The sequence below is a fragment of the Carya illinoinensis genome, chromosome 10 (genome assembly GCF_018687715.1).
Source record: "Carya illinoinensis cultivar Pawnee chromosome 10, C.illinoinensisPawnee_v1, whole genome shotgun sequence".
Classification (NCBI taxonomy): domain Eukaryota; kingdom Viridiplantae; phylum Streptophyta; class Magnoliopsida; order Fagales; family Juglandaceae; genus Carya; species Carya illinoinensis.
Window position 1 is genome coordinate 35,995,669 of NC_056761.1, and position 65,799 is coordinate 36,061,467.

General features: G+C 34.5%; 3 protein-coding genes and 1 pseudogene across 3 annotated transcripts; 3 read left to right on the plus strand and 1 right to left on the minus strand.

Moving 5' to 3' along the window:
- The first annotated feature begins 7,224 nt into the window (after nt 1–7,224).
- Nucleotides 7,225–8,261, plus strand: LOC122279780 (glutathione S-transferase U8-like). Its single transcript, XM_043090609.1, has 2 exons — nt 7,225–7,636; nt 7,733–8,261. The coding sequence occupies exons 1-2, from the start codon at nt 7,325–7,327 to the stop codon at nt 8,093–8,095; spliced, it is 675 nt and encodes a 224-aa protein (XP_042946543.1). The 5' UTR covers nt 7,225–7,324; the 3' UTR covers nt 8,096–8,261.
- Nucleotides 8,262–16,224: 7,963 nt separating this feature from the next.
- Nucleotides 16,225–17,443, plus strand: LOC122279782 (annotated as a pseudogene).
- Nucleotides 17,444–19,317: 1,874 nt separating this feature from the next.
- On the minus strand, nt 19,318–20,592 carry LOC122279783 (universal stress protein PHOS32-like). Its single transcript, XM_043090610.1, has 4 exons — nt 20,257–20,592; nt 20,035–20,144; nt 19,816–19,934; nt 19,318–19,651 (listed from the first exon to the last, which is right to left on the minus strand). The coding sequence occupies exons 1-4, from the start codon at nt 20,429–20,431 to the stop codon at nt 19,561–19,563; spliced, it is 495 nt and encodes a 164-aa protein (XP_042946544.1). The 5' UTR covers nt 20,432–20,592; the 3' UTR covers nt 19,318–19,560.
- A 24,572-nt stretch (nt 20,593–45,164) lies between these two features.
- Nucleotides 45,165–47,668, plus strand: LOC122279852. Its single transcript, XM_043090733.1, has 5 exons — nt 45,165–45,717; nt 45,802–46,128; nt 46,240–46,594; nt 46,861–46,986; nt 47,089–47,668. Exons 1-5 carry the CDS (start codon nt 45,385–45,387, stop codon nt 47,199–47,201), a joined length of 1,254 nt encoding a protein of 417 aa, XP_042946667.1. The 5' UTR covers nt 45,165–45,384; the 3' UTR covers nt 47,202–47,668.
- The last annotated feature ends 18,131 nt before the right edge of the window (nt 47,669–65,799 follow it).

Here is a 65,799-nt window from a genome sequence, read left to right on the forward strand (position 1 = left end):
TAAGGAAAACTCAGTATTTTTCTAGTGGAGTGGAAAGGTAAATAGAAAATTATTTAGACCCAAATCTTCAATACTCAAACCATTTACAAAACTCCACACAGCCCTTAAAGTGGAATGGAAGATATGCTTGTTAAGAGGTTTGGAGGAGAATAACTTACCTATAAGGGCTCGATTGGAGATACGAGTCGCAATTTCAGATGCTAGCTCCAATATTATGTCCTCCCAGGTTAAAGCTTTGGTTTGCTAGACAAGAAGGTCAATATTTGGTTGTTCTGTTGACATCGTGCTTGTGAGGCCAAAGCTTAATGGGTATGGACTGTAAAAGAAAGGGTGGTTGAGAATCAAAGTGGTAATGAGGTAGGATGGGAGAGTTAGGTAGGAAAGTAGAGGAGGGGAGATTCTATGGAGAGTGGTTAAAGCTCATCCAGATCTAGAAAAAGAAAGGTCCACTGTTTTGAGATTTGAATTAACATCAGTTGAAGTATAAATTTTGAGGCTACCATATATGTTCATTCAAAGACACACGAAAATATATACTCTTTGCCCTCTAGGATTGGTATAGAAAACACATGCACATGCAGCACCTCATGCTCCATTTTTTAGGCCCATGTGCAGTGGCATAGAAGGCCTTAATACTCCCCCGGCTCCAAGGCCCAAGAAACTTAATTAATTCGTATAATTTGCGCCTCGCTTTCATATTAAATATTACTCTACCTATGGGGAAAACAAAATGAAATAATTAATTATTCTTTCAAATGTGTCATCTTCATTCACTTAGTAATGTGACACATTTTAACTTCTTATATTAATCACTTAAAAAAAAACTTATATTAATCAACTAGTCCAGTTATATATGACAAATCCGATAAAGAAAACATCTTTTAAAAACTAATCCAATTTTAATTTCCATGTGCCAAAATAAATGGAAAAAAAATATAAAATATAAGAAAATAAATAGATAACAAAGATAAAGAGTATTTGAAGGTAGTGGCAAGGGTCATTTCCCTATATCTTGGAGAGGAAAGGAAACCCTTTACCATGGTCATGGGAGTGAAGGAAAGAATCATTTTCTCTAGGAAACCCCATGTCTCAAGATGACTACATCACTTTTGGGTAATCTAGTCTAGGCTGCTCAGAGGTTACCTAGGTGGGAGAGGGCCCTCCTCTAACACTTAAGTGCACAGTGCCCATGCACGTCTGAACAATGCCATGCACAATACACAACAAGGGCATGTCGCCGTGCACTTGAGAGCCTTGCGGCAGCCCGTTGACCAGCCAACAGCCACCACGTGGATCATTGGCAATTTTTGTTTATGCCACAATGGCCCCCGCCAATGGGGGCAGCGCATAATGTGTGGAACTAGTGCATGTAACCGTGCACTCGGAGCGCCCACAGCTTTGTTGCCATGAGCTCAACAACTGGCTTCGGCGGCCACCACATGGTCCGTCGGTAGCTTTTATCTCAACCATGATGGTCTCCGACCACGATGGCTACGCACACGGTAGCCAATGGGTGCACATTGCCGTGCAACCAAGATACTCTGGCCCGCTATCCGTGGACCCAACGAAGGAGACTGGCAACCACCACAAGGATCACCGACATTTTTTGTTGCAGACAAGGGTCCCTGTCAATAAAGACCATGCATGCCAAGCACGCTGCCCCATGCTCACCAAAGGGAGCCCCACTTCCTATGGCTTCCACAAGTCGACAAGCAGTTGCCCGCCACCACCAAGACTACCGAAAATCTCTGTCACCAATGGGATACGTAACTTTTGACCACAATATGCATTGCCCAGCCACCCAATGGCAAACACCTCTATCACAGCCTCACATGCATCTAGGCCACCCTTCCTTGACCATAGAGTGGTGGCCACATGCTCCTCAGCCCCACAATGGCGAGAAACCAAGTTCCAGGCCACATGCTCCTCGGCCACACAATGGTAGGCACCTGTTCCTCACCCTGCCACATGTTCCTCAGCTACACTATGGGAAGAAACCAAGCTGCTTGGTCACTAGTTCCTCAACCACATAGTGGTGAGAAACCAAGTTGCTCGACCATAGAAGCTCCTTGGCCACACACTAGCCAGAAACCAAGTTCTAGGACATGTGCTCAACCTGACTTCTTAGCGAGTCAAGGGACTTGTGTATAATTGGTCGTCTGGGCATGTCATAGGACTTGTGTTCGGCCTAAACTCTGTAGTGAATCAAGGGACTTGGCTTTGTTGGAGTGAGTGTCGGCCACTCAGGGACTTGTGTCTGACTTTTGCATTGCGGTGAGTCAAGGGACTCAGTTTTGTTGAAGAAGATGCTTGTTCATGCTAAAAAAGGCAACCTAGTTAGTGTAAATAACCCAAATTACAAATGTGAGGTTTGTAAACCTGAATTGCTTTGCTAGGGCATGGCAATGGTTGGAGGAGTGTTGGTGAGGCCTGTGGGCAGCCATGTTCCGGCGATGATGAAGATCCAGGTGCTAGCAATGCCAAGTAGTTTATTCGAGATGTTTTTGTCGTAAGTGATTTTTGCTTGACCACTATCGATTGTTGTCCCCCCCCCCCCCTTTTACTTCATCATGAAGTGAAATCCACTATGGTTGTGTAAAGCACAGTGGTTGAGATGGGGTGGTCGCCTTCGTGCATGGCCGAGATGGGTTCATGACCGCTGATTTGGAAGGTGAGTACGCCTGTGTTCACGGTGAGATGGTTATGGCTATGGAACTTTGCTCTCGGGTCCAAGAGTTGAGTCTAAGATGGTAAGGTCATAATGGAAGGGTGAGACAGTTGCCAACGAGATGTAGATGGGTGCTTGCCACTATGTTGTCGAGGAGCATAAGTCCCTTGACTTGCCGACCTTTATACAACTAGTCGAGTCCCTTGACTTACTATGAAGTCAAACCGGACACAAGTCACAGGACTTGCCCACACGGCCAATTGGACACAAGTCTCTTGACTTGCTGACCTTCGTACAACCAAGTCAAGTCCCTTGACTCGCCATGAAGTCAGAACGGGCACTAGTACTTGGGCTTGCCCAGATGGCCAGTCAGACACAAGTTCCTTGACTTGCTAACCTTAGTGCAATCAAGCCAAGTCCCTTGACTTATCAATAAGTCAGGCCTAGCACTAGTCCCTGGACTTGCCCAAACAGCCACTTGGATATAAGTCCCTTCACTTGCTGACCTTTATGCTACAAGCCGAGTCCCTTAATTTGTCACAAATTTTAGACTAGTGACTCGTGCCACAATCGCCTCTCTTGAGTTATCTTCAGCAACGAGTTAATAAATAGAAAAGGTTAGGGACCGCTTAGCTTCCCTAGCGCCCAACAGGCAGGCAGGTCATTCAACTACCCAATCTCTTCACACTCCAAGACGAGCTCTGCACTCGCACCTAACGTGGTCGAGTCAACCTCCCTTCTCTCAGTTTACGCGATCTAGCCTATCTCTTGCACATCTCCTGCCAAAGCTGAGCTTCATGTTCGCACTTCACGTGGTTGAGTCCATCTCTTGCCTAATCTCGCACTTGAAAATCCTTATTACTTAATACAAGCGAAATGGAAAATCAGGGACCCGCTCTCAAAATTTGTTTTTCTATGGATTGCTACAAATTTTCACTCAAGCCCATCAAAGGGGGCCCCACTAGAAGACAAATAAGAAGAGAGTGGAAGAAAAGACAAAGATGGGACAAGGGAAAAGAGTGTGTTAAAAGGAAAATAAGGAAAGGACATAAAAGAAGAAAAGAAAAAGGAAAGAAAACAAGTCAGGCATGCCAACGAGGAGTAGAATAAAGTTGCTACCCCTCACCACTCCCAAGAGAGGAATAAAAAAGGGATCAGACTAGATGAGCAAGAGGGGGGACTTCGGCTTCTTCTTCAACAGCTTCTTCAACCTCACAAAAGGGCTCCAACGGGAATATCTCCTTCGCCAAATAGATCTTTGGCTTCCATTGTATAGTGAGAAATGAGAGGCTATGAGAGACTGTAAGATACTCATGTTATAGTGGATTTCCCCTCCCTAAACTCCCTTAGATGTAGGCATTATACTAAACCACGTAAATCTATCTCCTTCTCCATTTATTTTTCTTGCATTTACTTTCTTTATTCACTCCCGTAGATGTATGTGCGGATGTCGTACAATAGCATTGAATGACTGTCGGAGGCTCCAAACTACACTGATCGAGGCCCAAGTAGTCACAATCGGCTAAAAATAACTTTCTCCCCTTCCGGTCTATTGCACAAATTTTTCGATATTAACAATGAGCTTACTCACTAATTTGTCAATTAATTAATATCAACCATGCAAAAACCCGAATTGGGACTTCCATTGATGTTACGTTTAAATTCCTTTAAAGTATAAATTATAAATCCAATTAACGCACATCAGCCAAAATCCAACTAAAAACGATAATTAGAGAATTAAAAACTATTTTTGTGCTTTTAAAATCAATTAGATTGATAAGAGAATTATCAGAAAATATTTCATATTTTACAAAACTTCCCAAAACGTTTGTATGTTTGGGTGCCCATGTCGAATAATATCCCATAAATATATAATTGGTGCAACAAAATTAAAGTAGTCCAGCCCCTCTTGGCTCTGATATCACCTCGGGTTTATTAATACATGACGTCACTTTTGAAGAAAACTTCCAATGCCATCTTGAGCCTTTTACTCGTACAAAAATTTTATAAGATTTGCTAGTTTTGCTGCATTTTATTGATTGGTTGGTCGTGGTTGAATTGATTAGAATAAGAATTTTACTACATACAGTCACTTTTATGTATTTCTTATGGATTTCACTGATGTAATTAGCCAAAGTTTTTATTTTATATTAAAAATGACGCAACCAATCATATTAATAAAATACACAAAAAGTAGATAAAAATAATTGTACGTAGAGTTTTTGTTAAAATAATAAATGTGTAATAAAATTAATTTACTACCCATATATATAGCTACTACCCCCTTAGAGCACTCGCATCTGGCATCACATCACTCCCCTATCTCTATATATTGAGAAAATCTTTAGGGTTTTATGTAAAAACAACACTCCATCCGAATCCTTAAATTGCGGATGAAATTTATGGGTACTACAGTAAATCCTCATATATGGAGATCCACTATACATCATCATCCCTCCTTGGCCTCAATGATTGTACCCTTCATCCCACATCTTCTTCTCCCTCCCCTCCCTTGCAACGCAACACCTGCATCTCTCCTCGCCTAAATCGAAGGTAATCATCTTGCATATTTCTCTCTTTTTTTCTTTTTGCATACAGATCTTTGGTATCCCATTCTTGCATATTTTTTTTTTTTTTTCTCTCGGGGTGATTCCTGTGTTGATTTCGACATTGCTGTTGATATTTTCTAGTTCCTATGTTTCTGTCAGCACCTTCTGTGAGTGTTTCTTAATTCTGTTCGAGCATTTCAACTTCAAAATCATATCTTCCCGTGTATAATTTTCAAGTAATTTTCTCTTTTAGTAAAATTTAAAACAGATTTAAACTGCTATAAGAGGAAATACACAACAAGATTTAATCATTGAAAATTCCAAGGATGGAAGTTATTCGTTCGAACCTAAGCCCTTTCGGTTTCTTTCTCTTCAATCCCTCACCAATCAATTCATCCTCCAAAGATTACACCTTTATTGCTCCCCTTAATCCTCCCTCCTTCATAACATACACTCCAATTTTCATTTTCTCATCTCCATCTCCATCTTCCCGTCTCGTCTCCACCTCCATTATTATGTGTATAAATTTTGTCATCAGCATTTTCAATGGCCACAAATATTGGAATGATGGACAGCAGGTACTTTATTGGGAGGAATGAGATACTGAATTGGATTAATAACAGGCTTCAGCTCGATCTCTCTTGCATTGAAGAGGTACACTATTCCCATTTGTTCGTTCATTATTCTCATTTATTGGGCACTGAGTAGGAATTTTGACATATATTTCTTTGAATAAGCAATTTTCAGGATATCACCATTCTTGAATTTGGGTTTCTTTGAATGATGAAATGCAAGGGGAAAAAAAGATCTTTTGACGTTAAAACTCGTGGAAGTTGTACGTATTGAATTTGGTGCAATCTTTTGTTGTTATTTGGATGCAATTTGATAACCCAGCTGGAGATATATGTGGTTCAGTTATGAGTTTCTTGTTCTCTACATGCATAATATTGCCTTGAATTTCGTTTTTCTAATGTGGTTTTTTCTTTATTTCTTTTTATTTTTTGGCCCAAATGAAGTAGAAAATGTGTTTAGCAAATAATTGGTATACTTCTATACCTAAGTTAAGTAATGATTAGGATGTCATACTCTGTACCTTTGAATTCTGTGCATATAACAACTTGTCTATTTGTTTTTTCATATATCGTTAAATGGATTATAAGTTGGCCATTGCGTAATTAGGTTTTTCTAATTCTACAGTGAGAGCAACATTGGTGTGTGCTGTGTTAAAACAGGAGAAAATTCGTCATCATGTTAAAAAATATACATATTAAAAAAATTATTATTATTATAATACGAGTTTTGATTTGAAAAATAATACTGTATTAAATAGTTAAAATTATATAAATATTTAGTAGAAATTGATATTTGAAAAGAATATAATAAGATAAAATAATTAATAGTTAATATTATAAATGAAAGTGAGAGAAAAAAATAAATAAAAAAATATTATTTAATAGAATAAATATAAAAATAGAGAATGGGATATAAGAAGTTTTTAAAAAATAAATAAAATTTATAAATAAATTTAAAAAAATATAATTTTAAATTAAATTATAGAAACTTTTATAGAAATCCGGACGGATGCTCTTAAAAAGTTTAAATTAATTTACAACATGGATATATTATAACATTATTCAATCGAACAAGGTCCCATCGTGCCATTAATGACCACGTTAATTTGTTTGTATTTCTTTTTCCTCGCTGAGGTAAGGAAGTATGTAAGACATGCATTGGCTTTCGTCGTATAGCTTGTTTCCCAAATATATCACTGTTAGACATGTACAGGCCACTCTGCCAGCTACCGACGTTAAAAAAAATTTATTGGGACTGTAGAACCTTATTGGCCGCTGAGTAACCGTTGAGATATCATTATAAAATAAGTGAGTTTTTATGACTAAATTTTAGTGATTAAAAAGATTATTTTTTATGAAAATAGTAAGAAATAGTCATTTTAATTATTAAATTTTAATCACAAAAACTCACTCCTCTTATAGTGTGTATAGCTTAGCTTTATCTATCAAATGGGATCAAGAGACCCAGAAGCGCAGCAATATCTGAAAACTCAGCATTATTGACTTGGATTAATTCCGAAGATCTAAGTTCCATTATGGCCGAAGAAGTCTTGCTGTTTGGTGTGTGGGGAAGCCCTTTTAGTCGAAGAGTAGAGATGGCTCTAAAACTGAAAGGAATCCAATACAAATATTTTGAAGAAGAGTTAACCAACAAGAGTCCTACCCTTCTCAAATACAACCCCATTCACAAGAAAATTCCGGTCCTGGTACACAATGGAAAGCCTATAGCTGAGTCCCAGGTTATTCTAGAATACATCGATGAGACCTGGAAAGACTGTCCCATATTTCCCAAAGATCCCTACGAGAGAGCCAACGCACGTTTCTGGGCCAAATTCATTGACGAAAAGGTAGTTCATATATATCTTTTTTCCTTGTTGGAATGTTAATTGTGCTGTTATATATATATTCAGAATATTCTCTAATTTAATTCTGTACTTTTGCAGTGTTTGCCTGGGATATTCAATGCTTGCTGGGGTGAAGAGAAACAGCATCAGAATGCTGTAAAAGAAGCATGTGAACATCTAAAGCATTTGGAAAACGAGATCGGAGAAAAGAAGTATTTTGGAGGAGAAGCGATTGGATTTGTAGACATTGTTGCTAACATCATAGGGTATTGGTTGGGATTATTTGAAGAAGCTTCAGGTACAAAGTTGTTGACAAGAGAGGAATTTCCCAAACTTAGCAACTGGGCTGATGTGTTCGTAAGCAGCTGTGGCATCAAAGAAAACCTTCCTCTGGCCAGAGACAAACTAATCGCCTATTTTCGAAGTCGCTTCGGGACAGGAAGCACCGATGCCTCCAAATAGAAGAAGAAGAAGATTTCTTCTTCCGTAACATGCACTCGCAGTTAGTGAAAGAATATTTCTATTCATGTATGGTCATAAATCAAGTACTTTTTTTTTTTTTTTCTCTAGTCATAAATCAAGTACTTGAGTACGGTTATTTTCATGTAATTTCGTTATCATATAGCTATCTATCTATCTTTTGTGTGTGTTTGTTTTTTTTTTTTTTTTTTTTTTTTTTTTTGAGTAAAATGATAATATAAATATTAAATATGTTCATTAAATGTGTTCGTTTATATATTTTTATTTATATATATATTAATAATTAAAGAAGTAATTGTTAGTGAATTTATATATTTTTTTATTTTTTAATGGTTAAAGTTGTTTAAAAAATGCTAAAAGAAAAATAAAAAATAAAAACTCATTTGTATTAGTATACACATTTAGTAGGCATCCTAACATTGTCCATTTTTTTAATAGCAAGTTGCTATTTATTAAGAAAAATGTTTAGCTCATTTCTTATAAACTAAAATTTTTAAATTGACATAATTTATTGTAATATATCAAATTATAAAATTCTTATTACTATAGAAAGAATACGTAACGTATCGTATATTGTTACGTTAGTTTGTAAATAATATTTTAGTAAAAGAGAATACGCCATCTAACTTATTGTATATTCTCTTTTGCTAACTAGCATGTAAATTCAATTAAAAATATATAGATATATCATATTTCTTGTTAGTATTTGTATAAAGTTTTTAAAAAATATCTAATGGTGAATAAATATTATAAAATCTAATTACGACCAATATGTCTATCTTACTTTATCCTCGTATTTAACTCAACTTTGTCCCATTGATTCAAATTTTGTACGAGAAGTCGTATATTACGTATGAGAAATTGTATTAATTGTCCGCACATTAAATAATCGCCGCTGACCTGAGTGGATTGGATAGAATAGGGTAGGCTCCTTTTTTCTTTCGGGAGGGTTTATCGAAAAGTTGACTTTGATGCCCTAGTCTAAGCAATTGACTTTAGGGCCCTTGATGGGCATGATAAAGGTTGACACTGCCCGTGACCCTGGTGGTGGCAGCCGGTTGCTCCTCCTGCTCCCAGGTAGACGTACGGCGGGATGGCTCCTGTTGGACCCTTGACCTTGCACGGCGAGAACCAAGCGGGGAATGCCAACATGCAAGGCCATTCGCGAGAGGCAATGGGCAACCCATATGCCACCACGAGCCTGCAGCCATTACGTATAGCATTGTACATGCCATGCATAGTGGGTTACGTGTTGTACGGATTGTAACAATAATCCAACACATATCTCGATGCTCCATTGTGCATGGCACGCACGGTGGGTGGTTTAGTAATTTTATTTTGAAGATTTTAATGTTTTATTAATTTTGACGTAACATAATAAGATGCGAATGAAATAATAATACATGACATATTGGAGGGTTTCCATATTAATGGACTAATTAATTTGAATTAAATATTTTATAAAATTAGAGAAAGCCCAAAGAGTGGTTTACTAAAGGCCCAAATTATTTAGGTATAAAGGCTTAGACAAAATACTAAGAATTTAAGCCTCGCCTACTAGAAATAAGACTTTAGGGCTCTAATGCATAAGAATGTGATGGGCTAAGGATAAGATGTTTAGAAACCTTAGCCCTAACTTGAGAGATATAAAGTTTTAAGCCTTTCTTGAAGGACACTAAAAAATAAATCCAATGTAATGGACATGTATTGAGAAAAGACCCAAAGATTAGAACCAACCTATTAGGCCTTTGTGGCCATAGATAGGCCCCACAAATCTAGACATAAGGTCCATATAATAACCCACTCCAAAGCCCACAAAGGCTTGCACAAATGGGCCAACAAAAGCCCAACTCATAAAGTCAAAGTCTTGTCTTTTATTTCATTCTTCTAATTAGAGCATACATATACCATACTACTGGTTTCCGTTATACCCAAGATGAACCACATGCCCCTAGGGTTCACTTTCAACCATGATTAAGTTTTTAACTTGAGTTAAGAAATACTACTCATTTCACACATGAATAATAACCCACACCATGATTTTTGCATAATTATCTTTAAATTATTTTTCTTCACATTTAAAAACTAAAATTTTTGGATTTAATAATTGTTTTGAATCACTCTTAGACAACCCTTAAAGATTAAAATCAACCCAATCGATGTCAATCAAAACCAGGCCTTGACAATGCCAACACAAACCACCTATCAGCTCCTTTGAAGTAAACCATGTACTCTTTATCCAACCAGCCCCTAACCCACGCCATTTCCACCATATTTTCAAATATAATTGCACCAATCATACCTCACCACATCACTTAAGGACCAGACCTAGCATTGGGCAAAATGGCTCCAAGAAACTAAACTAAAAAAAAAAAAAATCCAATCATTTCCTTAGGAAATCTAGTTGGAACCAAACCAAGAATTTTCTGCACTTTCTTACCTCACTTCCCCACTCCACCTCCCTTGTATTTTTGTCCCTTGGAAGTGCTTCAAAGCACTCAAGTGAAAGCTTACCTAATTACCTCCCCAAGGCAGCCCAACCAATTGGCTCAAAGAGAGGCACTCACTTAAAATCACTTGGTTGAACCATCATCCATTTCGCCCATTTCTTTTTCTACCCAAGGATGATCACTTGGCAACCACTCATGCCTTTCTTCCTCACAAAAAGTCTTCAACTGATGGTCATAATGCCCCCAGATCAGACCAAAAGGATGGGACAAAAGATGATCAAGAATCTAAACAGCTTTGAAGGAAACCCAAAACCGTAGGCTATTGCTTGCTTGTCTTGTGAATTTTTGTTTCAAAAATCTGAATCGTACAGCCCTTGCACCTATGCACATCCTCTAGCTCTCTTCCATGATGAAATTATGACACTTTAGACTGCTATTGAATTGAACCAAGTGATGTCACCCTTGGCATTTTACACTCAAGCACTCCACCTCCCACCTCCACCACTCACATTCATTTCCTTAGAGCCAAAACCAACATTTGCCTCCTCTCTTAAAGCCTATAAATACCTCCATCACTTCCGCGTTTCTCCACACCTCTTCTCCTAGTCATCTTTTAATTAAGGTTTAGCATACTAATGTCAAACCGGGTCAGATTTGATTAAATAAATTATTTTGGGTCAAATATTTAGCCATGGAATGACTTGATATGATTTTATATGATTTGCTAATGTCTTGGAATGAATTTTGAAGGTTTAAGTTTGAGGTTGAAGCGTGTCATAATAGGATTTAATTCTATCTTATGCTGATCATTTAGCATGCATCGATTTTGATTAGTTTATGCTTCACTTATGGAGTTTTGATTATTTTACCTAAGTTTGAATAATATGCATTTAGAAAAGCCTTGTTATTGGGAGAAGAAATGTAAATGCATGATTTAACCAAGTTTTGAAACATCTTTGGGTAAGGAAAGCTATAAATATCATGCATATGCTTAATGAATGATTTAGTGAGAATTAAGGTCTTGAAGCCATCTTTAAGTGTTAGGATGAATTTGTATGACCTGATGCCTAAGTTTTAATTATCCCTAAGGTTATAATTAATATTGGCACTTAATGAATTTGAGTACACATACATCCATAAAGGTTGAATAGTTGAAATTGCATCTAGGCCTTAATGAAATAAATGTCACAGATTGAGTGTGATTAGCATAGTTGCGCTTTGATTTTTGAGATTATAAGGACATATGGATGTAGAACATAAAAAATATGTGGTTTGTGAAATTTAGTAAATTTTGGAGCCCAATTCCAAATAGTAAAGATTTAGGGCCTTAGTGAAATTTTGCTAAGTATAGCATCAGTTTTGAAATTTTGCTAAGTATAGCATCAGTTTTGGAAATACCAATTCTTGAACCCTTCTGATTATAAACATCTTCCTTACTTATACAATTCCTAACTTAGAACAACTCTTATTACACCCACACCAATTTTTTGAGCACCTGACAAGTTAGTAAGTTAGCATCTAACTTACTCTTAGATTTATTTATAATTCTTGTATAAACGCCACATTTATATCATAAAGAGTAATGATACATTTACCACTCTTTCACCATTACTTTACCATTTGTTGTGTAGTTATTTTTTTATCATCTTCTTTTAAATATTTTTTTAACATCCTTAGCCATTAAGAAAAAATTTTAAAAATATATAATTTTAGTGATAGTCACTTGCTTAATCATTAAGTAAAAGAAAAATTTTTAAAAAATTAAAAAATTAAAAAAATGGTAAAGTAGTGGTAAAAGAGTGGTAAGTGTATCATTATTCTATTATAAATGACATTTAGCATCAAATGTTATATGCTACATTAATTATTTGATTACTTGCTTACACAACATGTAAAATTTTCATCATTTTTAGCATATTGCATATAAATGTTATTTTCACATAAAAGCTTGTTACATACGCACATATCATAAATTACATTTTTTTAAGCATAGTATGAAAATAATTTGTGTTATGATCCCAACGGTTAGGATGGAGATTTATCCTAATGGAACTTCTCTGTCCACTTTGGAGTGAGTGAAAATAAAGTGGTAATCATTAGATTGTCGAAGAACAGTCAACAGGCTTCAAATGTATTCTTTTTAAAGAACGCCAAAGTGAAGTAAAAAATTATGACGTTTAAGGTTGGTGGGTGGGTGTATATATTATGATATTATGATGATGTTATGTAATGTTATTAATACATTGAGAACAATGTTTGCAGATAAAGACGTATGATCAACATGAGTTGTACTACGGTCATTGGTAGGTGCTCACAGTAGAAATGTAGAACCGGATCCGGATCTGGATTTTAAAAACCGGATGGATAACTGCCTGAATAAGCCTAGAAAAAATCTAGCCAAAAACTGGATATAAACCCCTATAACCAGATATTCGGGTTGGTTTATTATTTTTTTATATATATTTTTAAAAAAATTTTAAAAATTTTTTTATATTATTATTTTTTCTTAATTTAGATATCATGTTTAATGCCCATATATTTTTTTAAAAAAATATATTTTAAACAATTTTTAAAAGGTTTTTTAAAAAAAAAATCTATTTAACAATTCAAAATACTTTTTTTTATCGGCCTTTATGCTTTTTATTTTTTATTTATACAAAATAAATAATAATACATCAACACACACAATGCATACATACTACATAGCTTGTTAAAATGAGATGAGATAATTTGTTAAATATAGTGAAATAATTTGTAAATAGTAATAAATAATTTAAGTTAATATGTTTTATGAAGTTTTGAGAGATAAGAGATAAAAAACAAAAACTAAATGAAAATATTATAAAATCTAAATATTATTATAATATAATTTTTGTATATTATTTAAAAATTTTGAATTATTTTTTGTATTTTTTTAAGATAAGACCTGGTTACATAACTGGATCCGAACCGAGTCCTAATCGGATCCGATTTTATGCTATCTGCCCGGGTCCAATCCAAGCAGATAACCATCCGGATTCACCCGAATTTTTGAGTTCTAGACCAAACAGGAAAAAAAAAAATGGGGCCCAGTTGCACAACCCTAACTCATTATGCATATAGGGAACCGTGTTGCTACCATACATATGTTAATGATAGCTTTAATAATAATAAAATATTATGTTTTTTAAAACAATGAGGTATGAAATGTTCTCTTTTGAAATATCATGTTTTTGAAATAAGAAAGTGAACAATGTTTTCTAAAAGAAATGTGCATTAAAGTTTTTATAAGAAATGTTGAGCAATTTAGATGGAAGACAAATGATTTTTTTGCATAGTACGCATCTCATGTTTATCATTAATCATGCATATCTTATCTATGTGCAAGTTGATTGTTTAACTTACTAAGATTTCAAATAAATCTCACCTTTATGAAGCCATTATCATTCCTCTCGAAATGATTGAAGTTGTGTCAAGACCGGTAGAGGACAAACAAGATGGACCACTGGATACAAATAGTTGAAGAGGAGCCAGACCTTAAGTGAAGACTAGATATAACTTTGATACTAAACATTGACTCTTCATACTTTAGAGCATATGAAAGAGTTGATATAATCAAGGAACTTGGACTAAGTATTTTTGTATTAAGGAAATAATACCCTTAAGTTTAAACTTATCGTTATTAATATTATTGGGATGTTTAGTTCATTCTAACATCAATTATAAGTCACACTATTTTTCAACTGTAATTATTGCATATTGCTAGTTGTATATTAGGATGCATTGCATATTAATTATCATGACATGAGATATGTAATCATGTATTGCATGTCTCGATGTTCCAAGTCTCCGTTATATCCCAAGTGGAGGCTGGAGGCTGGAGGCATCACAGAAATCTTATATGTTCATTCAAAGATGACTTCAAAAGCTAGGAAATCCTCTATCTTTCACTTTCGGTATATAAAATAAATTGGATCTCACAGACAACGCTAACTGTTAAGTTGTGTTTTGTAACCACTTGGCTTGAAAGAGAGAAAGAGTCCTTCTCGCCCACGGTGGTGACTCGGATCTTGGACGATGTCTTTAAAAGCCCATGAGGGCAATCCGGAGCTACAATAGCAGTGTCCATACCTGCGCTCATTGCTGTAAATAGAACAACAAGTTTGATAAATGTGAAGTTAATCATAAATCTATTCAACAAATTTTACAAATGATTATCATTATACTTGAAAAAATGAAGGAAATGGAAAATGTAAAATTATTGAAAACATAAAATTATTATACAAATGTTTAGAACTCATTGTATTGAAATCATAATAGGATATACATTGCTCTACTCATTATAAGAACAATTAGACATGTACATAATAATAATAATAATAATAATAATAATAATAATAATAATAATAACAACAACAACAACAATATTCTTATAAATGAAAAAAATAAAATAATAATATTTTTTAATTAGTTTAGAAAACTACTGGATATAATGTTATTGGAATGATAATTTGCAAAAATAGACTACTCATTTGAAATTTAAAAAAGTATAATATTTTTTAAAATAAAAATAATATTAATTTAAAAATTTTATTCACTATGATTCATTATTATGAGAAATAATATGAAGACAATTATTATTTTTTTAAAACTATTTCCTATAATAATAAAATATTATTCTTTAAAATTAAAGGCAATATTTTTATTTGTGAACTTAAATATAATATTATTATTCTTTTCAGATTTGGAATTGCAATATTGATCTTAGAAAATAAAAGCATGTTCTTACCAAAATAAAATTTAAAGGATAAAAAGTGTTATTAGTTCTTCTAATAATAATTTTTAAAAAAATGCATTACAAATAGATTATTAATATGAAATGCGTTACCACAAAAATTAAAATAGTAAATATAATAAATTAAAGATCAATTATAAACTGATGCATAAATTGGAACCTAAAATTAGTAATTGTATTTTGTAAAATGAAAATATTATTATTCCAATGAATTTGATTTATATACGAAAGCTACTATTATTTTTAAATATAAGAAGCAATATAAAAATCTTAAGTTATTAATTTGTTCCACAAAAGTTCAATAAACCAAAATCTTCAATTTAGATTATTTGTAATAATATTATTATTATCATCTAATTAATATGAGAATAATAGAAAATTTAATTTTATTCTTAATGATAAATTAGAGGACAAAAATGTAATTATGCAAATGGGGGCAAAAACGTAATTGTACAAATGGTATAATGTGAATTCAAACAAAAATCTACTATTCTTTTATTGCAGAATAAATATCATTGCTATAAGTCTACCTGCAGGTAGTAACAATCCCCATTTAAGATTTTGAAAAATGGTAAAGATAACACTATTATACAATTTTTGTATAATTATTTAATAAAATATAATTTTTAAAATTTTATTTGATTTTTTATCTGTTTTTAATTTGTGTGTTGAGTTCTAAAAAGGTGAAAATTATAAATATAATACCAAAAAAGTGTATACACATTTATGTTTTTAATTTGTTTTTAACATTTATGTTTGTTTATTTTGTATTATTTTATTTTTTAAAAAAGGAATACACAAAAAAATACATTTAAAAAATAAAATAAAAATTAACATTATATGTGGAATAGTTGTAAATAGGTTCAGTTCAAACCAATCATTTCTCTTGCGATTGAGTTACCCGAAATCCGAACCATACAACGTTATTGGCCAAGTAAAGATTGGGAACATGGGAGAGTCTGGCTCTTATCTAAAAATGGGATCAGACCCAGAAGAGCCAAGCATCTGAAAAATCAGCCTTGATTTGTATTCCGAACAGAACAGAGAGTAATAATGGCCGATGAAGTCTTGCTGTTTGGTGCGTGGGCAAGCACTTTTAGTCGGAGAATAGAGATTGCTCTAAAACTGAAAGGGGTCGAATACAAATATTTCCAAGAAGATTTATACAACAAGAGTCCTTCGCTTCTAAAATACAACCCTATTCACAAGAAGGTTCCCGTTCTTGTACACAATGGAAAGTGTATCCTGGAGTCCCAGGTTATTCTGGAATACATTGATGAGACCTGGAAAGGCTATCCCATATTTCCCAGAGATCCCTACGAGAAAGCCATCGCACGTTTCTGGTCCAAATTCATTGACGAAAAGGTAGATCGTATCCTTGCTCTTAGCTTGCTTAACTTTTTTTTCCCCCTTTCATATTCGCAAAATTCTCTTGATAGTTCTAGATGACCTGACATTTCATTCCAGTGTATGTTGGACAAAAATCAATAATTTCGTTCTGCGTTTTCTGTTTTTGTACTTTTGCAGTGTTTGCCTGTGGTATTTAATGCTTGCTGGGGTGAAAAGAAAGAGCATCAGAAGGCTGAGAAAGAAGCAACCGAACTTCTGAAGTATCTAGAAAATGAGCTTGGAGAAAAGAAGTATTTTGGAGGAGAGGCGATTGGATATGTAGACATTGTTGCAAACTTGGTTGCATTTTGGGTGGGAGTCTTTGAAGAGGCTTCAGGTACCACAGAGTTTATGACAAGAGAGAAATTTCCCAGACTTAGAAACTGGGCCGATGAGTTCGTGAACAGCAGTGCCGTCAAAAGAAAGTATCCCAGCTCCCAGAGGCAAACTAATCCCCTATTTCCGAAATCGATTTTGGGGAGGAGATGCCTCCAAATAGAACACTTTACACAGAACATGCACTCACAGTTGGTGACAATCTGTTTGTTAAAAAACTTGGGTTCTTGTGTGTCAGAAATCCATTATAAACGAACTAACGATGATTCTGTTCCTATCATAATGGTGAGGATATGTTTTAGATTCCTCACTAGTTTCCCATGTTGCAATCTATCTTTTGTTTTCTTAATTTCTATAATGAATCCACGTTGCCTTCTCTCACTAATGATTTGATTAGCTGTTCTTCATAGTTTCGATTCAGACTTTTGTTATTTTTTACAATTGTGGTGCTTGTATAGTAAAAAAAATACAGAAAATAAAGTTAATACTGGCACAAAGATTTACGTTGTTTGATAGTAAAGCTACTTCCACGGGATGGTGAAATGCAAATGATCTGTAGTGTTTGAATAGTCCGACTCGAGCCTTCTTGGATGGGCTTTTACTGTGTAAAAAACTACAATTATCACATGATGAAGACGATACTGATTCAAGATTAATTATCGACTGGTGGCATAGGGGGGGCTGCATTTTGGGTTGTAAGGGAGTGGTGGACACAGTTTACAGGGAAGTTAATCAAGTGGCAAATTGTTAGCCAAACAGGGGATTCAAGGGCCTAAAGTACTCGAATTTCGCAGTATTCCAAGAGACATTAGGGGCATCATTAGATTAGAGAAAGTTGGGCTTCCTTGTAAATGATACTTATTTTCAATGGTTTTTTTATTGCATCCAAGTCATATAGATGGCAATTAGGAAGGCTTTCAACTCCAGAAACGCTTCTAACCGGTACATCCTATAAACATTGAATAACGGAGACCAATGAAATAATGCCACGTAGGGAATACAATTTCTAGGAAATGTGGTGCAGTGCAGTGGAACTTTAGATATTGAAGGGGTCTGAGTTTGAGACCCAACCCCCCCTCTCTCTCTTTCTACTCTAACCTCTCTCTCTCTCTCCTTCCCTCTCTTCCTTGAATAACTGCAACATATCTGCACTTCATTTCTCCTCTCTCTCCCCCTTTATCTCCGCCCTCGACGATACCAAGTACTTGGACCACGATATCACCCGCCAGTACTCTTCGAGTGGGAAGCCTTCTCCCAGATTTCCTGTTGGTGGACATATGCGTAAATTAGGATAACTTCTTCATGGGTCTAAGCCAAAACTCATCAAAACGACTTAAATCAAGCCCCCCTTGGCATCTTAAACCAAAAGTTCATTCTAAAAAGTAGCAAATCCCTTCTAAATGCTTAAGTTGAAGAAGACCCATAAGGGAAAAAACTGAACTTGCTAGCTTCGAACAGTTCCATATCCCACTACAATGTAGAGTTTCTAGCTTTCAAGCACCAATGAACAAAATTCAAGCCAGCAAATTATTCATGAAATTCAAAACTCTTGATTTTCTCAGATATATGACCACAAAAAATAAAAATACAAATAATTTTTTGACAGATTTTTAAAACATAAGAAAAATGAAAGAAAACGAAAAAAAACTACGGCCAATAAATTGTACAATAAGGGCCGCAATGATTTTTTATTTTGGTTACTGATTTTTTCCTAATTTTATTGATCGCGAATGAGAGAGAAGGAGAGAGAAAGGTTAGGATTTGGTTCAAAGAGAGAGGGGGGTGGGTCTCGAACTCAGACCTTCAATCTATGAAGTTTCTCTGCAGCTCATTCCACTGCCCAAAATATGTATTTCCTACTTGGCACTTTTTCATTAGTTTCCGTTATTCTACACTTACAGGATCCACCGGTTAGGAGTTATTCTTTTTGACCCCCTATGTCTTTCTTGGTGCTACAATTTGTAAAGACCGTATTCTTCTGTAGTAAGCGATAAGTCTTTAATATTATTTATAGGGTTTCGTCCAAAAAGAATAAATATATACATCAGTGATCCCTCAATTAACAAGTTTTGATAAGCTAGCATGCAGTAAAGAGAAGGCTTGGTTGTGCCTTCTTAAACAAGGGGACAATTAATGAATCTTTACATTCTTTGTCAGTTCATTGAGTAACGGTTGTCTTCTTGTCACGATAAAAATGCTTGAAACCTGACCATTTAATTGGAGGAAAACAAAATGGCAAAATTATTGGGATTTTGTTTTATCAAACTACAATATTCTTTATGACTGAGATCAGAGGAATACATATAAATGTACTTTAAACTCAGGTAGACATGCTTAGAAAGGGGGGGGAGAGAGAGAGAGAGAGAGAGAGAGAGAGAGAGAGAGAGAGAGGAGGGGGGGGGGGGGGGGGGGGGGGGGGTGTGGGGGAAATAAGGAGGAGCACTGCTGATGGTAATGGTAATTAAAGAGCCCTCAAGACCAAAAAGCCAATGACAAAATCAGGGCTGGACAGAGCTTGAATCCTTGACGATAGTCACAGGGCAAGGAGCATTGGTTATCACATAGTTGCTCACACTCCCCAGCAGGATCCTGTTTTCCATATGGCACAATTTACAAACACCCAAAAACACACATTTAAGTAAAAGAGGATAGAAGATAGATCTCACAATCTGTATACATGCCTAAGAATTCAAGACAACCAGCAAATTCCACAGTATTTGATATTTTGGTCAGGAAAAAAAATAAAAAAATACCTTTGGATGGTGCCAAGTCCTCTGCTTCCCATAACCAGAGAGTCCAGCTTCAGATCTTCAACGGCTTCTACAAGCTTCTCCCTAGCATCTCCCCAGTACAGTTTTGTAATAACGCTCACCTAAAGGAGAGGCACAAAAATTCAATATAAGAGTTAATCACAAACAATTTAAGGAAGAGAAATTTGATGGACCTGAAAAGAGGATAAAAAACAAAATAACCTCTTTCTGTCTCGCAGCAGTATCAAGCATATCAAGGAGTTCGATATCTGTCTGAACGTCATAATTCTTCATAACCTCGGGCTCTCTGAACTCCGCCAAAGGAATAAGAGCTTCACAAACCATATCAAATCAGATCAGATCAAACCCAGTTCAGATCGCGTTCGTGATCATTAGTGTTTTTCAGGAAAAAGCAAACGATCAAAGTTTGAACAAGATACTTACGAGAGCCAGATTTGGCCCAAAGCTGGTTACGAGACTCATCCAGGGAGTTGGGGTTGATGTGGATGATGACAAAGGTGTCACCTTTGTCGGCCAAATTATCTATGGCCCATTTCAGAGCGGTCTTGCTGCTCTTTGAGAAGTCCATGGCCACACCTATTTTCCTATCCTTTGCCATTTTTCTGTCTCTAGTTACTCCTTCTGCTGCTATGGCTGAAGCTGAGATCTCTTGCTTTCGTAATATGGGCAAAAGGAGAGAAGGGTTTGGAGTGTGAAGTTAAAAAAGATAAAGCGAAGATTCCCATAGACGGCAAAAATGGACGGTTGATATAGTTGCTATCACGTCAAGTTTCCATTAAGAATGAAGATCTTCTCTCTGCGTATGGGTGCTTGAATGGATGCGTGCACACTGAACTGTTGCTTGGTTTACTTGAATCAGAGCCATCCATGCATTCTCTGTGCATGGGTCCACTTGATGGTGGGTCCGCAGTTATATTATTACACAGCATAGCCTGCTTGGATGTGTTTTGGACTCAAGTGCGCATGCCCTGCAGTTTCATGCGATGGGATAACCCTCGCCAGTATGTTTTCATCTGCTTCCCATTCCCCAAGATCCCTATTAGGAAATGTAGTAAATGCTAATGGGAGAAACGAAAGAAAATGGATGTCCCATGCAACTTCTTCCGTTCATAATTGTCTCAGACTTTTCTTTTCTCTAGATATGCACAACTCTCTCTAGATATGCACAACTTGAGAGTCGAAGGCATACCATAAATCATTCATTACGTTAATATAATAACAAAAATTCTACCTACAGTTATTTTTATATATATTTTTATATATTATAATCATAGAATTAATTATATATTAAAAAATAATTTATATAAATAATAATAATATTAAAAAATAATATTTTAAATTCTCACTTAACCTACCATTTAAATCCAAATTGGACTTTAGTACTAATCGGTTTTGAAAATAAAGGCAAATTCAAAACAATTCACTCGACAGTCGACACCTTCCTTAGTCGTTGTCAGTTGTCATATCCATGATACTTTCATTTACAGGCAAAATTAATGATAATTTCCTTTGCAAAAATTTCAGTCTCAAGAGCTCGTAAATTTCACAAATAAAATAAGCGAAAACTTTGAATAAAATTAAAGGAAAATAATAAATACATCAATAAATGTATAAGAGACATATTTTTATGTCAAATATTTTATAAAAATAAATTTATAAATTAATATAAATTGATATAATATATTTAATTATAAAATTATTTTTATTATAAAATAAATATAACATATAGTATAAAATTATGTAAATTTAAAATCCCTTAAACGTCGGCGTAGCATTAAAGAGAAATACTTTTTGCAGTTAGCAGATGCAGTCGGCTGCCAAAAAAAAATTAATACGAGACCTACATGAAAAAAAAATTATTTTTATAACTTTTTATAATTCATGTAGGTCCCCTGAATATAAAAAAAAAAAATTTATAATTTTTTTTTATTTATTCCATACAGCCGACTGCACGCCAACTGCATCTGACGACTGTATGTAACAAAGCCCAGCATTAAATGCCTTCAAACTAAATAGGGTTGTGACTTGTGATTCATTCATCCTTCAGATAATAGCGGGTGGTTGACTATAACTTCATTATTGAGGGCCCGGCATGCAATTTATTGCACATGGAGTTCCAAATTAATTGCCAGCAAACTTCGGTTGGGCTTCTAGTCTAGATTTCTTTTTTTATTGATAAGTTGTAGTTATAATTTTAATTTTATTAAATAAAATGAATTTTATTTTTTAAAAAAGTTACCAACAAGCTCTCAGTTTAAAATATGAATATAATTGGTTCGGTTCAAAACGAAAGCTTATGGATTAAAACTTTTAGTTCATTATTTTTGTAAGGCCGGACCATTAGCTATTAGTATGATCCGTCCATTCAATCTGATTTAATTTATGAATATTTTTTTTTAAAGAAGAATTAATGCAAAAAAATTAATTAAATTAATAAAATTAAAATTAAATGATCTCTTTAATATTTTATGTCGTTAATGAATATTAAGTCATTTTATTATATATATATATATATGGTTAATGATGATGATCACTTAGATAAAAATTATACAATTAATTTATATAATTATTATATAAAATAATATTATATATAATATTTAAAAATATACATATACATTTAGTGAGTCTCGATCTGGTCATGTTTAAAAAAACTACACACTAAGACCGACTAACAAGACTATCAGTCCAATTCAATTCGGACCAATCGACTTACAATCCTAGTTTGAAAGGGAACTGATAGATAGAAAATTGGAAAGAACTAGAACCTAGTTTGGTCTTACAAACCTTTCAAACTATCACATTTCATATTATCTTATCTTAATATCTGAACATTATTCAAATATAAACATTTTTAATTTTAATTTTTCAACTTTTTTATCTAATTATTACATATTTATTACAATTTTTCTAAACTTCCAAATAAAATATAAAAAATAATTTAATTTTTTCAAATTTTAAAACAAAAATAATATTACAAAATTATATTATAACCCTCTTTTAATTTTATAATTTTTTTATTCAACTTTTTCTCTCTACTTTTCCATAATTTTATAAAAATCTTAATTTAAATTATTTTACTACTATTTAAAAATTATTTAATTATTATTCACAAATTTTTTATCTAAGTAACCATATGAATTGTCATGGAAATTTATAATATTACCATTAACGGCAGATTTAAGGAGTGCGATAATTTGAGAATCAATTCTGTTATGCAGTGAGATGAGTCTAGTATCAACTCTGTTGGAGACAACCGGCATGCGGAATCAGGAGGTAATCAGCGAAAATTAAAAAATAAAAATAAAAAGCAGAAAAGTTAAAGTAAAGAAGTAAAAGCAGAGGACCCATGTCAAGTCTACTTTACCTCTTATCAGAACAGAGTGAAAAACCAAACGTCTTTATATTTCAAAACCAAGGAAATATATTTCAAAACCAAACGTCTTTATATAGCCTTTATGAGAAAGGCTATATCCAAGGAAAAGACAAGGAGTGGAGCGGTAATGCAATTTATGGCGATTGTAAGGTCTTAAATTTGGCCAACATAAACAACCAAAAATTTTAAGAAAGGTATAATCGGGAGGCTTATGATGGACCATATGATATGGAGATTTGTTGTTGAGAGTTGGGGTGGGGAGTAAGTTGATTAAATATGTGGCGGTTTGAAAAGCATCATCCCAAAAAGAAAGAGGGAGTGCGGCTTGTGAGAGTAAGGTGAGTCCAGTTTCAACTATGTGACGATGTTTACGTTCGACGAGTCCATTTTGTTGATGAGTGTGAGGACAAGAAAATCGATGTGAGATTCCAAGATTTTTGCATAGGTTAGTTAAAGGGCGAAATTCCCCACCGGCATCAGTTTGGATAGTTATGATTTTGGTATTAAAAAATCTTTCAACAAAGCTAATGAATGAATTAAATTCATGTAGCACATCGGACTTCAATTTAAGAGGAAAAAGCCACGTGAATCTTGTATAATGATCAACAATGGATAGATAATAATGAAAACCATTTCGTGAGATTAAAGGGGCAGGGCCCCATACATCGGCCCATAATAGTTCAAGGGGCTTTGAAGTCCGGATATTACTAGGATAGAAAGGTAATTGACATGCTTTTGCAACTGGACAATCATAACAAGTGAAGGTCGAATCTCTGGGAAAATAAGGCAAACAGTTGGTGTTGAGGATGCGAGAAACAAGATCAAGTGAGGGGTGACCCAATCGCTTGTGCCACTGTCCGAAGGGAACTTTGACGCCGATATGTGTGGATGGACGGAAGGAAGATGGCGGTGGAAATTGGTAGAGGCCATCACGAAGAGGCCCGCTGATGAGGAGCGTTCCTGTCCGCTTGTCCTTGACCAAAAAATGGGTAGAATGAAATTCAAAAAAGCATTGATTGTCAGTACAGAATTGAGAAACTGAAACAAGATTTTTAGTGATTTCAGGAACATGAAGAAGATTAGATAGGGTAAAAGAAGAGGAGTGTGATCGGATGGAAGATTTACCAATGTTGCTGATAGGCAAGCCAGTTCCGTTTCCCACTCGTATCTGCTCAGGTCCATCATATGGTTCGGATGAAATATTGAGATGAGAGAGATCATGAGTTATATGGTGTGTTGCTGCAGAATCGGGATACCAGGAAGAATCGGGTATAGCAGAAGGAGTGGTGTAATTGGCTGAGAAGGAACGGGGAGGCTCATATTGGTAGGCATGATCAAAACGGTAGTGACATTGAAGTGCTACGTCACCTGGTTTGCTACAAACTTGGCATGTGGGTCTGTTCTGGGAGTAAGACTGTGAGCTGGAGGATGAAGTTGGAGAAAAACGGCCACGATTTTGGTAACCACGAGATCGACCTCGTTGAAAGCGATTTCCCCTGTAGGAAGATCTTCCTCTGGGATCACGAGGTCCAGAGGTAAGATGTGCAGAGGGTTCAAGAGAGTTTGAGAAATGTTTTGAGTTATGAAACATGCGATTTTCTTGTATGAGCAGAAGGTGATATAACTCAGTGGAGTTTATGGGATCTGTGCGAGTTGTGATTGAAGTTATGAAGTTTTCATAGGCTGGACCGAGGCCATTTAAGAGGTATGTGACAAACTCTTTGTTGGAAAGAGGAGTACCAGTGGTGGTTAAAGTATCAGATAGCAGTTGGGCCTTGTTGAAATATTCTGAAATGGATTGATCACCACGATAGAGATTTGTGAGTTGGAATCTTATCTGAAATTCTTTTGCTTGAGAAAGGGAGCTGAACATGGAGTTGAGTAAGTCCCATAGTTGACGAGAGGTGGTTGCAGACACAACATGCCCGATGACCGACTCAGATAAAGAAGAAAAAAGGATGCTAAAAATTAGTTGGTCTGTGCGACGCCACGAGGTATATGCTGGGTTTGGTTTGGGAATAGAACCAGAGGAGGCAGGAAGAGTAGCGGGAGGTGCAACCACAGTGCCATCAACATAAGAGAACAGGTCTTGACCTCTAAGATAGGCCGAAATTTGAACTTTCCATACCAAATAATTTTCTGAATTAAGTTTAATGGTAACTATGTGAGAAAAAGAGGGAGAAGAAATGGGCGGAGAAGGGTCAGTGATGGAAGAAGGGTCTGTTACTTCACTGGCCATGATGAAGATGATGGATCATGAGACTGCTAGTCAGCAGCTCTGATACCATATCAGAACAGAGTGAAAAAGAATAAAGTACAGCAAAACCATTTGTATTTCCACTACACATTACAGTGTGCAAGACCCTCTCTTATATAGAGGTTGAAGGAAGAAATAAAGGACAAAAGAAAGGAATATAATTCCGTTACAAGATGTCAGAGGATCAAGGTATTTTTCTTCTTGAAGGTTCTGCCAGATCATTGTCCAAGTCACTTGCTGAGTCACATTTCTTGTGTGATGTGCTGCTTATGTTAATACCTCTCAATCTCCCTCTCATTCTTAGGTCTTCTTCATTCTTTCTCCTTTTTCTCCCTTTCCCCTCTCAATTTCCCTAGATCTCTCTCTCTCAGTCACAAGTATTTTTTGTTGCTTTTCTTCCTCTTCTCTTTCCGACTGCAACCGTTCACGGTCTAACCTTTCTTGTTTTTCTCTTAGTGCTCTCTCATATTGCATAGTTCCTCTCGTCTTTTCCCAGCTGCACAGCATCTCTACTTCTAGCAGATTTTGTACTCTCTCTCCCCCTAAGTTCCCTTGCATGCCTAAATTTAGCTTCAGCTCTATCAGTAGTCTCTTTCATAGCAACAGCAGCAGAGTTCATCCCCAAATCATTTCTTTGTTCGTTCATTCTTCTTCTTCTTAGTCATCTTTTTCCCAGCGGCTACATTTCCGCAAGTATTAAACTACAGTTCATAATGCAAAAGAATACCAGCTACCATCATCAACATCCGGAGGTAGTACTCGTTGGGCCACGAATGTTTAAGTGGTAGTGCTTCCTCTCAAAAAGCCCATCTGGACCCCATGGAAACTCTTTGTTACGGATGTGCAAATATGGGTATGGAGGAGGCTCGTCGTAATGGGGATGGCCCTTCGATAGGTTATAAATTGCTAAAGTAGAGCATGAAACAATGCCTACATCTGTTATCTTTTCCCATTTCTCCACCTCACGAGCGTCGTCGTGGTGAGCAGAGGATGGAAAGGTGCGCTTGAAAGGCACCACGAAGAGCGTTTCGAAGAAGACCAGATCGGACCATAGCCATCACCATTTCTCAGCTTCCCTATCCTCGTTCTGCTGTAGCAAACTTGAAGTGCTTTTTCCCATGCAGTCTCTCGATTTTCTATCTCTACTTTAATACAAATGATATTTGCTGATGCAATTACTCTACGATCTTTTTAAAAAAGGCAAATTAATAAGGAATTCATAAAAAATAAAAAAAAAATAAAAATTAATAAGGAATTCAGAAAAAAACATTGAATCCAGAAAAGCCAAGTTTTGAGTCGGCAGGTGATTCCCTGGTGACGCGTGACAGCCACACTTTGGTTCCATCCGAGACTCTATCCCACGCATGTGGGTTACGCTCCCTCCCTTTTGGCATCATGTTCGGTGGTCTTGAAGATCGGTAGCTAGCTAACGTCCTGGTGGGGTGCGTGTTGGTGGTCGGCGGTTGGAAACGACCCCATCGAAACCCCCATTTTATTTGCCTGAAAAACACAACACAAATAAAAAATGAAAACAGGAAAATATAAAAAAGTGAAAAGAAGGATGAAGGGAGGGAGGGAGGAAGGGGGGGTGGGCTCGGCTCCCGTCGGTCACTCTGGTATGTTAGGGTTTTTTGAGAAAGAGAATGGAGATTTTTGTTTTTGCAAGCACATTGAAGCTTGACTGGGCACATAAAAACAAAATACTTTAAAAAAAGAGAATTTGGGCTTTGCGTTTGCTCGCCTACTGGTGTGAACTCTTATTTACAGAAAAGGCATCCTAGACTGGGCCGGGGGGCCAGGGGATAAGGCTATGCAACTGGTTATGGACAGGGTATCTGAATAATGATAAAATAAGTTGAGAGGTCATCTCAATCCAAACCTAACCTTAATGTGATGTATAGTATTTATTTTTATAACAATAAGACAATTTACTATGGAACGAGTTATATCAAATTATATAAATTTAGAAGCTTTATTTTTTTAAAATTTCCTTTGTAGATAAGACATTTCTTTCATCTCTAATATTTAAATTTGTTTTTTAATCAATCACTACGTCATCTTACTAAGATAAATGAAATTAAAGGGTTTACCTAGTATCAGAGTAAATGTCTTGACTTTTAATTTTGACTTTACAATTCATCTCATTAATTAAATATTAAATATGCTGAGCCTACATATTAAGGTGTAAGAGAGTATTAAGATATAGTTTAAATATTACATATGTTGCTTGAGTTTGGATTTTGAGTGAGAGAATCGACCCATAAAGTTGACTGACAGGTGCATTTGCACATTTTTTTTAATTTTTTAATTTTCTTTCTTTCATTTTTATACATTTTAAAAAAATTAAAAATTTAATCCATCATTTTTATCGGTTCAACTATCATTTTTCTTGAAAATAAGCCAAACTGGGAGGATCAATGATCTAGCTTGAATTTTCTTGGTGCACTTCATTGATCATGTATGAAAATGAGAGAAAATTGTTAGGTCAAAGAATCTATAAGGCGAAAAATGTGAGTTTAATTAAATAAATTAAAAAAGAGTAATTATTAGATATTTTCATACGCAGTATTTACTTTCTATTATAAAATAAGATAATAATAAGCTTACTACCTATTATCACTCATTTACTATTTTCTTTAATTTTTAATAATAAAAAAATAAAAATTTTAAATATAATATAAAATAATAAATGAATAATAAGAGATAGTAAACCTATCAATATCTTATAAGATATCATGTCGATTAAAATTAGTATTTATATAAGTAATATTTTCAATAATCTTAATAATTTTATAGTATGGAATAAGTTGATTGGTAGGCACGCGAGCCCATGTAAAGGAAGTCCACAAGTTAGGAAAGCATGATCTCATGCAGCCCAAAATCTTTAAGGTCAGGTGGTCCATAGACCGGGAGCTGTTAGTGTGAGTCGCAAAGTCCTTCCTCATTGTTTCTACAATAAAAGCAGGATACCTACCCATTATCGTGTTAGGTTCTTGTCAATTTCCATAGTCTTTTAGTCACACAGTTGCAACACGTACGCCATAGTCAGAATAGAAAAGCCTTAGAGTGACTTCAATGCCCGATTATCTGTATCAACACAACTTGGGGCCTTTTGGATTGCGTTAAGGAATCTTACGGCTGATTTGGTTATGGAAAATTAAATATTTCATCTTATTTTATAAAATCAGTATAATAAATAATTTAATTTTTAACAAAACATTTTATTTTATCTGAATTTTAAAAATTTTTTAATAAAAAAATTAAGTTATTTGAGTGTTACGTTGTAAAGTACTTTTAACCCCAAATAAATTAAAAATTACTTTTTTATGCTTTTTTTCAAATGCACTTTTTGTTTAATTTGTAATGTAGTTCCAATTTTTAAAAAAAATTGTTGATGATCGGAAATACTTTTAGAACTTTAAAATTTTTAAGAACATGGTCATAATTTTTAAAAAATCAAATGATCTTTTGTCATTTATGTCTAAAAAAAAAGCATTTTTTAATTTGTTTACAAATAAGTATAATATGTTTTAAAATGTTTTAAACATATGGTTAGAAAACAATAAATAAATTTTTTAGAATAGAACTTATTACTTAATAGCATTGGCATTGGACTAATTAAATACTAGTAAAATCTAAAATATAGCTAAGTTTTCTATAAATTATCTGCATTGGATTAGCTAAAAACATTTAGTTTAGAATTTGAGCCGGAGTAACTATAAAGAAATTTTTAAGGTTAGAGAGTCACTATTCACCCATCAAACCCATATTTTATTCACAAATATTCAACAAGGTTTTATTAAATTCTTTTAAAAACTTTTATTAGTTATCAAGGCTATATTATGTCCATATTTTTCAAGAAATATTTTTTGTAAACAAGGTTATATTATGTTGGGTAATTAGGTTGATACAAAAAATAGTTGAAAAACATTAAATTTAAGTAAAACTTAAATTATTAATTAATATGTAGTGTATTTGTAAAATATAAAAAAATTTATTATTAAAATACATAATATTTTATTTTTATTTTAACTTTAAAATGAATAGTCTAATATAATTCAATCATTTTGATTTTAGTTAAAATTTTTAACTTGACAATATCATCATCAATGCTCTAAATATAAACTATAAGCAGATAAATATATAAGCTATATATTTTAGTGAAATTTAAATATAATTTTGTTATGTTATTTTTATATATTTTATTAATATAATTGATTAAAATAATTATTTTATATTAAAAAATATATATTCAATTATATTAAAAAATGATATAGTTTTGATCCAGATATGCACCGTCTTTTTCATTTAATTTAGTAGTCCAATCTAGCTGTGACATCCACTAGAGAGGGAGAGAAGGTGAGAAATGGAAACTACGGTGTCAGAGTTTCAGGTTAGTCAGAGTGGTAGATAGCTGCTAAAATGAGGGGGACAGATGGTCAAGCTAGCTTTTCTATATATATAAGAATCTCCGGCACTATTCCATATACAGCATGACACGTACACTCACACACATATACTCGGAACAATAGGCCAAAAAAACCCATACTTCACCCCGCAATTCAAGGGGACATGATGTTCCTCGTTATTCTCACAATCCGTTCCTTCCCTCTTTCCCTTGTGTCCTACTCCTCCTTTGCTCCCCCATTTCTTTTTTCGATAATCCCATCATTTCTTTTAACACTTTTTATAATTCTGTCTTGTAATTGGATTGGATAATCATAAAGTTTCTTAATTATTTTAACTCTATTAATTCTCGATGAAATTACTTAATTATTGCCATTCTGAGCTAAATAGCTGTCTTAATTTTTTAATAAAAATTAATTTTTTGCGGCCAAAACATTAGACATTTCAGTCGTATCTTATTCACCAACCTCCATCTAGTCATGACACTACATCTGCTCTACTACTAACCTTTTAATAATGATAAGTGTTATGGGTTTAAAAAAAGTATACATATAAAATAAAATTATAAATTAATATAACTTTACGTAATTTGTTATCTATTTTATAATAAAAATAATTTTATAATTTAATATATTATATCAAATTATATTAAATTATAAATTTACTTTTAAATAATTTATTTATAATTACAATATTTCTCTTTATAAATAATTATTTCTGTTCAAGAATATGTACATGCATGTATGGTATCACTTTTTCATCTATATAAGCGTTGTCTCCATTCATTGGACAGGCTAGAGATGGACGTACAGCTGTTCTCGCCAGAAGATAATCATAATGGACCAATGGTTCATCTGTGGCTTTAGAGCCACTCATCTTCCATGTATGCCATCGACGAGGTAACATGCATGTCGGTGTACGTAGATGGCCAAGAATAATCATCAACCTCTGTCCTTTCTGAAATACATCTGTAAAACTGTCCTTCTTTCCCTTGGATGATGCTTAATTAGGGGTGGATGATTCCGGCCATGTGCGACTGATCTTGATCTACACTAGGCCATATTATATGCAATAACAGCACTCCGGCCAGTACGTACGTTCTGAACACATTTGAATATATATATATGTGGATGATGGATGGAATCTGCACAGCATGCATATCTCCCACCTGGCATGCATCTCGAAAATTTAAAAAGGAAGATAGCTAGAAGACGATGCATCATTCATGCATGCATCCACCTTTATTTCGACGATGGCGGCCAGAGTATATATGTTCCTACGTACATGTATTACTGATATTCTAAGGTTACACCACATATTACTTATGTAGCTTAATTTAATTTAAAAAAGAAATTTTAAATAATTTGAGAATAGAATAACTTTTTATATAATATCCACGCTACTATATTTTTTTCGCCTCCCAGTTAGATCGATCTAAAACGATCATCTAGATTTTATTCGGATGATTCTCGTCGATCCTGATCTGATTGATTGCATATTCCCCAAGATAGCTAGCTCCCACGTCAGATCTTCTTTGATCCGCTTTTGAAACTTTTCCTAGAACCAATTCAATTAACTCAACAGTCATGATTACTCATATTCTGGAGATCAATTCGATCTTCATCCAATACAGATTTCCACGTACAGCAAAGAAAAAGAATTTTAATAAACTATTAATTATGCGATGCCCTAATTAAGATACATGTTCAAAAACTAATCTAAATTAATCACTTGGATTTGTGTAGCCTATTTTTGTGGGCGTGTCTGCTAAGCCTTGTGGTGTTTGAGAGAAGCAATAAACAGAAAGTTCGTTCGAGTCTCATTCAAAATATAGTTTGAGCAAATTTTGAAAAAGAGATCTCGCTCGAAGCACACTCGACACTCTACTCAAGCAAGATTGAAAAAGTCCACTTGTACTTTAATTTTATCATCAGTAACATTATATATACTATCTCAATATGTATTGATATTTTATAATATACTTCTTAAGATCCAAAAAATCTATCCCTGTACAGATCAATCTTTCAATCCCTTGCATGCGAAGGTATTGCGGGGACCCATGCATAATATAGGGTAAGAATTTGGACTGATGAAAAGTAGAGATAACGTCGTTTCAAGATAAGATGGCACAAAGCAGTATATATGGAAATTAAAATCCAACCAAAATCATTCATTAAATACTGTAACAGCCACGCCATATCTCCGATGCGGTGCAGACGTCAAAGGATTCCAATGTTGCCTACTACTTTTACTCAGAAAGCAAAAAGGAAAAGAGATGAAAGGCATAAAGCAGGGGTGAAGGGAATCGAAGAAGAAGATGGTATCATCGTAGCAAGCTTGAAGGACACTCAAAGGAAACCCCTACCCCCACCAAATAATTAGGGTAATACATAGATCATTCACACCATCCTAAAGACCCACTGCCCATCTGGACACCACTCAGGCCACCGACTTTGCCACCACTCACGCCTTCAATTACTATTTTGTCTAATTAAAAAGAAAAAATATCAAAAAAATTAAAAGAATTTTATACCACGCGCTGGCGAAAAGCGTGGTGGATTTGGACCGTGGCGGTGATTGAGATCTAAGGTTGCTTTGTAAAAGGTATGATCGTGTGTTGTCAGGTGCTGCTAAGAGGTTGAGTGTTTCAAGACACTCATCAGTCCACCTTGTCTGCTGGTCTACCCCCAAGTTCATTGCTGCAACTGGGCCATGTAAAATTAATTATTTAAATATATATATATATATAAAATAAACTTCCAAGGTTATCTCATTCCATTAAGATACTAGGAAAGTTCTGAATCTCCAACCAAAAAAACGACAAAAATCCAAACATAATTAATGCTAATCCATTTCAATGAATGGAGAATTCACGGGAAATTCCATTAGCTAGAAAGTTGTAATGGAAAAGTACCCTTTACAATATTATCGAGTTATATGGGTTTTATAATTTTATTAAAATTTAAACATTGTACTCTTAAATTACAGAACAAAAAAAATATATATATATTTTATTCATGAGAAATTATCTTCACAGTTATGAGTCGTCACACAAGTATTTTAAAAAATATTAAATAAATATAAAATTTCTATAAAAATAATAATAATTTTTTAATAATATACTACTCATTTTTAAAATAATTATACAGTATTTACAAATTTTACGACTATATATAATATTACTCTTTACTCATAAGAGTAATAATTTTACTAGAATTAGTTTTGGTTTGAAAAATTATTTATACAAGTCTCAAATAAACAAATCTACTATAATCTTTTATTAAAAAAATAAATCCAACATTGAAAAAGTAGAAAAAATTTATTTATTTTTGATAAAATTTACTTTTTTACAAAAAAATTTAAATATTTAAGACTTATATCCAAGATTACTCTTTTATTTAATCGTCTCCAAACTCTTGGAAGTAGCGCTATGATAAAATTGAGAAAAAGTCATTAGTGAAGAAGCATGATTATCCAGTTAAAACTTGTTATGCTGAGGTCATTATGGAGGCAGGGCTATTTTCCACTTTGTTACAGTAGACTAGACGGGAGGCAAGTAAAGAAATGTCATGATCTCCCCCTCCATGATCAGCCTGCAAGTGTGTGAGCTTCGGTCCTTAATTATATCTGATCTACATGAATGTATTTATCCAATATTGTTTTGTCTTTTTCTTGAAGTTATAGTTGGGTGGGTTGATTATTTTATGATGATGTTAGTTTAACCATAATTAGTTAATTTTTTTTATGTAAACTTTCCAGTTTCAACTCTTTAATTCCCATGTGCACTAATAATTACTTGGTCCTACTACTTCTCCTAATTATGATCCCAATACGTGGTGTTTTCATTCTATTATTATTTTAATGATATTTTAGCTACACTTTTTAACGATTTTTTTAATTAGTTATGTAAATATATATCATTTAAATTAGTTATAAGCTAGGTAAATCATATATATATAAAAGGAAAATGCTTTGAATTTGTCCTTTCATTTTGACTGTTTATGTATTTAATTTTTTTTAATTTGTTTGTTACTTAACGATTAAGGAAGTGTTTTTTAGTATATTAGTATATATTTTTATTTTTAAAAAAATATTTAAATATGTTAAAAAAATATTAAAAAAGAACAAAATAGTTACAAGAAAAAAAAAATTTGCTAACAGGCACGCCCAGCGATCAAAGCTGGGTGTCACTCTAGCACTATTCTTTATAAAATTATAAAAGTTAAAATTAATGAATGTTATACATACTATATATATATATATACGTGAAATTTTTTATTTCAAAATATATTATTTATATTAGATTTGTGACTTTATCGATAAATCCCAGTAAACTTATTTTGAGTTTATATATATACAAACATATCTATGTAAGTACTTATATTTAAAAAGAATTTAAAAGGAACCCACGATATAAAAACCTTGATTCTCTTTTATCTTCTCAAATAATTAATTAGATGTTTTATTGTGAAAGTAATAATAATGATTACAAAATTATATAAGTTTATAATTTATACCAATTTATACTAATCAAATCCAATTTATACGAGTCTAAGTCGTTTAATAAACAAGTCTAAATCTCTGTGTAATGTTAACTTGTTATTTAATATACGTACGAACCAAACTCAAATCAAGCTTATAAAATTTGAGCTCAAAGGGTCCAAGAACAACTGGTCTTTTTTTTTGTATCACTACAAGAAAATTATTCATTTGTGATTAGTTATAATTTCCTATTAAAATGATTATTTTATATCAAAATGAATCTATTTTTATTGCAAATAATCATTTTTATCGCATATAATTCATCATAAAATGATCATTTTTCTTGTAATGTGTTTACAACCCTAACTATATGTACTTGTAAACTAATGGAATATAATTGGAGCAACTTATTGGAATTCTCCTCTCCTCTCCTATCGAGGCCTCGAGATAGCTTACAGACATAATTTTGGATTTGAGAAATTTTATTTGTAGTCCTCAATTGAAGACTGCATGTACAGACCTTTTATTAAATGAAAAAAACATCATTTTAAGAAGGATATTTTTGTAAGTTTAAAAAATTTCAAAAATAAAATTGCCTAGGCTTGGAAACTGTATGTAGTATTACTCTTTAAATTTTATAGGAGAGCTCGTATCAGTTCAAGTGGATCATCGGGCTTAGATGAATATGAATTGCTCTTAATTAACGTACGTAAATTAAATATCACAAGATGGAATTTTATATGGTTTAGTTGCCAAAACACTTGGACGTTAGAGCACCAATATTAATCTCTTAAATAATCCAAAACAAAAAACAAATTCTAAATGAAAAAATAATTACTCCAAGGTACAGCTCACACAATATATATATATATATATATATATATATATATATATATATATAATTTAATTAAGATTTTGAATCCACTAAAACTTTGTAGGAATATTCTAGCTATATATACATATATACTTTTTGAGTAATTATAATTAGTATATATAGTAGTCTAGAAATACACAAAACAATAAGATGATATATACTCCAAGGCCGATATCTGATAATTAATTAGTATATTTTTCCTATAATTTACATTAATTTTCCCAAGCTGTACCATACAGTTATCATGTCTTATCCATAATGCATGTCAATATATATATACATGTATATATTGTTTTCTCTTACATGTACAGATCTGCATAATCGACAAGAAGAGAGACATGTTACCCACTAATCAAGTCATGTGGATAAGGAGGAGTGGATGCACACGCTAATTCGACCTTTTAGCTAGCTAGCAGCTCATATATAATTATGGTCGTCATGTTCTATGTCATTGTTTATTCCAGCTAGCCTGTATATATGAACGCCAGGGAGATGCATGCTTTTATGTTTGAACTTTAAATTAGTTCTCACTCATAACACGCACGCACGAAACTCACGAGCCACCCTCGTTGCACCGCCCCATGGGATACGACGGCCTTTTTCTAATCCAGCACGTACATGATGATGATCGATAGTTTTTAGTCAAATTAAAAGAGTCATTTTGAGGGGAAAAAATGGGGGCGGGGGATGTGAGATTCGGTTTTGATTAGGGGTGTCAAATCGTGTTAACGGGTCGTGTTCGTGTCGTGTCAAATCGTGTTAACGGGTCATATAGGTCAACCCTAACCTAACCCATTAAGCTTATCGTGTCAAAATCTCAAACCCTAACACGACCCATTAACATAATGGGTCGTGTCGTGTCAACCCGTTTTGACCCATTAATAAATATTAAGAAATATATTTTTTTTATAAGTAAACAAATAAATTAAGAAAATATTACGAAATAGGTTACTACGACACAATACAACTCATTTTAAACTATTTATATAAATGGGTTGAATAGGCCTTAAATTAACATTTTTAACCTGATTAAATTTAGCATAATTTTATATAAATGTTAAAATTACAATATCTATAAAAATTATAAAACTAATTATAAGTCCAAAACTACAATCCAAATACTAAAAATATCGAAATTGAAATTCTAACAATTTTATTTTTAGATATAAATGTATAATTGTAACTTTAACTTTCTTAACATGTCATAATGGTTTATAACGGGTCAAAACGGGTTAACCCGTTATAAACCCGTTAAGCAATCGTGTCTTAACGGATCAATCCGTTTTGACCCGAACCCATTAAGACTAAATCCTAACCCGCTATTATCGTATCGTGTTCGTGTTGGATTAACGGATCGTGTGACATATTACCACCTCTAGTTTTGATACAACTCATGTTTGTACGTACAGTGGAAAATCTTTTTCGCATTTGATCCAAAAAGTCCATGCATCATGAGATCGAGTTAGCTAGCTAGCCGCCATGAAATGTCAATAAGATCATGCCCGGCATCTTTTATATATATATATATATATATATATATATGCATACAATGTTTTCTCTTTTTTCGTTATTTCTTTCGACAAACAAATAAATATGTATATTTCATTATTTGTTTGCCAATTGTACGTAGTAGTACTACCAAATGAGGAGATCACATCATGAACATGAAGATATATAGGTCCGTTAACTACTTATCAATATCTCTAATCATGCATGTGTCACTCTAGTTATCCTGAGAATGGATCATTTACTCACTAGTGTCCCTCCTATTAGGAAAGTCTCAATTTGCTTGTGTTTGCATCTATCTCTCTCTCTTAAGGTCATGTACGTGTCTGTCATTATATTTTTTTTGCAAAAACCATACACACACACATATATATATGCTCGAAGGTAAATAAATTATCATACATGCCTTTGCCAAGTGACTATGTGAGAGTTATGCTATTTAAAAGTCGATCGATCTATAAATATATAATATATTATGAAATTCATTTCAGTTATTAAAAAAAATTAAAATATGAATGTTTTTATAATAATTGTTATTATGGACGTGAACTGCACTTCTATGCGCATTTCCTGCGAACATACAATACCTTAAATAAGAAAGGCTAAAAGGGTATTGAAACGCTTCTAATATTTGAGTCAGATGTATTATTCGATTCATATAAAGAGCAAAGGTACCATTCAATTACTTGACTAGTTAGTCTCCTCTCGTGTATATATATATATATATATATAGTTTTGCTACATACAAATATAGTCGCGCACTAATTTGTGTACCAATACTGATTTATTCATACTTAAAATTTAAATTAACACTGTTTTTAATAAAATCTACTTTTTGACCAATCACATCATATTGGTGCACAGATTAGTACACAATTATACTTGTAACTATATTTTTCTATATATATATAAAGATTGAGAGGGGTTGCTCTGATCTCTGTAACAACATTAACTCTTATTTAAGTTAGGTCTGGGTTAGTAATTTGAATCTCTTTCTTTATCTGATCTTGTTCAATACTTAATGACGTATTTAAATTTACCCTGCTTCTTCAAAATCCGTTGAATCCTTTTTCTACAAATGACGTATGGATTCTAAATGGGTGACCCACATGACGTTCGGGGCTTATCATGGACTGTCCTTTGGGCCTTGAGCCATGTAGGTGGCCTTGAGGTCTAAGGGAGATGAGTTTTGCTACATACAAGTACAGTTGCGCATTAATCTATGTACCAATACTGATTTATTCATACTTAAAATTTAAATTAACACTGTTTTCAATAAAATCTACTTTTTGACCAATCACATCATATTGGTGCACAAATTAGTACACAATTATACTTGTAACTATATTTTTCTAAGGGAGATTTTGGTATCTCCAATTGATGTGACAAACTTCTAAATTAATAATATTGTATTTGCCCTAGCTAATTCAATCAACCTTGGAAGGCTCCATTTGGATTTTGAAAATATCTTATCTTATCATCACAATTTTTTTAAATTTTAAAATAATAATATTAGAAAATAATATTCTAATAATATTTTATTCAATTTTTATATAAAATTATCTTATTTTATTTCACTACCCAAACCGTGGTTAAGATTTTTTTTATACATGCGATATTTGTGTTGATACCACTGTCCGCCCATAAAAAAAAATACTTGGGACTTGGGAGATGCTTGAAGTTCAGTTAATGACGATATTGTACTCAACGAATGTGAAGATTATGCTTTTGATCACGTTACTCTTTCGGCGGTAAATTTACATGAGATAAAGCTCAAATTCCCCGTTTTAACAAAAGCCAATTAGAAAACAAAACATCGTGCCACGTCAGGAAAGATGGCAGTGCCGACCAACGCCGACAGCTCGGCAAGTGGATAACGACACGCCGTGACGATTTCCACAGTAAACGACGTCGGCTAAAACAAAAACAAACGCACAGTTTAAAATTGACCGAAATATGAGAGCACCCGCCGCCCATGTCACCATGCACGTCGCCCACATTTAGATTCCCTTTTATTCCTATTTTCATATGTATGTATGACTCTGGTCACTAATTACTAGAGTCATGTATGGTCGACCAATGTTTCATAGTTGTCAGGCAAATAAATTAATTAATGAAATAATTAATTGCGTACAAGTTGCTAGAAAGTGGTAAATCGATATTTTTTTTTAATTCAAAATAACAAAGAAAAAATTCAAAAAGAAAAAGTGAGCCTCTAATTTATAAAAAAAAATATTTCAGCAATATCTTTATTCTAATCAGAAATGTATAAATTATTAAAAAAATCCCCAAGTTTAAGAAAAATAAGAAAAAAATAAAATAAAAGTTAGAACAAAAATTTATTAATTAGGAGATTTAAAACCTAAAATAAAATTAAAAATACCCATAGTAAGGGGATGATTCCCCATCTTCATAAGTCTATCGTGGTCAGCTATCCACCCCGATATGCACTGTCCACCTCTATGGATCCCCTCCCCTTCTGTATCATGGCTGCAGCTTGGATAAGGGTATATACCTTTAGGTCCGCTGTAGGATTTAAAAGGTACAGAAGTTATATTTGCACTTGTTAGGATAAAGTCGAGTGATAATAATAAGAGGAGAGATAGAGTCAAGAATCTAACTCAAAGATAAAGCCAATAAGGAATAAATCAAGCTGATTCAGACTCCTAGAAATTCATAAGGTAAGATAGACTCAATCATTTCAAAAAAATAAAATATCATATCTTTATAAAATGAAGATATTTCTACAAATCAAGGGGATGTCTATGACTTCTCTATGCACAAATTTCACCATGTACAATGACTTTAAAAGATCTTTTCTCATGAGAGACATCATCTTCAACTTCTTGAAATTTCTTCATTGTAATAAGAGACATATGAGGTCATGAGAGAGATGTAAAATCACTCATCATAGTCAATTTTGCATCTCAAATAACCCGTGGACATAGGTTATTATGCCGAACTACATAAATTTATGTGTCTTTATATTTATTTTTTATTTACTAAATTATTATTTATTTTATAGATGGACTCAAAGAGTATCATATCGATCTCTGAGTCATCATCATAGATCGAGGATGACTCTTTACTTTGTTCCAACCTATTGGGCTATTGAATTAGCAGCCGGTACTATTTGTGAGATAAACTAATTCTCTACACCAAAATTGGGAGAAGAATATTCTCTTGCTCACAAGATCACCTTCAAAGAAACGGATAAGACCTCCTCTACCTTTTATCCATTATCTTTTCTTATTATTATTTTGATAAAAAGAAATATGGTTTGTTTCTTTTCAATTATATACCAAAAAATAACTGCCATTATTGGTCTATGAAATTATGCAAGGACCATAGTTTACTAATCCGATCAGTATCTTTGATTATCTCTCACTAAATTGATCTACAAAGTGTTTACTTTTAGATTATTACTTGGTAAAAAACCCTTTTTAAAGAAAAGGGGGAGGGGAAACTGAGTTGCATGTCGCGCTCTGTGCACATAACGGACACATTGTCCATGCCATGCATAGTGGGTAGAAAGGGGTGTACCCAAGTATTTCACACGGCGGGCTTGTGGCCTGCCACCGCCACCACCTTGAATGACTTGGCCAAGACCCAGCTGCCTAGTCAGACAACAAGACGGAGTCAATTGTAATTTTCTTGTCGGTTTCTCGCCGCCTAAAGCCTAGAAACAATCTGGAAGAACATGCCGGCCAACCATGAGCTAATAGAGCCACCACTAGTTGCCACACAAACAACCATCACTTCCTATTGCCTTTTAGATGGTCCTCGACCATGGAGGCTTTGATCGCCATCATTCCTCTCCATCATCACCAACACTCACCGCAAGAGATCAACACTACAATGTACCCATGAAGCTCAACCCAGCCGTCCGCACCCCTATGGCGCTGCAAGGTGGATGGCGATCACCATGGCATCCCCAGCCACACGGAGAGCCTAGGTATGTTGCACCCAATGATCGTGCCTGCACCAGAATTGGGTGTAGAGACTCTTTTGCCCCACCAATCCCCTATAAGAGAACCATCACCATTATCGATGCATAGCCCACTGACAAGAAACTCAAAAACCACGTGAGGCATTATCTGCCACACCATCACACTCCTTGCCATCATGATGCACCTCACCCAACCTTACTGCGACCAGGATCGTTTGCCACTTATAGGAGAACACCAGCCACCATGAAGTTGCCCATGGCATGAACCAGTTGAGCTGTTGCCTACGGTGGGCCAAAAACAATATCGCCCTCCACGCTTAGCAGATAAATGGAGACGACGATGTCCCACAACATGGAAGCATCTTGGTACAAAAACTTTGCTCACCACAGAGAAGGTCAGCACCATCACCTTTGCTCACTCACAACAAGTGCTCATCAAAGTAATTGTCCACTTGAGCAATTCCCATAGGGCCACGGGTCCCACCTTAAAAGGTGACCATAAAGCTCATCAATCGTATTCAACAAAATAGTAAGGATGTTGATCTGAAGGATATGTAAACAGTGAATTTAGTTCGGCGACACAATTCAAAAAAAAAATATTTAGTTACAGGCAATCTCCATTACTATAAAAAGGCTCAAGGATGGATAACTTCTCAATGCAAAAATTGTTCAGCAATGAACAGCCTCAGTTAGGAAAAATTGAAAGCAGAAGCTCAATTGATCTAGTTCTTCTCTCTCAAACTTGTTATTTTAATTTCATTTGTAATTAGAAATCTTGTTTTTGGAGGTTCTTCTTAAAAAAACTCTTCGAGGTTCCATAGGAAACCTAGTGGCTACACGTGCCAGGAACATACTTTGCTAGAAATCACCCGCACAGCTCGAAATGCTAGCTACAAACTCATTTGTTGGCACTATATATCTTAATTTGTTTCCACTTAAATAGACCACTTGGTATTGTGGGCATCTCAGATCTTCATCATTGCCAAATTATGACTACATGTGGATCTCGCCTATGTGCCTTAAGCCTTCATCACGTTCTAGCGAAATGGCTTAGGTTTGCAAATTTTAAACTTGTAATTTGTATTAAACTAACCTATTTGGTTTTTGGTGAAAACCTCTCAGGACAATTGAGCTTTGGCTCCCGCCATAGCAGCATGGTCGAACTTAGCCTCCCACCACAAAAGTGCTATCGAGCATCTCCTTCACCAAGGTTGAGTCTGTAGACTCATGGTGAACACGAGCCCCATCGAGGTCGAGTCTTTAGACTTGTGGTTCACACAAGCCCGAAAGTCCCTTGATTGCATAACCCTTGTCCCAACGAGGTCGAATCCCAAGACTCATGGTGAACACAGGCTTGCAAGTCCCTTGACTGTGTGACCTTTGCCCCACCGAGGTTGAATCCCTAGACTTATGGTAAATATGTATGATCTAAGTCCCTTGATTGCGTCGTCCCTCGCCCTTTAAAGCCTAATGTTCTCACACTCACACTTGGATAATAACGTTAGGCCTTCTCAAGCAAATGTCGAGTGATGACGTTTGCACCACAACCACCGTTAGTGGGTAGCCTTTGGGAATGAGCCTCCAAGTTGCACAATTGCTTGGCACGGGTTACCTTTGGCAAAGACTCAACGGGCTCGACAATAGTCTAAAATGGACCTAGGGAGTCAACAGACTTTCTGACCAATTAAGCACAGGTTATTGCAAACAAATTCTAACGTCAATATCAAAATGGAAACATCAAACAACAATTCACAACAAGGGGCAAAAAAATAAATAAAAAATAAAATCCACTACTAAAACCAAATAGCTAAAAACAATAATGTGAATACGCATTCTTTGCTAAGAATAAACAGTGTCATGCAACTTGTCAGACAAACGTTCACAAACAAACTCCAAGCTGAGCTCTACACTGGCAACTAGTGCAGTTGAGCATATCTTCTGCCTAACTCTCCCAACTAAGCTCCACTCTCACGACTAGCACAGTCAAGTGCATCTCCTATCCACATTCCAAACCGAGCTTCACTCGGAAAGATTCATTACTTTGCACAAACAAATAGAAAACTAGGGACCAGTTTCTAGAGTTTATTTTTCTACAAACAATCTCTAGCGCAGCTTGACATGAAGATTTTCAAAACTTTCTTGTCGAGCAAATCGATTTTAAGAATTGCAGGCATCTATTGGGAATAAAGTCAACTGGGTCTAGCTCATTGCTAATAATAAAAGAATAGATAAAGTCAATAATTTAGTCCAGAGATAAAGTCAATAAGAGATAATCGACTCAAACTCCTAAAAGAAAAGAGATTCATAAGGCAAGTTGGAAGGAAAAAAATAGATCCCTATAAAATGAGGAGATCTCTACAAATCAATGGGTTATCTACGACTTCTCTCCCCAGATTCCACCATGCACACTGACTCTAAATGATCTTATCTCGTTGGAGGCATCATTTTTATCCTTCCAAAATCTTAAATTTCTCCATCATATTAAGAGATATGTGAGGTAATGAGAGATATGTAAAATCAACTATCATAGAAGATGTTAGTTTGTTGGACGATTTTTGACATTAACCGCAATTATAAGGTGTGTACATCTTTTGCATTACTTTTGAAAAAAGAATAAATAAATTTGAGATCTATATAAAAAAAATTAATTTTTAATGATTAACATTATTATTTTTTTTAAATAGAGTGCACAAGACTTATACACTCTAAAACTGTGTCTAACAATTATTCGTATCGATTTTTTATTATTTCATGCATGACATGTGGCATGATCATTATGCTTATAAACATAACAGAGGTTTGGGAAGTTCATTACAAATTTTTAAACATTCATAAATTAAAACATAAAGATTAAAATCCTTATACAATAGAGAAAAATAAAATGGATAAACTTATTTTGGTTTTATCGTTAAAAGTGTGTATATGGTTAGCTCAGGCAGCTAAACTGATTTTGGTTTTATCGTTAAAATGTACAGTAGCTAAGAACTTAGAACTGTACGGGGATACCAACTTTGGTCAATGAGCAAGATTCCAGAGGCAGACAAGTCAAGAAAAAGGGGAAACTTAAAAAATAAAAAAAAATAAAAAAAAAGGAACCGAGGAGATTCTGAGTTGCATGCGAAGAAGGGGGAGGCGAACCCCTGAAGTGCCAAGTGGACTCATTAACATGGACAAATGTACGTCCGTTGCTTTGTAAAAGCTAACCGCTCCGATACAGTGACAGCATATACCGCAACCGCTTTTTTTAATCCCCCCCAAAAACTGTATATACTATCCTCCTAATTACTTAGCCAAGAAGTATACGACAATTTCCTTTGATTATGCTTTGTTCATTTTTATAAAATATTTTATTTTATTTTATTTAATTATTATAATTTTTTAAATTTTTATATAAATTAAATAATTTAACATTTTTAAATTTTAATACAAAAATAATATTAAAATATTATATTTTAATAATATTTTATTTTAATAATCTCAATTTATCCCATCTCATATTAAAAAATAAATGAGACGGTGCCATATAATTTAATTTAAAAAATAAAATTTTAAATTTAAATATTATAAATTAAATTTTATAATATAGACATTATATAACATAAAAGCATTCAAATAACACTAATATTATCCTCGAATCATACTACTCAAATGAATGCATGTTGTCATGTAAAAAGTAGATAATATAGCCTCTATGATAGTTTGTAAATAATACTACATGTAAAAGACGTATTTGACATCATGATCGTTTATCTGCAAGTCAAAGATAAATGGCATTAAATGTTTACCGTTATTTTGATGTTTAAATCAATAATAAATGATGGATAATAGTTTAAATATACTCTAATAATTTATTTTTTATATTTTAAAAAATGGAATTGTAGTTTCTAAAAATTTTTTTGGCAAGAATTGAGAGTAATCTCTAATAATTTATTTTTACTTATAATATTTTAATTTTGTTATAATATTTTAAAGTGATAATGAATAGATATTACCGAAGCACTTTGAAGTTTGGTGTGTCCCACCATAAAAGCCACAAATTTTACAGAGAACGTGGCCTTCAGTTGGATGCTCGATCACAAGCAGCAGCTCCCTCTTCTCAAGTGGACCCCACCCTCTAGTCTTTCTTTTATTTATTTTTCTCACGTCCCTTCTTCCGCGCGTACCTCTGCTCACTCTCTCTCTCTCTCTCGTAATCGCATAAAGAAAAGCAAAGAGGCTGTGCCGGGGCTTTTGTTAAAAGGAAATGCTACACATTATTTTATATTATATATTTTATATATTAAAATAATATTTTTTATTTTTTTATTTTTTATTTTATTTTATTCTTATTAAATTAATTAAATTATTTTATTTATTATTTATATATTATATATTTATTATAAAAAAAATTAAAATAAATATAATGTATGAAATGTGAGATGATAAAAAGAATTTTTCTTGGTTAAAAAGGAAGGCCCCCTCCCCAGTTTCCCTCCTTCAATCACTCTCGTTCTCTCCCTGCTTTTTGATTCGGCTGGGGCCCCCTGATCAGACTCTCCGCACACACATCCCCGCAAACCCCCAACTGGGTAAGGGTTTTGTTGGTTATTAAAATCTTAACCCAGAAGCGAACCTCTTTCCATCATCACTTCAAAAAGCCCCCCAGTCCCTAATATTTTTTCCTTGCTAGCTTCTTTCTTCTTCTTTCTGTAAGGTTTTTTAGGATGGCTCTGAGTTTGGATGACGTTGAGTTTTGGCTCCCACCTGAGTTCCTCGACGACGACGGTTTTGCCATGGACAAGAATGAAAGAAATGGGCTCGGCTCCGACTCTGAGACGACAAAGGCTTTGTTCCCTCTAGAGTTTCCCTACGGGTTTGACTCTTTTGGGACTTCCTCATCGGATCTGGGTTCTCCGGTTGAGTCGGTTGTCGGTTCGAGTGAGACGGAGAGCGATGAGGAGGACTATCTCGCTGGCCTGACCCGCCAAATGGCTCGCTCTAACCTTGTGAATGAGGCCAGGAAATCAGGCCCCGCTTTTCACTCTGAGAACTCGAAGGTGTGGTACCGTTCTTCCTTTTCATAATCGACGCGTTCTGTTTCTATGATTTCTGATTTGGGGTTTCTATGGCTCATTTTGCAGGCTTGGGTTTCGTCCGGCTCACCGCAATCGACGCTGTGCGCGGTGGGCAGCGGATGCGGATGCAGAAAGGGCTTGAGCCATGGTAGCTCAAATGGTTCTTCCCAAGTCTCGTCCCCACCAGCGACTTGGGATCTGCTTCACTCTGCTGCAGGGGAAGTGCCAAGGATGAGGATGAACGAAGAGTTGTATGCGCTTAACCATGGCAGAGGTCTCATGGATCCCTTGAGGAAGCCCTCTCCGCTTCCTGTTCCCGTTAAGGATAATTCCAACACTGAGGTTGGGTTTTTTCCTCAACACGTGCTTTCCCACCAGCAGTTGCAAATGCGAGTAAGGCTCTCATTAACTCTGCTTTCTTGGCACCACCAGAGATTTGTTTAATCAGATCCTGAAGCTTGCAAATCTTTCTATTATTGATGGGGTTTTTGTCACTTCCAACAGTTTCAGCAGCTTAGACAACAACAGATGTTGAAGCAACAGGGCTCGGCGATTTGGGGAACACAAGGGAAGCTGAATGGAGAATACCAACAGCGGCAGGCCCAGCAAACAGCCCAGAACAGGGGGAGGAACAGCGAGTTCGTTGGAGGCAGAAACGTTGGCCCTCTGGGCCTGTCAGCTTCTGCATGGCCACATCTGCAACAGGCTCAGCAACAGCACCAGCACCAGCATCAGAAAAATGGGTCAGGCATGAGAGCTGTATTTCTTGGGCGTCCTGGTGGTAAAAGGGAATGCGCCGGCACTGGGGTGTTCCTGCCTCGTCAAGTTGACAGTCCGACCGATACACGCCGGAAGCCAGGTCCACTCACTGTTACTTTCCACTATGTTGGTTTGAGTTTAAAGCTGTAAACCGTCCATTTCTAGTTCACCGACTTATTGACTGTATAGAAAAATGTCGGTTTTTCTTGTCCCCTATGTTTCTACGTCGTCTAGTTCTTTTAGCCTTTTTGGTGGGGGTGGAATTTGTTAATTTACTTATTGTCGGCTGTGTTGATAATCAGATCTAGTTAGCTTATTTCGCTTCTATACAACATGTGCTGATTCTTTTCATGTAAACTCTTACAGCGTGTTCCACTGTTTTAGTCCCTGCAAGAGTGGCGCAGGCGCTGAACCTCAACTCGGAAGATATGATGGGCTCTCAGTCCCAGCTTCAGCCTCGGTTCTTTGGGACAGTTACTGATCTAAACGCTGGTATATATACGGTTACTATCATGTGAAGCTTTATCCCTCGGGTACAAACAATAGAAATTGAGTTTTACCGACTTTTTTATGTTTTTGATTGTTTTCTTGCAGACACTGCTCCGAGGCTTAGGAGTAACACCGTCTATTCTCATCAGAAACGTAACATCCGGCCGCTGCCAGAAACGAACCATGAGATTAGGCTACCAAAGGAGTGGACTTATTGATTCCCGTTTCAATCTGTGTTCTTCATATCCTTGTTTTTTTTGGGAGTTTTAGGAAGCGAAAGAAATTTGGAAGCTTTTAGTTTGCTATAGGAATAGTTATATTATAAGATACAGTGTCTGAAAGACTGAAGAAAGAAATGGTGAAGATGAGAAGAACAGGATGAAAGAATAGGGTTTTTTGGTGTAGGTTTTAGAGGAATAAATGTTGACTTCGATGAAGCTACAGCTCTTGTTCTTTCGGTTGGGCTCACAAAAGGAAGTGGTGGATGGGATTTTTTTTTTGGTAGTTTGGGAATAAGCTTTGGGATCGATTGTAAGAAAATCACAGGGGATTAAGACGGGTTGGAGCCCATTATGTTTTGTTTAGTATGGTGATTACGATCATCCCTTCTCCCCTGAAATTTGATTCCCAACCTGTCTTGCCCAGCATATGCCATCGACTAATAAAATAGCATATTATTATTTAATTTCTTTACCTTCTCAATTCTCTCCCTCTGTCAATAAACGCGTGTTCGCTTTCCTGTTCTGCAATGTGATGGGGACATGAACGAATATTTATAGGAATTGGAATTTTCTTGGAGTTCTTTTACTAGGGTTGAGTTTGAATATGGTCCTTTTAACGCTCAATGAACTGTTCATGCCTCCGGGTGTCACTTGGTTGGTATATGTTTAATAGGAATCAATTTACTTGTAGGAAATGATCCCTACAGTTCTAACAGCATGGCACATCCTTCCAACCAAAAGAAAAGTACATAAACTTTAGAACTTCCATTGAAGGTTTTACCTTTTAACGGTGAGTCTTATTATTTTTAAGTGTAGTTACAGACAAAAAAAATTATATTTAAAATAAATTTATAAATTAACATAATTTTATAAAATTTATTAGATTTATTTTTAAATAAAAATAATTTTATAATATGATGTCTTATGTTAAAGTTATATTGACTTTATTTTTGTGTAATATTTTGAAGTAATTAATTCATAAATAAAGAGTAATATTACGTAAGTCTTTAAATGAAGACCAAAATGCAGGAGGTAATTTTATTTTTAATTTTTTTTTAAATTACAAAAATACTTTTCATAAAATGATATTTGTTTTTATTTAATAAAGCGTTTGCATATATATAGTTTCTAAGCAGGGATTACAAATAGAAGTTTTTATATATAATGCTAGATTCTGCTGGGAGTTGCAGCTCTTTTTTTTTTTTTTCCTTAGTGATTAAGAAAAGTCTATTGTGAATTTTTTATATTTTTATAAATATTTAAAAATAATAATTTTTTTCCTTAGTAATTAAGATAGGATTTTTTAATATTATTGTAAATTTTTTATTTTTTTAAATATTTAAAAATAATAAAAAATAATGTAAAAAAAAATATTTTAAATCAAGTAGAGCTCCCAACGGGAGCCCAGTGGTGGCTCTAGCAGTATCCTTATCCCATGAGCTGGCTGCCGGACTTTAGGGAAGGTGAGAAATTTTTAATTTAATTGAAAGTTTAAAATATTAATTTTTAATATTATTATTTTAAGATTTAAAAAAATTAAATTATTTATTATATTTTATGTAAAATTTTTGATCTTATAAATCTATTCAAATTTCTTAGTTTGCCATTTAAGTATATAATCAAGGTTCCTTAACTCTGGTAGGGAATGTAACCAGGGTGAGAGGCAAGAGAAGAAATGAAGTGAATTTTGAGTAGTGTTTTGAGTTGTGAGCGAGACCGTAGCTTTTTTGCTTAGGAGGGAAGTATCTTTTGATGTGGCTTAATGATGGGAGTCGTCATGAAGTCCCCTGATCATACGCGACTACACGTGGCCTGCCGCTTTTACACGTTTTGGTTGCCCAGCGTGGCTCCAGCCCTATCGTTTCCTGTCATCATCTTTCTTTCTTTTTCTTTTTATTTTTTTTCATAATCTCGCTTTGATTTAATTATAGCGGGTCTTTTCCTGAATCTCTTGAAGCTCTGTGTATCAGAGTTGACGATAGATATGAGTGGAAGTGTTGCTTTCACCATCTCGAGCACTTTACAACAGTGCCGGCACAAGGCACAGCATCAGCACGCATTCTTATTTTATTTTTGCTGTAAATTGGTCACGTCGCTTCATTTTGCCGGCAATGACTGGGCTTGCCGAGTCTGATAACTTTGAACGAATCACATGGAGTTGCTGCTTGCATGCACCAAAACTAAAAGTAAATGGGATTCGGGGGGGAGCCACCACGTGCGTTAGGCACGTAGTTGTGGGGGGTTGGGGCCCCTTGGGGTATCCGCTCTGCACGTCGGTTGTGTCCTTACTGGTGTTAGACGTGCGCTGCGTGCGTGTTTCGGCGGGGAGGTGCTTGACTTGCTCTTATATTCCGAGGATCCATTTGTTTTGCTTTCGTGGTTGGTTGCGCCTCTTTCCAATTCGCATTTGTATTTGACTTATTCTATTTTCAAATTTCAAATTTTATTTATTAAATTAAATTATGTTATATTAACACTATTTTACAGTTATAGAACATGTAAACACCACAAATTCGTTTTAAAAAAATAAAAAGATGAGAAATATATAAAAAAAATTAATATATTAATAGTAGATCTTTTACAAAAATTTTGTTGAGAATTGTTTTATGGGACGCGGTATTTTCGACAAAATGGAATCTGGACCGAACCTGTCACAGGCAGATCAACATGCAACATGCTTGAATGCGGTAGGACCCGAATACTTATAGATTGGATTTGTCACGGGTCCAATGATTAGGGTCGGTTAACAGAATTATGGGTTCTTTATTGGGCTACATGTGCTAACTCTGCTGTTTGGAAATTAACGTGATGGGCCATAAACCGAGCAACAAAATGGCCTAAACCTTTATCCAACATCAACCAAAATTAATGATCCAAATTTGGGCTTTAGTTACTTAATGGCCTGGAAAAATTCTAAGACGCCCTACCCGAATGTGACTCGATAACCCGGTATTTTATACTGCGCGTTCCTTTTTCCTTTCACTGGAAACAAGAACACAACCCATTTAATGGCTCAACCGCCTCCTGCAACCAAGTCGACGCTACCAGCAATCAAAGCGACACGTCGTTCATCACCAATGCCTGTTCAGCGACCGATGCCTCAATGCCCCCATTGACAATTTTGTTTACAATACTCCTTTTCATTTTAGATTTTTTGATTTTCAATCATACTTGTTATATGACGTATTTTAAAATTGCTCTTTCTTTATCAATTACTTAGATGATGGTCATTTAAAATGTCACGTACTAAGTTTGATTGAGATGATCAAATTTACTCTCAGTGGCATATCTGTCGACATCCTTATGACTGACGATCGGCACACTTCGACGGAAAATCGAGGAAAAACTGAATTTATTTTTAATCACGTTCCATACAAAAACAAGTTCATTATATTCAAAGATTGCACAATACGAACAATTACTATAGTCCATGTACCGTACACGAAAATGAAGTGTGTAAATATCTTTAATATTAATGTAAAACATTCGAAGAGAGTGTATTAACTTATGTGAGTCTAGCTGGCATATAAAATCCACTAGACGTGTAATATACAAACTACAATTAGCTTAGTCAGTTATATTTTTTCTTGATTTACTTTTTTATACATAAGTGACTCGAGATATGTAATTTGGTTATCAAGTAATGCAATACCAGTTCATTTTCTCTCTCGGTCAGGATTCTTTGTTTCTCTGTTCTTGTACAAGGTTCTGCACTTCTCCCTCGTTATTGTGATTCTTAAATTGTTGCTGGGTTGATTCTCTAATATGGTATCAGAGGAATAATTTCTGATATAGCTTCCGTATCAAACTCTGGTATGGCTTCTACATCAAACCCTGCTTTTGTGTTAGAGGATTTTTTAAATCCCTATTTTCTTCATCATGGAGAAAGCCCTAGTTCTATTCTAGTTCCTCGGCCATTAAATGGTGAGAATTACTTCACATGGAGTAGATCAATGTTGACAATTCTTAATGCTAAAAACAAAACATGTTTTGTAGATGGTACTTTCTCTCATCTTGAAGATCAATCTAATCCCTTATATATTGTTGTGGTTCCATTGCAACAATTGGGTTCTTTTATGGATTCTTAATTCTTTTACCAAAGAAATTGCTGTCAATGCTATCAGCACCACAATTGCTGAAGAAGTTTAGAGAAACTTAAAGACCTGACTCACTCAAGGTAATGGTTCTAGCCTATTTCAACTCTAGAAAGATCATGCTTCTTTTACTCAAGATCAATCTTATGTGAGTTCCTATTACATAAAATTGAAAGCTATGTGGGATGAAGTTTCTATTGTAAAACCAATTCCCAGTTGTTCCCGAGGTGTTGTTGTGAATTTGTAGGGCTTTAAAGACAGTGATTGATCAGCATGAAAATGAATATGATGTTCAATTTTTTATGGGGTTAAATGATTCATTTATGCATATTCGAGGACAGATCCTATTAAGAGGCCCAATGCCATCCATTGATAGGGTGCTGTCTGCGTCTTTGCAAGAAGAAAAACAACAAAAACTTGTAAGAGCCTCTATGATGACTGAATTGGTTGCTTCGCTCAGTAAGAATATAATTTCTCCTGGATCAAACAACAAGCATTATCCTAAGCTATGCTCTAAGCCCATATGTACCCATTGTGGCCTCACTAGACACATAGTTAAAAGTATCTACAAATTACATGGTTACCCACCTGGATCTCATCTCGTCAAAATCCTAGAACCAAAACAACTTCTGTAAACTACGTTTCTTTATCTTCTACTAGCCTTGATGAAGTAAACACGAATTCAAATACCACACCTTAATTTCCGTTCTCCAAAGAACAATGCTGTTAGCTTCTTGCCTTCCTTCAATCTTCTTCACAATTATCCCAACCCGCATCAATGATTGTTATGGGCCATTCTAATCCATCTTCCAATTCATCTTCTTTTATCCTATCAGGTCTGACTTTACCTTCTGCTTTTTACTCTAACCACGTTTCTAGTAAATCTAATTCCTGGATACTTGATAGTGGTTTTACTGACCATATGATTAGTTCTATTTCTCACCTAGCTTCAATTACCTCCCTTGTCAATTAGGGGTGTGCATCCGGATCCGGATCCGGGTATCCGGCCATAACGGATCCGGATCCGGATGTCAAAATCCGGGCGGTTATCCGCCCGGATTGAACCCGGACTCAATCTGGGCGGATAATCGGATTCAATCCGGATTGTAACCGGATATCCGGATTTTTTTATTTTTTTTGGCTTTAATCCCCGGATTCCGGGTTATACCCGGATTCAATCCGGGTTTTGAAAAAAATTCAATCCAGGATATAGCACTTTTTTTTTAAAAAAAATTTGATCTCATATTTAAATTGCCCATATTTTTTTAAAAAAATAATTAAAACACTTTAAAAGAATTTTCTAAAAAAATTAATTGAAGAACAAAATAAATAAAAATGCAAACTAGATAATATTGTTGTTACATCACAATGCAAAACATAAATTTACAAAGAACATCAAACACCATTCACAACGTCAAGATGCACTAGCAAAGTTGATCCCATTGCTTGGATAACTCTTTATACTTCCATTCACAACGTCAAGATGTGCTTCGACGTATGGCTCCTGGAAATCAATGCCTATATATTGGGCTGCAGCCACATTCATCAAACACCATTAACGAAGGAAGAGAAAAAAAAAAAAAAAGAAGTCACTAATTTTCTTTTACATTCTTAAATATATTACTTAATGATTTTCCAACAATGTTACAACATATCTAACAAAATTATACTTCTTCACTACATAGCTAAAGTGTAAAACAAAAAGAAATAGGCATCAAGTGTACCAAAAAGTTTAAATGATTACATAAGAGAGACTAATACCTCCAATCCAGTTTTCTGAGTGGAAGCACAATAAACACTGCATATGTAGGAAAATGCAGTGTACATGATCAGCAACTTATATAAATTAAAATCCTGCAAGAAAAAAAAGTATACAAAGTAAAGCCTCATACCATGATTGAATATAAATTAATTTACAATTATTGCTTGAGGTATAAAGCACTACTGCAAATATCATATCTACCAAGATCTTAAAAAAAGGCCAATATCAACAAAAAGAAAAGCACAATTGTAAAAGATAACTCAGCCCATAACACCTTTGCCACCTAACAGTGAAGTAAAAGAAAACCAATCTGTCATAAATTTCTGCAATATGATACTGACATACAAAGACTCCAAGAAAACCAATCTCCAAAGTGCATGACTTCTGGCTTCTAAGGCATAAATTAATAATCACTGTGCCAGAATTGGGTTTTATTTTACAAATATGATTTTTTAAATAATGTCTTTTCTTTCTTTCTTCAGGCAATGAAATCTAAGCGTGGTGTTCATAGAAGTGGCATAATTATTGACACAGAAACATAGATTTGGTTTTCACAGCAAACCAAGAAAACAAATTGAACCGTGTAAAACCAATGCGAAATACAAAAAGGTAAGGAAATTGTTCCTACATAATTCCCAGGTGGAAAAGTTTTCAGAAGTGTATGCATCACTTTATCAGGATTTATTTCAAATGCTCGGAAAGAGTGTATATCTCCCACTTGGATTTTCTTTTTTGCACTGCATTGTTTGTTTTTACTTCTTCATGTTTGTTGAAGATGTTTTTTTAATGTTTGTTGAAGCTTGACACCCTCCTTTTGTATCTGTTTTATTAGTTTAATGCAATCTTGATAACCCAAAAAATAGATGCCAGTATTTGACATAAGGGACAAGGTTTACATTTACAAATGGTGCTGCAGAATGATTTAGATACGCACCTAAACCTAGAGAGTTCATAAAATCATGGAAAGAGTTCATTGTTATGTTTCTTAGTTATCTTTTGAAACAATCGCTACGGCTATGCAAAGTTTTTTTTTTACAAAATGTAAGCTTACATGCTGATTTGGTAATGATAATATCAGTCTCGGATTAGCAAAAGGTCTAACTTAAAAACAGAACAAACCCACCAAACATCAATGTGTAAAGTCACTTTTGTAAGATTAATTACTAATCATAACCACCAAACCCAAATTGTCTGACGAATTATCAAGTATTACAATTATCTCTACTTTTTCCGGAGGTCCCCAACCTCAAATTGGGTTTTTCCTTGTTCTTTCCTACAATTTCTTTTTAACAAGCAGAGAAGTGTGACATAGGATAGGATTTGATTTCTATTTTTTTCCCCATGTTCTCTTGGTGATTTAAGACTTCCTTGATCTCTATTTTTTAGTTACCACAAGATTAGTGATTGAGCTGAAATATTACATGTTTTAGCTATTTAAAACCAATGTATTTTAAATTCTTCATGACATTATTATTGGTTTTAGATGGAAAAATGGTTAATAAGCATAAATACGAGTTGTGATTTTTAATAGATTGATATCATGTTTATGCTTAATTTTACATTTATGATGTAATTGGGCAATACTTCCTCACATATATAACATATTTGTGATAATCTATTTTTTTTTTTATTTTAATTTATGTTTGAGTGTTATTTTTATCTACAGCTTGAATAAAATTCACATGGGAGATGACTTTTCAGTTGGTGGTGGAGCTGGTGGAAACGTGGAGAGACCGGAAAGTAAAAGAAATAAAAAGCAAACACAAAGCCAACCGAAATGAAGGAAAATAAGGAGGCACATTTCAACAACCGAAAGAGATGGAAGAAGATTTACGGAAAGAAAGTGGGGGGAATTAGCTGAAGTGCAGGGAGTATAGACGTGTAGGTGTGCTTGATTGATTAGTGTGTTTCATCCAAGTCGAAGGGGAGTTTCCAGAATTTAGTGTGTTGTTCCGTAATTGAAGGAGAGTGGGTGAGTGTAGTCAACCAATGGTGCTGGAAACGGCACTAATCTGATTACGTAATGGCACTAATGTGAGGCATATATATATATATATATATATATATGTTGAACCCAAGATTTCAAGTTTTGTGTAATTATATATTTACACATGGATTTTGATGATAACAAATGAATTCAAAGAATAAAGAAGTCTCAAGCTCAAGTTGTCTACACAATGGAGTCAAGCACATCAAGGAAACAAGCATGAGCAAGAAGGGAACAAGTTCACATTAAAATTATAGAGTAATGTTGTAAATCTCTTCAAAATTCGAAATTAGGATTAATGCTCAAAATTAATATTTTATCATAAAGCATTAAAATACATTTTTCACATGTGCATGAATATTTTTGAAAATTAAATTTGAAAATATTGAAAGATGATTGATTGTCATCTTTTGCATGTGCATGCCTTGATTAAAGGGTTGAACTTTGAAAATATTAAAGATGATTGATTGTCATCTTTCACATGTGCATGTTTTATTTGAATATTTTCAAAAGTGATTGATGCTTTTTTAGATTTATACAAAAAGTAAAAGATTAGGTTTGAATTTTTTGAAAATGAAAGTGTGCTCATTTTGTCATATGCCAAAAGTAAAAGATTAGGTTTGATTTTTTTGAAAAAGTGAATGATGTTGTCTTTGACAATTGAAAAAGAAGAACCTTTTATTTGAATTCTTTGAAAAAGTGAATGATGTTGTCTTTGACAATTAAAAAAGAAAAACCTTTTATTTGAATTTTTTGAAAAAGTGAATGATGTTGTTTTTGACATATGAATCCTTTTAAATTTGAATATGAAGTCTCATATGCCTATAAATAGATCATTTGAGAGCTTCACATTCACAACACCAAGAGCATACAACATTCATTCAAAGCTTTCATTCTCTCTTCTCTAAACATTGAGCCTTAATCTTTGTTCATTTTGAGAGATATAGTTTGCGCTGTATTGTTCTTATTTCACTCGTTGAGGAGTGTTTTCTGATAACCTACCCACTATCAGCTTTTGTATCAGATAAAGGGTGTGTATAACCCTTGTGTGTGTAGAAAGTATTCTACACGGGGAATAGTTGAATCACCACGTGTAAGGTGATTGCAAGTGTAGAGGGTGTTCTACACGGATCCTTTGTAGCGGTGTTGTTCAAAGGTGTAATAGGTTTCTATCTCCACCTGAAGGAGGTTGAATAGTGAATTTGGGAATCCTCAAGGGGTAGCTTGAGGCGAGGACGTAGGCAGTGGGGCCGAACCTCGTTTACATACTGAGTTTGCTTCTCTCTTACCCTTACTCTTTATATTTATTGTTATTTCATATTTTGTTTATATTTTATATTATATATTTGATTTATAATTGTTATTTTTTTTAATACAACTCAATTCACCCCCCCTCTTGTGTTAGTCATCTGGGCAACAATATATATAATGCTGGACGACAAAGAGATAGGAAAAGGACACAAGGAGCACATGGGAAGAGAGTTAAGTGGGGAGAGAGAGAAAGGAAAGCAACCGAAATGGAGGGAGGAATCGGTGAGTTAGATATTGAGGTGTGTTAGTCAAGAGAAGTGGGGGAAGACACGGAAAGAAGGAGAGAAAAAGTGAGTAGAGAGGGAGAAAGTTAGCTGTCTCATTAAAGAAAAGAAAGGGGAATAATTTGGGTTGGTAGAAGGAGTGAAAAGGGAGTGTGCCGAGATTGAAGGAGTGGTCTGAAGTATTTGGAAAGTGAAAGAAAGCATGTGAGATGTGTGGGGTCGGTTTGGTAGAGTAGAGAACCGATTGGTTTAAATTGTGAAAGGAAAGAGAGCATAAGGACCTTTCTAGCTGGAGTGAGACCTGCTGGGGAGATAGCATACGTGGGGGCTTCCTTTTTCATTCTGAGTGGTTCTTAAGGGACTCGATCGGCTGGAATTAGTTTGGAGGTGGGTGATTTATTGAGGGGTGAGACCGGCTGGTGAGAAGCTGGGTAACGCTGCATTAGAAGGAGCTGGACGTGAGCCACTTGCTGGACGTGGGGTACGTAGGAGATGAACTTCAAGAGAAGGGAGCTGGAAGGAGAATAAAAAGAGAGGAATTCGGACTGGTCTTTAGGGGAGTTTTCTTTGTAATTCAATTTCCTGTTTTATGATCTAATTTTCATTTTAGCTTGAGTTTTATTTTAATATTATCATGGATAATGTTTGGAGTTGTAACTTTTATTTTATTTTATTTTCTTTTCAGTTTTATGTTATTGTGTGGTTTCATTGTATTTTATTTTAATTTTATCCTGAACAATATTACTATAGTATTTGCAATGAATTTGTTTGGCTAAATTTCCATACTAAGGTTAGAGGTGAAGTTTAATGATTTACATATTGTTTCCGAATCCACGTAAAATCTATTTTGCAAGCTTGATTGATTGAAAGATTTTATTTGGATAATTTGATTATCTATATATTCGTCTTGATTCATTGTGATTTCCGAATACAGTGAATGCTTGAGGAATCCCTGTGGTATTCAAATAGATTTGTAAATGTTTTAATCATCAATCGTTCACGCTCAATCATAAGCGTCTGTTTTTCTCGATCTTAAATGCTAAATCTTCCAATTAAACGGAATCATTATTCTAGTTTAATTGAAGTAAATCAATCGGAAACAATATCATAAATTATTAGACGGATCCTCGAAACCTTAGTCTTTTTCCATTCATTTTATCAATCTTCATTTGATTACACGTTTCTTTCCGTAATTTTGTTTCATTGTCTGAATTTATTTTATTTATCACAAAAGTCAATCCCTGTGGATTCGATCCTGTAAGATACTACAACACCTGTATACTTGCAGGTAAAACTGCACGAGATTCTTGATTCATTAATTTGAGTCAGAGTTTAGTCGCAACAATTAGGATTTGAAACTTGTATGAAGGGTATATTGTTGCGTTTGGATGGTAGCCAAACTTGTATGAAGCTAGTGGTTCTCAAGAATCTGGATTTCCTTTCAACTCCATTTTATTAATTAGCAAAAACAGAACAAATAAATAAAGAATACTAAACCCAGAACATCAAACACAAACCCAAACAAACCCAAGCGAAAATCAAACACAAATCCAAATAGACCCAAGTGAAAATCAAACAAAAATCCAGGAAAAATGAATCCAACTAAACTGAGAGAGAGAGAGAGAGAGAGAGAGAGAGAGAGAGAGAGAGAGAGAGAGAGAGAGAGAGAGAGAGAGATTAACATACCGTAGGTTTCGGCTAGGGTTTTGGATTCAACAAACTTGAGAGTTGTGAGACGAGAGACGATGGTTGAGACGAGCGACGAGGGTTGAGAGAAGAGGATTCGAGGTGAGATTTGAGAGATGAGCGACGAGAGATAGGGTCTGGAGTCTGGAGCAGTGAAGAAGATTCGAGAGTTGAGAGAGTCTGAAAGTGAAGAGGATTCGAGAGAGTGAAGAGGAAATTAACCTATGGAAGCAACGGTGTCGTTTTCAGAAGGTTTAAAAACAAAAGAATTATACCCCGGTTACGGATAACCGGGTTATAAAACCGGATCCGGGCTTTCCTTAACCGCTCGGGTGTAATCCGGGCGGATAACCGCCCGGATTCACCCGGATTCCGGATTTCCGGACCGGACCGGAAAAAAATCCGGTTCGGATGCACACCCTTGTCAATACTCCAATAAAATTACCAAATGGCACATGTGTTCCCGTTACACATGTTGGTATTATGAAAATATCAAATTCCTTAGTCCTACACAATGTTCTATATGTCCTTTCCTTTTCTTTTGATCTCATTTCACTCAAAAGACTCATTAAAAATTCTTCTTGTTATCTTATGTTTCTTGCTCAACTTTGCTTCATACAGGACCTACGGTACTCTTGGAAGACGATTGGAGTGGCTAAATAAGTGGCTGGTTATATCTTCTACAAGATGATTTTCAAGCTCTTGCTATATATTCTATGGCTAAACAAGGGAGCCTTCTCAATCATTTCATGATAATCCCACTACTCAATCAATTACTCCAATTGCTCAGCCTAAAATTCAAAAATCCAATTGAATTCATAAATATCCATCATATCATGTAGATTATTATTGTAATTTAGCCAAAACCGCAACAACCACTTCATCTGATTCCTCAAGTAATGCTCATTCTTTAGTACTCAGCGTCCACTTTCCTATGTTATTTCAAATTCCAAACTTTCTCATTCCCATAAAGCTTTTTCCTTTTCCATTTCTTCCCAAGTAGAATCTACCTCTTTTCGTTAAGCTATACAACATCCTTCGTGGTGTGATGCCATAGCAACCGAAATTAGGGCCTTGGAAAATAACAAAACTTAGTCAATAACTCACTTACCTCCATGGATGTAAGTGGGTTTACAAGACTAAATATAATTCTAAAGGTTCTATTGAGCGACACAAAACTCGGTTAGTTATTAAGGGCTACACATAGCAGAAAGGACTCGATTACTTGGAAACTTTTTCACTTGTTGCCAAGTTAGTGATTGTGTGTACTCTTTTGGCCATTGCTGCATCCAAGAATTGGTCCCTGCACCAACTGGATGTAAATAATTCTTTTTTGCATGGAGAGTTAGAGGATGAGGTCTATATGTAACACCTTGCTCCTCCTCACAGTTTTAAATAAAGTCATTTTTAGAGATTTGGGGAGCCAGAGTGCTACTACTGAATTTGATTTAAAAAAATATTTTCTTATGTTTGCGCTAAATACAAAGATTCATATAATAATTAAAATAATTCTTTATTAAAAATATTGAGATAATGCAGAAGCATTTATTAAAATTTTTCAAAATTTATGCCATAAAAATAATAACTTAAAATCCATGTACATGATTTAGGCCATTGTCATGCTTAAAATCTCGTAGCTTTACCTTCATAAGTATTTTGACCTGTGGTGGTTTAAAAATATAAAAACAAACTAAAATAAGTGGATGACTCAATAAGAAACTCATCATAACATAAACATACTTAACATAAGATTTTCATGAAATATTTCATGCTGAGAATTAAAAGCATGAATAATCATACTGATGCTTATACTATGCATGATTGATTTATCTGAATTAACTGACTAATTTGATTTATTTGACTGATTTGATTGGCCAACATACTTAATCCTGTGTGTGAGGTTATGCAGTGGTCCCACATCCAATGGCAGCAAGGGGAGTCGCTAATAGTATTCTGGCATACTATAGTAGACCATGTTTGAGTTCGTGGCTTGCACATTCATCCTGCAATTGTATTGGTACCATATATCTGAATGACAATCTAATTAACTGTTATGAGTTTATCTTACACTTGATCTTATGAAAGTTTATGTATTTTATACAATGCATACATAACTATAATATGCAGAATGAAAGATGATAAATGACGTGCTTGCAAATATCATGACATGCGTGGTACATAAACATTAGTTTCAAAAGAATTGACTTTGATAATATATATATATATATATATTTATATAACTAGTTAACGTATGCTAAGCTTAATTTATGATCAAACTACTTACCATTTAGTGTTGCTTCCTAAAAGTTCCAACACAAAATCGGTCACGGTGCGACGGAAGGATGACGATAGTTGTGAGTAGGAGGGAGGAAGAGATGATGGTGGCCCTGCCGTGTTTCATGGTGGTAGAGACGAGGCTCGAGCATGCTGAAGGTACAAAGAGGGCTAAAAAAAAAAAGAAGAAGCCTAGGTTTGAAGAGATAGGTCCACGTATAGTGCATGGGACTCTATTTATAGGATGGTATGGGTTGGGTTTAGGAATTTTAAGGTGAAGAGGATTCTAGAATTGTAATCCTAGTGTGTTTAAAATTAAAAACATACTTTATTAGTATATTTAATGCAGAATTGTGAGTACTGAGACTGTATAGGAAACTTCAATTAGTGATGACTTTAAATTAAAATAAACTTATAATGGCCAATTTATAAATTATAAAAGGAGTCTAACTCGTTTAATAAATATTAAATGAGATTTAACCTAATTACTGAGCCTAATTGAAACTCCTAGTCAACCTCAATAATTTATTGGTCGTGGGATTATTCGATATGGCCCATTAAATAAAATTTAGCCCCAATAAAAATTATCAATATTCAGACCTTAGAATTATTGGATTAGATTGTTACACTATATATCTCTTCCACCTAGTTTTCAATGCATTGATAATGGAGCTTCTACTCAAGGGGAGTTTTTACCTCCTATTTCTCTCAAAGGCTTAAAGCAGCTACTAATTCTTCAAATTCTCCACTTGTATGTCAATTGCGCAAGTCTTTATACGGTCTTAAGCAGGCCTTAAAACAATGATTTTCAAAGTTTTCCACTGCCTTGATAGCTTATGGTTTTGTTCAATCTTCAACTAACTATACTTTGTTCACCTGACAAATAGGTGCTTTTTTTATTGCACTATTGGTTTATGTGGACGATTTTATCATCATTAGTAATTGATTTAAAACAGTTTCTTCACTCCCAATTCAAACACAAAGACCTTAGACATTTAAAGTATTTCCTTGGTCTTGAATTATTGTTGAGTTGATTCTCTGATAGTGTGTGCAGTGAAAATACATAAGGGATGCGTATTTTTAACAATGTTTGTGCTTGTATGTTGTAAATCACACGTAGAAAGAACTTACCTGAATTTTGAAAGGAATTTTCTAGCCCTCCCATATCAAAAGATATCATAGATAGAGTACACATGCTTGAAACTAATGTTGTGGTTCATTGTGGGTTAGGGACCCTTCCATCAAGGAATGCAAATTTGGTGTATTATCAAGTAATCCAACCTTTCATGAGTATATATCACCTGGAACTTTATATTAAATAAGTATCTTATAATATGTGGGCCACATTAGTCTCCTTGAATATACTTCTAACTTTAAAATATATTTTCTAATGAGAAATTTGAAATTTGACGAATTGTCAAGTACTAATACATAAACTGACCCCTTATAGCCAATGGTAACTTTTTAATAAATAACTTTATTAAGTTAGAAGGATAGATACAAAAAGAGGTCATAGAGAATCCCAACAAAATGTGTTGTTATAATCAATATAGTTTGTTTGGGAGATTTTTCCTAGGGCCTTAGGCTCAAAAGGACCGACATAGATCAGCCATAAGGAGGGTCCCTCATGCCCTAGGGGGTTCGAAGAAAAGCCAAGTCCAGGCCTGCAAAGCCCCTCAGCAATCGAATCGGGGCCACAACACACGAGTTGTGGATCTGGGTCAAGGTGGGACGCTATGCAGGGAGCGCGGAAGTCTACACCAACAAAAGGAAGAAAGAAGCACGCCAGATAGAAAGGACGAGACTCTAAAGCAATACTAGGGAATCACGCCACATTAAATGCATTCATCAAGAACTCACGTCAAATTAATTACTTCACCCAGAGGGAGACACCACATTAAAGGAGGCATGGTGGAAGGAACTACGAAGGGACACCCCTCTACCTAGGCTGTAGTGCATGGCTGCCGGACCCTTGAGGCCGGGTATAAAAGCATCCCCAACTATCAGGTAAAGGGATCAAATTCTCAACTAATAATTTACTTGCTATATTCTCAATTCTTGGTATTGTTGGAGGATTATCGCTGACTTAGGTATCGGATTATCACTTCTTCGTGATTGAATGCCCCCGAGAACAAAGATCTGAACCGCTGAGAGCTTGGCCCTTAGGCATACGAAACACGTTGTCAACATAGTGTTAGAAATAAAAACAATGAGAAAAGATGTGGAGCTAAAACATATTTTTACCCACGTTTCTAGACTAGACTAAACTTAAGGAAAAGACAGTTAAAAATGTAGTTTTTTTTATGCAAATAATGCTAGTATACCCCCTTATTTTGACCACTCATGCATTTTTTTTAAAAATTATTTTTTGCTTAATGGTTAAGGAACTGGCTGTTAGTATATTGATATTTTTTTAAAAAAATAATGTTTAAACATAATAAAAAATGTTTGAGAAAAAAGGAATACAATTTAAATTAAGGACATACCAAGTGAACAAATTGAGGGCATAGTAGTATTACCCTTTTGATGCAATGCCATGATGGGATTCTCGTACTACGGTTGAATGTTTTAGAACGTAATTAGAGTTTCTCATTGCCTTATCCTCTTCGTTATTTTTTACAAGAAGAGTAATGTTATACGCCACACTTTTATCATACTAAGTAAGATATGAAATATTCATCATCATTTGATGATAAAGAAGTATGCAACAAATAATCATTTAATGGTGATCAATATGCCATATTTTATTTAGTGGGATGAAAGTTGGATAATGGTATGGTATATAGAATTTTCCTTACAAGAAATAAGAAAAGGAAACTCTAAAAATTAGAGAAGTATTAAGGCTATAAAATATTTTTTTAATAAAAATAAACTTATAAACTAATGCGGTTCCATATGATATGTTAAATTTATGTATAATAAAAAAAACTTCAATCTTACTTATCACATTAAGTCACGCCAGTTTATGAGTTTATTTTTATAAAATCTCTTTTTGGCTAAAAAGTTTATCTAAAAAAAAAAAAATTAGAAAAATGCAACAACCACAAAGAGATCTTATAAAAATAAATCCACAAATTGACATAATTTTATATGATACGTTAAATCTACTTTATAATAAAAATATATTTATAGTCTAATGTACTATATCAAATTATGTTAATTTATGAATTTACTTTTATAATATTACTTTATGACTAAAACATTTATAAAATAATTGTTAAGGACGTGTTTCACATCACTAACTGTATGAATATCTTCAACGAAATTAGAGGTCGGCACAGGGTGCTCAGTGAAACTCCAATACCTAAATTAGAGAAGTGATATCAATGTAAGTGTATGAATGAATGTAAATATGTTACTTTTATGTGTTATTTATAGAGGTGTGACGTGCGAATGACCAACCTCTAAAATATATCTTGAAGATTCTCCGTATTAATTGGAGTAATCATTTTCTGATTAATCGGATGCGTTATTTATTATCCACAATTTATATCCATAAGACCTATCCTTGGGCTTCTATTCTTCTATTGGGCTTTCATTACATTGGGTCTATTCGTATAGGAGTATCAAATATCTTTTTCAGTTACCCCACTAATTTTCTTTGGAAAATTAAATATCTCATGTTTCCCTTCTACCCCACTAGCTTTGGACAGGTGGCGCCTCTACGGATCTTACCCACTTGAAGATTTATGCTAACTAAGGTACGTGCTTGTGCAAACGATGTATTACCTGCACGCACAAGATGTGACGTGCATCTGTAACTGTTCCACACTCTTACTCCTTATTTTTAATAATGATAATCGATGGTGCATAGGTAATCGTTCAGCTCCCAAGATTCCCTCATCATTACCCTATTTCAGCTACTTCTTCTATTTCTTTGGGTCATTTTCATTTTTCGGGTTCTTCCATTTTCACCTAGCTTCTCATTCTCTAAAACTTTCGAAAACTACTACCTAACCTTTCCGAGTTTGCCTTTTCCAATCCTATCATCAAATGGTTGATTGTGGCTCTTCTTGTACTCCTTATCAATCTATAACCCCTCGGAATTTCCACCCATTATGTGGCTAGATCCTATGAGGGTCAAACTCCAATTTCTTGGCGCTCTGTATCACTGCGTGAGAGTTGATGAAGTTGAGGACCTTGTGTTGTATTTCTAATTCTATGGACCTCATCATTCCCTCTGAGGGCGCTGTGGATGAGGAAGGTTTCTCAGGGAGAGTTGCCCTTATAGCCTGTGCCTTGATGCATGGCTTGCACCTCCCATTTTGTCGCCCCATGAATGATGTTCTTGATCTTTTTCAAATATATCCATCCCAACTTCATTTGCACACTTGGCATGTACTTTTAAGCTCCCGCATAGTGCTCTGCATGGTTCTGGAATCCTTGGGGGAGAGGTACCTAGATTTGACCGTCCGCGAATTCTTCTCCTTCTACTCCATGAGCAGATTGCCAAGAAACATTTGTAGTTTTTGTATTTGTCGTGTTCATCTCTTGATCTCTGGTTGCCTGTGACCATGTGGTAGTTGACATGTGAAAATCACATTGAAGTCTGTAAAGATCTCACAGATGGCAACACTGTTAAGAACATGCTTCATATTACCAATTGCACAAATACTTGCAATGAAATGAGAGGACCCCAATAGAACTCTGATACCTAAGTTAGAGAAATGATCTCAATGTTAATATACGAATGAATGTAAATGTATTATCTTTAGGTATTATTTATAGAGATGTGGTGTGGTATGACCAACCTTTAAAGTATATCTTGAAGAGTTTTTATATCAATTGAAGTAATTACCTCTCTGATTAGTCGGTGGCATTATCTATTATACACAATGTATATCCATAAGACTTATTCTTGGACTTGCACTCTTCCATTAGGCTTTCATAATACTGGGCCATTAATACGTGAGTACCAAATATCCCTTCCTACAGTTATCACCGAATAACCTTCCAACAGTTATCACCGAATAAGTCCGTACTTATCGTCGCATCCAAAGCTGGCCATCGCCGTCTAGATTGTTTATGCGGGATATTAATATGAAAAAAACTGCTCATACCCAGAAATTAAAAGAAAAAAAAAAAACCGAACGCAGGTTCACGTGGTGCCAAATTGCCGACACAATGGAGTTGGCGACCTACCACAGTTTAGTCGTCGATACGCCCAACAACTATCCTTCAAAATTTAAGGCACAGAGCATTCACTTTTCTCGGCTCTTATTAAAAATATTTTAATTAATAAATTTTTACAATACAT

Bases quoted from the DNA above. Each gene is read 5' to 3' on its own strand.
- LOC122279780 (XM_043090609.1), top strand. From the start codon at position 7,325: ATGGCCGAAGAAGTCTTGCTGTTTGGTGTGTGGGGAAGCCCTTTTAGT. The intron at 7,637-7,732 runs GTAGTTCATATA...GTACTTTTGCAG, and splicing joins CCAAATTCATTGACGAAAAG to TGTTTGCCTGGGATATTCAA.
- LOC122279783 (XM_043090610.1), bottom strand. From the start codon at position 20,431: ATGGCAAAGGATAGGAAAATAGGTGTGGCCATGGACTTCTCAAAGAGC. The intron at 20,145-20,256 runs GTAAGTATCTTG...TGGTTTGTGAAG, and splicing joins TTGGGCCAAATCTGGCTCTC to CTCTTATTCCTTTGGCGGAG. The intron at 19,652-19,815 runs GTATTTTTTTAT...TATGGAAAACAG, and splicing joins GGACTTGGCACCATCCAAAG to GATCCTGCTGGGGAGTGTGA.
- LOC122279852 (XM_043090733.1), top strand. From the start codon at position 45,385: ATGGCTCTGAGTTTGGATGACGTTGAGTTTTGGCTCCCACCTGAGTTC. The intron at 46,595-46,860 runs GTCCACTCACTG...AAACTCTTACAG, and splicing joins CGATACACGCCGGAAGCCAG to CGTGTTCCACTGTTTTAGTC. The intron at 46,987-47,088 runs GTATATATACGG...GTTTTCTTGCAG, and splicing joins AGTTACTGATCTAAACGCTG to ACACTGCTCCGAGGCTTAGG.